Genomic DNA, 72089 nt, shown 5'->3' with positions numbered 1-72089 from the left:
CTGTTACACCTCCAGAATACTAAAAACATGACTACTGGAATTACAAGAATGTCAATGTTAATAAAGCACTCTCTCTAAAGACATTACAAGACAATTGCCTCTCTTTCATACAATAAAGCAATAAGTCCAACTTCATCAGTAAAGAGGATTTATCAAGACCACGACAAATATATGAAACATGAAAAAGCGTCTCCTCTCTGATTAGAAATTACATCTTACAAGTGTATTAATGAATTCCCAATGATAACCTATGAAAGGAGTAGGCCTCACAGTAGTGAAAAATGAAACAGGCTGTTTGTGACTACCAAGGCATGCAAAACATAAAGGTACATGTCTGCCTTTTACTTACATTGCACCATGACTTTAGAGTTACTTAGGGACTACCTAAGGGGTGACTCACATGTAATAAAAGGGGAGTTTAAGGCTTGGCAAGTAGTTTAAAATGCCAAGTCAAGTCGAGGTGGCAGCAACCTGCACACACATGTGCTGCAATAACAGCACTGACACAAGTTTAACCCTTTCGTTGCCCATGACGGAATGGTTCCGTCATGAGCACTGGTGCTCCTGCACTCATGACGGGACCATTCTGTCATGAGGACAGGGGCAGGAAATCCCTCTGCTGTAAACAGCAGAGGGATTTTCTTATCTTTTATTGGCCTCAGGAGGCTGGGGAAGAGCTTCCCCAACCTCCCGAGGCCAATTTACATTTTCATTGCAATGCCGATTACACGTATGATGCTCTGACATCATTGCAATGAAAATTAAATGAGCCAAGAGGCTCATTTCAGTTTTACTTTCTACATGCTCAGGGGGCTATCTCAGCCCCCTGAGCATGCAGAAAGTCAGGAGAGGTATTGTTGGAAAGGGGAGAATCTCCTAGTGGGTCCCTGCTTGGGGTTTGCCCCAGGAGGGCTATCCCCAAGCAGGGATCTACTCACTTGACACCATAGGTAGGGGTGGGGGTTGCCCAGAATAGGCATGTCAAGGCCCCCACGCCCCAAAGAAATTGATAGTCTTTCTGCCCCCCATGGGAGGCAGATGGGGCAATATCCCCTTATCTGCCTCCCTGGGCGGGACAGAAATCCCACTAGCCACCAGGGATATTCTTTTCCAAAGTTCGGGGAGGGGGTTGCCCAAAATGGGCATGCCAATGCCCCCACCACCTCAACAAAGATGCCACAGCTTTAATGCCTCCCAGGATGCAGATGGGGCAATAACCCCTGTCATGCTCCCCGGGGGGGGCAGAAAGCCCACTAGTCTCCAGCGATTATGCTAGCTTTTCTATTAGTAGGGGTAGAGATTTCAAAGAATGGGCATGCCAATGCCCCCACCCCCTCAAAAGAATAGCCACAGTCTAGGGCTGCAGAAAGCCCACTAGGCACTGAATTTTCTTCAGGATATGCCTACCTGTGGATTTTGGGCCCTAGCGCAGCTGGCACATAGGGCAACCTAGCAAAGCTGTACATTTTCTAAAACTAGACACCAAGGAAAATCCAGGATGGGGTGACTTGTGTGCCTCTCACCAGGTTCTATTACCCAGAATCCCTTGCAAACCTCAACCTTTGTCTAAAAACCCACATTTTCTCGCATTTTTGTAGAGGAAAGTTCTGGAATCTGTGTGAATCCACAAAAATTCTACCCGCTCCGCGTTTCCCAAAGTCTTCCAAGAAAAATGGTACCTCACTTGTATGGGTAGGCATAGTGCCCGCAGCAGGAAACGGCACAAAACGCAACGTCGACACACCATATTTTCTTAGCGAAAATTGACCTTTTTTTTGCAGAGTGCCTACCTGTAGATTTTTAACCCTAGCTCTGCCGGAAACTAGGGAAACCCAGCAAACCTATACATTTTTGAAAACAAGACACCCAGGGAAATCCAGTATGGGGTCAATTGTCTGGCTCTCACCAGGGTTTGTTACCCAGAATCCCTTGCAAACCTCAAAATGTGTATAAAAATACATTTTCCTCACATTTCTGTGGTAGAAAATTCTGGAATCTGTGTGGATCCACAAAATTCCACTCACCCCGCATTCCCCAAACTCTTCCGAGAAAAATGGTGGCTCACTTGTGTGGGTGGGTCAGGTACCCGCGACAGGCATGGGCCCAAAACCTAGTGAGGCGACATCAAAATTGCCTATCACAAAACAACCTGCTTTTGCAAGGGGGGTCACCTGGGTTTTGGGCCCCGTGCTTGGCGGACAGCTAGGGAAACATACCAAACACACACGTTTCTGAAAACTAGACACCTGGGGCATTCCAGGGAGGTGTAGCTTGCATAGATTCCCCAATGTTTTCTTAGTCAGAATCCCCTGCAAACCTCAAATGTAGCTGAAAAAATCACTTTTTCCACTCATTTTTGTGTGGGGAAAGTTGTGGCATCACTGTGCTGACACACATTTCCTACCATCCAGCGTTCCCCCAGGTCCCCCGATAAAAATGGTGCCTCACTCATATGGGAAGCCCGAGTACCCGCTACAGGCAAGGGCCCAAAACTTATTGAGGCGACATCATAATTGCCTATGACAAAACAACCTGGTTTTGCAAGGGGGTCACCTGGGTTTTGTGCCCTGCGCTCAGCAGACAGCTAGGGAAACCTACCAAATACACACATTTCTGAAAACTAGACACCCGGGGAATTCCAGGGAGGTATGGCTTGCGTGGATCCCCGAACTTTTTCTTACCCAGAATCCCCTGCAAACCTCAAATTTAGCTGAAAAAATTACCTTTTCCACAAATTTTTGTGTGGTAAAGTTGTGGCATCATTGGGCTGACACATATTTCCTACCACAGGGCGTTCCCCCAGGTCTCCTGATAAAAATAGTGCCTCACTCGTGTGGGAGGCCCAAGGGAAAAAGAAAAACAATACGGACATACTCTAAATCCTTACATTTGTGTATTCCTATATTATTCATCTGAAGAACCTCAAGAAAAGGAATTTTTAGAACAAGCATTCTTTTGTGCTTCTTGTCTTAACTAGCTTGTGTTTCATAAGTCATAACCTTTCACTACTTTCACAGGACTGCAGACACTTTTAAAATTATCTTTCTTACGTAAAAACACACATTTTACGCTTAGGACCATGCTCTCATGTTATAGGTGCGGCGGGAACATCTAAAACTGCTAATTTAACAGGGATCCTTATTACATGAATAACTAACAAAATCTCAACATAGTGGGTACATGAATTTCTTCAGCAGAACCTGTTGTGGCAAACAAACTCCTATAAAGCAATATTTTCCTTCAAAATTTTTGCTGAGGAACACACAGGCATGTTTCCTAACATTGTTAGCCCTTGTGCATTCTACTTTACATGATCTGGACTATGTAAAATTATTTTTAAATAAATAAACCTATCCACCACCTCTAATAAGGGCTGTCAGCTCAATTACACAGACTAATAAATAAGAGACTAGTAATGCCTTTGCAAAACTGTATATGGCTTGAGAATAACATAAACAATAATGGTGTTATCACCTGAGAATGGTCAAATAAGGTAATATCAATCTAGACAACTCATCCTAATTTCATCAGACAGGATGGGCAGTAACATGGCGTATTTCTTTAATTCATTTTATTAATCTTAACAATTTAAAAAACAGTATTACTAAATAGCCAATTAGACGTCTCATGGCCGTTCCTAAGCAGCTTAGACAGGCTCAAGAGAGAGTGAGAAAAAGGGAGAGAGAGGGACAGAAGATACATAAATTAAGAAAAATGACAATGTGTTACTTAATTTTGCTTGCCCCTAATTTGCCCAGGAGCTAATCTCCTCCCCCATTTGACAGTAGATAACCGAAACAGGTGACCTCCTGTCAACAATAATCACCCCTATTTTTGGCAGCTGGGCACAAGCAAACTTGTAGGAGATAGATAACTAGGAGAAACCACACCAAAGAGGCCATGTCTAATCCTATTGGACTGTACCACTTTACTAGAAGACATTAATCCTTAACCAACACTTTTAGCTCATTGACCTATGTAACATAATAGCACATTAATGCAAACTTTATTTCAAAGCCTTTTGATCTGGCCCTAGCACAACCATTTTGAGTGAAAACCAGTATTTCAGTATGCACGGCAGAGCTGCTTTCTGCATATGGCCTAAAGATGCAGCTAACCCTTGATAATGTTATTCAATAGGATACACCCCACCTACATATCTCCAATATTTGTATAATTTCACAAGAAAACAGTGATATCCCATGTGCTCCTAACAGAATATGCAATATTTCCTTTAGCTAATGTTACCTAAAACAGATCTGTGGTATCTAATCTTGTTCCAGGAAGGCTTAATTTGATTTGATTTGATTTATTATTTTATAGAGCGCGCGAATGCCCAAGGGCGTCTTGGCGCTATGACATTAGATGGTGTTCAGGACTGACCAAACCGTCTAGCAGGCGGCAGTAAAGAGCCAGGTTTTCACTGCTTTTCTAAATGAAAGTAGAGATGGACTGTTGTTTATAGAGGTTGGGAGCAGGTTCCATACTTTTGCTGTATGTAGTAGGAAACTTCTGCCTCCCCATCTGGCTCTTTTGAATTTCGGCACCAGGATCAATTTGGCTTGACTAGATCTAAGAAGCCTAGTGGGTTCATACTGTTTCAGACGAGTTTTTAAGCCATAACTTTTTTGAAACAACTAAGTAAATTCTTCTATTTCTTAAATGTGGTTAAAGTACCCTCAGGCCACTGTGTGAGGTATTCCAAGGAGTACAGAAACCATGGGCCTTTTATGGCCAGTTTATAGCTGAGTAAGCATGAAGACTCAAAAAGAGTCAGTAGAAGTGTACAAAAGAATAGTTATTTTACATATATCAACTAACAGAAAATACTTAGTCAACAAAGTAGGAGGAGTAACAGAACTGCTGACATTAGTTAAAATAGCCTGACAGTTACTTTTAGAGCAGGTGCATGAGCAGGTGCATTCTAGCAACTACAGGCCTTTCTGAGCATACATTGCTCTGGCTTAGTGCTGAAGGATTTAACTATAGATGATGACTCAGGCGTAATAGAGAAGCAGGCAACAGTGAAGAGGGAGAAAGCATATGGCTAACTAAAATGGCTGCCACAAACAAAATGGCTTCAGCTCATGCTAACAGCGATTTCAGCTAGTTTCCACAAGAATCCCCTGCAAACATCAAATTTAGCTGAAAAATCACATGTGGCATCACCGGGCTGACGCAAATTTCCTATCACCCAGCGTTCCCCCAGGTCTCCCGATAAAAATGGTGCCTCACTTGTGTGGGAGGCCCAAGTACCCAAGACAGGCAAGGGCCCAAAACGTATTAAGGCGACATCAAAATTGCCTATCACAAAACAACCTGGTTTCGCAAGGAGGGTCACCTGGGTTTTTGGCCCCATGCTCAGGGGCCAGCAAGGGAAACCTACCAAACCCACACATTTCTGAAAACTAGACAGCCGTGCGTTTCCAGGCAGGTATAGCTTAGGTGGATCCCCAACATTTTCGTACCTAGAATCCCCTGCAAACCTCAGATTTAGCTGAAGAAAACTCACTTTTTCCACATATTTTTGTGTGGGAAAGTTATGGCATCACAAGGCTGACACAAATTTCCTACTACCCAGTGTTCCCCTAGGTCTCCCGATAAAATTGGGGCCTCACTCATGTGGGAGTCCCAAGTACCCGCGACAGGCAAGGGCCCAAAACGTATTGAGGCGACATGAAAATTGGCTATCACCAAACGACCTGGTTTTGCAAGGGGGGTCCCCTGGGTTTTTGGCCCGTGCTTAGCGGACAGCTAGGTAAACCTCCCAAACCCACACATTTTGGAAAATAGACACCCGGGGGATTTCAGGGCGGTATGGCTTGCATTGATTCCCCAAATTGTCTTACCCAGAATCCCCTGCAAACCTCAAATTTAGCAGAAATAATAACTTTTTCTACACATTTTCGTGTGGGAAAGTTGTGGCATCACCAGGCTGAAACAAATTTCCTACCACCCTGCGTTCCCACAGGTCTCCCGATAGAAATAGTGCCTCACATTTGTAGGAGGCCCAAATACCCATGACAGGCAGGAGCCCAAAACGTATTGAGGTGACATCAAAATTTCCTATCACAAAAAGACGAGGTTTTGCACGGGCGGGCACCTTGATTTTTGGGCCCGTGCTTTGCAGCCAGCTAGGGAAATGTAGTATATAGACGCGCGATGAATCATATAATGTAAGCAGAGTTCTTTAATAAGATACTGAGGAGTAACAAGAGTGGTTTCTCCTCTGCAACAGACACCAGTAATGCCATAAAACAGAAGCCCAAACAGTAGAACATAAGAACAACTGCATTCTGCATTCTAGTAAAAGATTCTATAAACACCAGAGAGAAGCTCTATGTACTACCTATCTTCTTCCTTTCTAGTTTTTTTTAAAACAGTTAAAGATAGAGTAAACAATAATCGTAGGTAAAAAAAACATTTGAATTAGCACACAAAATCTTGTAAGTAATTTGGTGGTCTACGAAGTCTTTGAATACGATCATTGGATAATTCAGCAGAAAGTAAATTGAATGTTTGAGAAGAACGAGCTTCAGGTATTGGAGCGTCTCCACTTCCTACACTCTGGAGTTTACTAGTATGAACTACAGGAATGGGCTGCACTGGTGAATGAGCTGCAAGAAGATACCCACTAGAATTAAGAAAAGAAGAAACAGCATCCTTAACAGAAACAGCAGTATTCCTCCTGTAAAGAGCTACTCTTCTAAAATTCCAACATTCACCATTATTGAGAATGACACAATGGTCAAGAACTTTCTTAACAGTAAAAGGTCCCTTAAATTTAGAAAGACGTTTTTGCACCCTGCCACTCTAAATCTTGACCAAATCACCCACTACAAAAGGAGTAGATGACTTTGTGACAGAGGGAAGAACTAAATCTTTAGTTTGTAAGGTGACAACTTGTTTCATCCAAGCTGGTACCAATTTCAAGCCAGGAGTTCACCCACTCATAATTTGAAAAGGCGAGCTTTGATCATGAATCAAAGAAGTTGTGCGATAGGCCAATAACATTTCATTAACCATTTTCCTTACAATGTGACCATTACTGGAGGCCATTTGAATGATACCTTCGACAATTTTGTTAGCCCTTTTGCAAATTCCATTGCCCTGGGGATTGTACAAGGAAGTGCGATGGTGAGATATACCACAATCTTTTAGGAATGTTTACATTTCTTTTGAGGTAAGCTGTGTGTCATTATCAGTGATGATAACAGAGGGAATGCCTTCATCCTTAAAAAGATTGCCTACAAACTTAATGGCACTGTAGGCGGTAACAACGTTGGTAAACTCAACATTAGCCATTTCGAATGGACATCAACCACAACAACTGCAAACCTGTCTTTTTCATTAAGTTCACCCATTGGAACTATGAAATCTATTCAAATTGTGGGCCAAGGTGAGCCTGGATTTTGTATATGTGCCTCATAAGATTTGGGTCCTACTTTGAGCCTTTTCTCACCCTCCCTGCAAGTAACACAATTCTCCACCCACTCAACTACTTGGGAATAAATGCCTGGCCACCAAAAATTATTCTTAAGGCGGCGTTGAGTGAGAGTTTGGCCTAAATGACCTTCGTGAGCTAAAGCTAAAAGTTTGTTCCTAAGCCCAAATAGAGGTATAAACTTTTCATCCTTAACCAAAATGTTGGTTTTGATGATAGAGAGATCATCCAATACTTTGAAGAAAGGCCTTGGCGATATAGGAACTGAGATTTCCCTTCTAGAACCAAGTTTGAGGAGTCTGATAACCTCTTGAAGAGTATGATCATTGATCATCTCTCTTTCCCAATCACTAGCTTGGAAAGCACCCTCTCCAACAAATACAGCATCTTCTATGGAGGCAACAGCAATGTCTTCAGTGCCTTCAGAGAGAGGAGGATCACGAATAGTACGCCAATCCAGAAACATTCTGGAGAGGCAGTCAGCCTGTATATTTTTCCATCCTTGGATATATTCAACGGAATATTGAAATTCCTGGAGTCTGGCAGCAAGTTTCACAAGTCTAGCGGAGCCTTTACCAGTACCACCTGGAGAGAGAACTTTTAAAGGGGTTTATGATCTGTTCTCAATACAGATTTCATGCCCCAAAGATACGTTTTGAAATATTCCACTGCCCATGAAGCAGCTAATGCTTCCCTCTCAATGACTAAGTAATTTCTTTCTGAGTCAGTGAGAGTTCTTGAAGCAAAAGCGATGGTGAATTTAGCCCCACCCTTGACCTGTGAAAGCATAGCACCCAGACCGGTCGCACTTGCATCAACTGTAACAATAGCTTTATTATGTACATCAAATGGTGATAAAACTTTGGCATTACAAATTTCTTCCTTTAAATTGTCAAAACACTCTTGATGTTGAGAACTCCACGAGAAACTTACACCACGTTTGAGTAAAGACCTCATGCATGCAGTTTTATCTGAAAAGTTTTTAATACATTTTGAATAATACTCAATAAGTCCCATGAATGAACTTAACTGTTCTTTGTCTTTGGGTTGAGGTGCAGAGTGAATAGCTAAACACAAATCTTTCTTTGGTTTTATGCCAGAAGCCGTGAAGGTGTAACCCAATTAATCAATCTGATTAACTAAAAATGTACATTTATCTCTGCGGAGAGTGAGACCAACAGAAGACAACGTATCTAAAACAATTTTAAGAGTGGTGTTATGATGTTCAACAGACTGTCCATAGATCAAAATGTCATCCTGGAAATAAACTACATTTCCTACACCCTCAAAAAATGTTTGAAACCATTCTTTGAAAAATGTTGGCCGCAGAATTGAGGCCAAAAGGAAGGCGTGTAAATTGATAAGTGCCCCACGGAGTGATGAAAGCTGTTAAATGGTATGAGTCTTTATGTAGATCGATCTGGTGATAGGCACTCCTAAGATCTAGCTTAGAGAAGACCTTAGCACCATTTAGGGTAGTAACTAATTCATTAATGTTGGGAAAGGAGAAAGGGTCAGCAACTACACACTGATTTAAGGATCTTAAGTCAACACAGAAGCAGAGTTTTCCATCCGACTTTTTCATGATGACAATGGGAGAAATCCATGGAGATGCTTCGATAGGTTCTATGACCCCATTATTCAACATTTCATCAATGAGGTGTTTAACTTCATCCCTTACTACAATAGGAATACGTCTAACTTTGTGTTGTGTGGGAATTTAATTTTTCTTCAAAATAATTTTATGAGAATACCCCCTTGAGAAGACCTAACTCATCCTGAAACACATCTGTAGAGTTAGAAAGAATAGAGTCTAAGTCACCATCTTTAATGATCATAACTTGTAGGTTGGCACGGGGATTGACTATGATGCTAAAGTCATACTGGTATACCCACCCCACAATAGCAGGCCCAGAATCAGATACATAGACTTTTCCTTGAATTTGCCTATGAGAAAACTTGATACTAGCCTCAAAGTAGCCAAGAATATCCAAAGTCTCTCCCTGGTATTCCCCCGGAGAAATGTCTTTGGGAAGAAGGGCCCTTTCCCCCACATTTTCACAAATAAGACATTAGGAATGACGGTATACCGTGAGCCAGTATCTACCATCAGGTGAATGTTCTGATCATCGATAGTGAATAAGGCTTTGGGCCAATTCCTACGCTTGTCTTGTTCATCCTCGCCAGATAGACTTGAATCTACAACCAAAATTTTGTTGTCATCCCCACCCATATATGGTATGCTCCTGTACACAAGACACACTCAAGCGAGGTTTGCTTTTACACACTCTAGTGTAATGACCCATCCGTCCACATTTAAGACACTCCTGTTTGGCAGCAAAGCAACATTTAGAGTCTGAAGAATGATCAGTACTGCCACACCTATTACACAAGTTGGTACTGGAAAGCTTTTAAGAACTGGAAACCTTCAAAGGCAAAACTTTCTTGACAAACTTTTTGTTTTTGACTGCTGCTACCTCACTTTGTTCCTCATCACACAAAGAGTGATCTATTGACTCACGAACAGAAACTTCATTGACATCACTCGAAGATTACCTTTTCTCTAACTCCCTCATGCAGCCTTCTGATTCTTCTACTATTTTTGCCAAATCAATAGCAGTTTGTAAATTTGGATTTTTGGCCACCCACAAACGTTCTTGAATGTTTTTGTTATTGGACTGAACTATGAGCTGGTCCCTGATTAGTTCATCAGCCATATTACCAAACTTACATTTGACTGACACCTCCCTCAGTCTTGACACAAAATCATCAATAGACTCACCAGTTCTTTGACTCTTAGTGTAGAATTTATACCTATTCATAACTAAGTTCTCCTCCTTAGCATATCTAACTTCTAGGTGTGAAACAGCTTCTTTGTATTCATCCGGAAGTGGTCGACGATTAATTTGGAGGGCTTGAGGAAGGAACTTAAAAACTCGCTGGCCCTCTTTACCTAGTGAACTTAACAAAAGTGCTTTCTTGCGTTTGGCAGAAAACTCCTGTGCTTCTAAAGCATTCAAGTAGTTCTCAAACATTGGGAACCAGTCCTCCCAAGATATGCTGGGTTGGGCAGGATCTTGAAGAAAACTTGGAGGAAGAACTACGGTACAATTCTGTGAGCCATTTTGTGAAGACATGGTACTTGGAATAACAAAGCTCGTAGTAAATGAGACAACAGAGAGTGAATCCGAAACACTATGACAGATTTGTTTGTTACAAACCAATGAAACTGCTTGCCACAATACAGAAAAGTGGTACACAGAAATAATGGTTGCTCAAAATGTCAAATACCTGAAGGTTAGTAGAAAGTACACTGGCGTGTGTATCGCCGACAGGTATTGGATACACAAGGGGCACGGGTATCACCGATGTAAATTAAGCGCTTGGATGAGTGTATCAGTCGAATGTCCTCTTTTGGATGACAAGCTTTGAGTACACACAGGCGTGTATGTCGCCGTAGAAACAATGCTGCTTTAAGTGGGCAGGTTTGGATATACACAGGCGGGTATATCGCCGAAGAAGTTAGAGACACAGTGGTTACCGCGTACACTGGAAGCTGTTGTCGTGGCAACTGTAAGTGAAAACAAAATGGCTGCCACCTCGAGCGTACTGAGGTATGCAGCGCGAGAGCCAGAGTTGACGTGTCTCCAGGGGAAGGCATCACAGGAGCGATGAGTCAGAACGTGAGGAAAGCTTCACAAACTCCCAGATGCATTCTAAAGACGTCATCAGTTGGACGGTAGCAGGGAAGCAGAGAAGATCGCTGCTGGCCAACCGTAGTCAATATACAGGACGGTGAGAACATGAGATGTGGCAAACAAAGTTAAAAGTAGACCCACGCTGAAGCTGCCTTGGTACTACACGCTGTCTGAAAAAAGTAGACTGCGGTGCTTACGCACTTGAGCTGCCGTGCGCTACTACACGCTGCCTGCACGATAGCACAGTGCGGGACTTATGCGCAGATAGTAACGGGTTGTGCCGTTGCTAATTAAGGATAAGTCAGAGGAAGAACAGTTAAAATGGAAATATCTCACCTCTGAGAGAGTTCACTTTCTGTTCTTGTTCTTGACCACAAGTAGCGAAGAAACGGTAGAATTCTTTTTGTACGCTCTTGTCAAAGGGTTGCTGAAAACTTGAAGGTGCTAACACATTGGGTAAGAGATCTTGTCGCCAAAAAGTTGTAGTAAATAGATGCGCAATGAATCATATAATGTAAGCAGAGTTCTTTAATAAGATACTGAGGAGTAACAAGAGCGGACTCTCCTCTACAACAGCCACCAGTAAGTGCCATAGAACAGAAGCCCAAACAGTAGAACATTAGAACAAGTGCATTCTGCATTCTAGTAAAAGATTCTATAAACACTAGAGCGAAGCTCTATGTACTACAGGAAAACTACCAAACCCACACATGTCCGAAAACTAGACACCCAGGGGATTCCAGGGAAGTATGGCTTGCGTTGATCTCCAAACATTTTCTTACCCAGACTCCACTGCAAACCTCAAACTTAGCTGAAAAAAGCACCTTTTCCACACATTTGGGTATGGGAAATTTGTGGCATCACCGGACTGACACAAATTTCCTACCACCTAGCGTTCCCCCTGGTCTCCCGAAAAAATGATGCCTCGCTCTTGTGGGAGGCCCAAGTACCTGCAACAGGCAAAGGCCCAAAACGTATTGTGGCGACATCAAAATTGCCTCACACAAAACGACCTGGTTTTGCAAGGGGGATCACCTGGATTTTTGGCACCGTGCTCGGCGGCTAGCTAAGGAAACCTACCAAACCCACACATTTCTGAATACTAGATACCCGGGGGTTTCCAGGGAGGTATGGCTTGCGTGGATCCCCAAAGTTTTTTTACCCAGAATCCCCTGCAAACCTCAGATTTAGCTGACAAAAAGCACTTTTTCCACATATTTGGGTATGGGAAATTTGTTGCATCACTGGGCTGACACAAATTTCCTACCACCTAGCGTTCCACCAGGTCTCCTTAAAAAATGGTGTTTCACTCTTGTTGGAGGCCCAAGTACTTGCAACATGCAAGGGTCCAAAACGTACTGAGACGACATCAAAATTGCCTATCACAAAACGACCTGGTTTTGCAAGGGGGGGTCACCTTGATTTTTGGGCCCGTGCTTGGTGGCCAGCTGGGGAGACTTACCAAACTCACACATTTCTGAAAACTAAACACCAAGGGGATTCTAGGGAGGTATGGATTGAGTGGATGCCCCAACATTTTCTTACCCAGAATCCCCTGCAAACCTCAAATGTAGCTGAAATATTCACTTTTTCCACACATTTTTGTATGGGAAATTTGTGGCATCACCGGGCTGACACGAATTTCATACCACCCGGCATTCCCTAAGGTCTCCTGATAAAAATGGTGCCTCAATTGTGTGGGAGGCACACGTACCCGTGACAGGCAAGGGCCCAAAACGTATTGAGACGACATCAAAATAGCCTATCACAAAACGATCTGGTTTTGCAAGGCGGGTAACCTAGATTTTCTGCCCCGTGCTCAGCGGCCAGCTAGGGAAACCTACAAAACTTACACATTTCTTAAAATACCCGGGGGATTCCAGGGAGGTATAGCTTGCGCGGATCCCCCAACGTTTTCTTACCCAGAATCCCCTGCAAACCTCAGATTTACCTGAAAAATCACTTTTACCACACATTTTTATGTGGGAAAGTTGTGGCATCACAGGGCTGACACAAATTTCCTACCACCTAGCGTTCCCCCAGGTCTCTCGATAAAAATAGTGCCTCACTCATGTGGGAGGCCCAAGTACCCAAGACAGGCAAGAGCCCTAAACTTATTGAGGCTACATAAAAATTGCCTATCACAAAACTACCAGGTTTTGCAAAGGGGAGTCTCCTCGGTTTTTGGCCCCGTGCTTGGCGCCAGCTAGGGAAACCTACCAAACCCACACATTACTGAAAACTAGACACCCAGGGGATTCCAGGGAGGTATAGCTTGTGTGGATCCCAAACTTTTTATTACCCAGAATCACTTTCAAACCTCAAATTTAGCTGAAATAATCACTTGTTCCACTCATTTTCGTGTGTGAAAGTTGTGGCATCACCAGGCTGACACAAATTTCCTACCACTCAGCGTTCCCCCAGGTCTCCGGATAAAAATGGTGCCTCACTTGTGTTGGAAGCCCAAGTACCCACGACAGGCAAGAGCCCAAAACGTATTGAGGCGACATCAAAATTGCCTATCACAAAACGACCTGGTTTTGCAAGGGGGTCACCTAGGTTTTTGGCCCCGTGCTCGGCGGCCAGCTAGGAAAACCTACCAAACCCACACATTTATGTAAAATAGAAACCCTGGGGATTCAAGGGAGGTATAGCTTGTGTGAATCCCCTAAAGTTTTCTTACCCAGAATCCCCTGCAAGTCTCATATTTCCCTGAAAAAAGTCACTTTTTCCAAACATTTTCTGTGTGGGAAACTTGTGGCATCACCGGGCTGACACAAATTTTCTACCACCTGGTGTTCCCCCAGGTCTCCCAATAAAATTGGTGCCTCGCACATGTGGGAGGCACAAATACCCACAGCAGGCAAGGGCCCAAAACCTATTGAGGCGACATCAAAGTTACCTATGACAAAACAACCAGGTTTTGCAAGGGGGAGTCTCCTAGGTTTTTGGCCCTGTGCTTGGCGCCAGCTAGGGAAACCTACCAAACCCACTCATTTCTGAAAACTAGATACCCGGGGCATTCAAGGGAGGTATGGCTTGCGTGGATCCCCCAACGTTCTATTACCCAGAATCCCATTCAAACCTCAAATTTAGCTGAAATAATCACTTTTTCCACTCATTTTTGTGTGGGAAAGTTGTGGCATCACCAGACTGACACAAATTTCCTACCACCCAGCGTTCCCCCAGGTCTCCGGATCAAAATGGTGCCTCACTAGTGTTGGAATCCCAAGTACCCGCGACAGGCAAGGGCCTAAAACGTATTGAGGCGACATCAAAATTGCCTATCGCAAAATGACCTGGTTTTGCAAGGGGGGTCACCTTGATTTTTGGGCCCATGCTCGGGCGGCCAGCTAGGGAAACCTACCAAACCCATACATTTCTCACAACTAGACACCTGGGGAATTCCAGGCAGGAATTGCTTGCGTCGATCCCCCAACATTTTCTTTCCCAGAATCCCCTGCAAACCTCAAATTTAGCTGAAATATTAACTTTTTCCACACATTTTTTTATGGGAAAATTGTGGCATCACTGGGCTGACACAAATTTCCTACCACCCAGCGTTCCCCCAGATTGTGGGAGACCCAAGTACCCGCAACAGGCAAGGGCCCAAAACGTACTGAGACAACATCTAAATTGGCTATCACAAAACGACCTGGTTTTGCAAGCAGGGTCAACTGGATTTTTGGCCCAGTGCTCGGCGTCCAGTTGGGAAACCTACCAAACCCACACATTTCTGAATACTAAATGCCCGGGGGATTCCAGGGAGGTATAGCTTGCGTGGATCCCACAACGGTTTCTTACCCAGAATCCCCAGCAAACCTCAGATTTAGTTGAAAAAAATCACATTTTCCACACATTTTTGTGTGGGAAAGTTGTGACATCACAGGGTTGACACAAATTTCCTACCACCCAGACTTCCCCCACGTCTCCCGATAAAAATGGTGCCTCACTCATGTGGGAGGCCCAAGTACCCGCGACAGGCAAGGGCCCAAAACTTATTGAGGCAACATAAAAATTGCCTATCACAAAACGACCAGGTTTTGCAAGGGGGGTCTCCAGGGTTTTTGGCCCCGTGCTTGGCGGCCAGCTAGACAAACTTACCAAACCCACACATTTCTGAAAACTAGACACCGAGGGAATTCCAGGGAGGTATAGCTTGCATGGATCCCCCAACTTTTTCTTACCTAGAATCCCTTGCAAACCTCAACTTTAGCTGAAATATTTACTTTTTCCACTCATTTTTGTGTGGTAAAGTTGTGGCATCACCAGACTGACACACATTTCCTACCACCCAGCGTTCCTCCACGTCTCCTAATAAAATTGGTGCCTCACTCATGTTTGAGGCCCAAGTACCCGCGGCAGGCAAAGGCCCAAAACTTATTGAGGCAACATCAAAATTGCCTTTCACAAAACAACCTGGTTTTGCAAGGGGGTCACCCTGATTTTTGGCCCCGTGCTCGGCGGCCAGCTAGGGAAACCTACCAAACCCACACATTTCTGACATGTAGACACTTGGGGAATTCAAGGGAGGTATGGCTTGCATGGATCCCCCAACTTTTTCTTACCCAGAATCCCTTGCAAACCTCAACTTTAGCTGAAATGTTCATTTTTTCCACTCATTTTTGTGTGGGAAAGTTGTGGCATCACCAGGCTGACACAAATTTCCTACCAGCCAGCGTTCCCGTGGGTCTCCCGATAAAAATGGTGCCTCACTCGTGTGGGAGGCCCAAGTACCCGCAACAGGCAAGGGCCCAAAACGTATTGAGGTGACATCAAAATCGCCTATCACAAAACGACCTGGTTTTGCAAGGTGGGTCACCTGGGTTTTTGGCAAGTGCTCGGTGGCCATCTAGAGAAACCTACCAAACCCACACATTTCTGAAAACTAGACACCCTAGACCTGGCTTAGCAGTTCGAGATGGACTGTTCCCATGACGCAAAGGGTCAAGACTGATTTGCATATGGCCAGGTCTAAACTGGGGTGGCATGGTGAGCAAAAAAATATTTAACCCAGATCTCTTGACTGGGGGTAGATGTTTTGATTTGTTTTGCATTCCATCTGTTAGACCTAGCACTACTGGCGTGGGTCTCCCTTCCATTTTTGCTGTTGCCTCATGTATTTTTGCTGGTGTTAGATGCTTTGGGCACTGTGCCACTGCGGTCCAGTGCTACAGTGCAAGTGCTCCCTATTGTAAATTGATGTATTAATCAGTGGGTCCATGTTTGGCTATTTGGTTTACTTCTCAGACCCTAGTCTAGTGCACTGAGTGTGCCCAGGGTGCTACTGGTTGTGCCACCCACAGAAGCAGCCCTGTAGAATGTGTCTAAGGTCTGCCATTGCAGAGCCTGCGTGCAGTCTGGTACTGTCATGCTGACTGGGCAAGTGCACCCACTTGCCAGTCCCTAAACCTTCCCTTTTCTTCATATCAGTCACCCCTATAGTAGGCCCAAGGGCAGGGTGCATTGTAAGTATAAGGCAGGACAAGCCCTGATGTGTGTGGCATGTCCTGATAATGAATTACAGCCATTTTTGTTTTTTCACTATTGCAAGGCTACCTGTTCTCCATAGGCCAGAATGGGCTGTTAGAATTATTACTGTTTATAATCCTAACTGACTCAGAGAACATGGTAGAAATTCGAGTTTATTGTGCCTGAACTCAGGATGATGAAATACATCTTTTAGTGAAGTTGGTTTTAACATTCTGTGTTTGAAAATACCACTTTTAGAAAGTAGGTATTTTCTTGCCTAACCTTTCAAGTCTGCCTCTGCTGGGTTGTGTATTCCTTGTCTGGAGTTTGTGAGTGACAGGGCTGGGAGATTCGAAGAGACAGGATGAGTCAGCCCAGTGGTGAATAGAGAGATCCGCATCTAGATCGGAGGAAGGAGTTGCACCTGAACCTAGAATAGGGCTGTGCCTGCCTTCCACAATGCTGGCTCCACCTCCTGGGGTGCAGCTGATGTCTCTGCCTTGCACACTGAAAGACGAGAAGGAGTCCTGTCAACAAAGTGCTCAAGGACTGTACTTGCCTTCCACAATACTGGCTCCACCTCCTGTGGGGCGTCTGATGTTTCTGCCCTGCACTGTGAAAGGAAAGGAGAAGTCTGGTAAACAGAGTGCTTCAGAACTGGTTTGGACTGGGTAAAGGCCCCTCTCCCCTCAGAGAACAAAGGATTTGGGGGTATAAGTATTGGGACCCTGATCCCAAGAAATTAGATCACTTTTGGACAAACAAGAAGAAACCTCTGCTGAGGAGGGGAACCTGAAGAAATTGAGGAGAGACTATTCCTAAGCTAAAGTGCTGCTTAGGGGATTGGCCTGCAATAGTTGCCTTACTGCCAAAGAGAGGAGAAAGGCATTTTTTGTACTTTGCTTTCAACTTGTGAAGGATCTCCAAGGGCTTGGAAAATAGCTTGCCTCCTGCTGAAGTCTCAGGGACAACAGACTTCAACCCCCAGCTCCCCAGAGTTCTTGTGGAAGTGCCTGCTGCTGTTTTGGGCCTTCTGAGGAACTGCGTGTCACAAGGAGCTGGAAGCGCGAAGCAACGAAGAGGAAGCGTATCGCCGTTGCTGCTGCTGCCGTCGCACTTCTGAACAAGGGTGTCGCCGCTAGAGTTGTCGCACTGCACGCATCAAGAGAAGCGTCTCACAATGAAGAGGAAGTGTGCCACCATCGCTGCTGCCTGCCGTCGCACTTCTGAACAACGGTGTCGCCGCTGGAGTTGTCGCACTGCACTGCATCATGAGAAGAGTCTCGCAATGAGGTAGAAGCGTGTCGCTGTACCTGCCGTCGCACTTCTGAACAAGGGTGTCGCCACTGGAAGTGTCGCACTGTACCGCATCGAGGAAAGCACCTTGCATCCCCGAGAAGCGTGCTGCCGCCGGAGCTGCTGCCTTCGCATTTCTGACAAGGATGTCGCCGCTGTAGTTGTCGCATTATGCGAAAGTGTCAGGCATCGTGGGAGAAAAGTGTCGCAGCTGAAGCTGATGCCGTCGCACTTTTGAACAAGGGTGTCGCCGCTGCAGTCCACGCATCGAACCGAGAACTTCCTGCATCTCCGGAGAAGCGTGCAGCATCTGGAAGATCTTCACGTCTTTATTTCTTTGCACTGGAACTTTGCCGCATTTCCCTTGCTGCGACATTGCTTGTCGTGGAAGCGCATCGCATCGTAAGGTACATTGACGCAAAGTGTAGCATCTTAAGAACTGAGCTTAACTAAGCTAAAACTACCATCTTAAAGTAACCGTATTGTGTATTTTTGTCGTTTATGGTTTAGTGGTAAATCTATATAAAGAATACTTCTTTTTTTATATAAAACTTGTGTGGTGTCCATCTGTAGTGTTGTCACTGGGTTACTGTATGTGATCACAAAAGCTTTACACACTGCCTCTGAGATAAGCCTGTCTCCTCGTGCAAAGCTACCAAGGGGGTGAGCAGGGGTTATTTTAGGAGTGTAATCCCCTTATCCTGACTTGAGGCAAGGGTCCCTATTTGTCACAAGAACCTACCTGTGCCAACTAGAGACCCCCAAATCTAAAACCATCCATCAATTGTGTCTCTTTTGCTTCCTACTGGAGTGAGGCACCATTTGTACCAGCAGACACGGGGGAATGCTGAGTGGTAGGAAACTTGTTTCAGCCCGGTGATGCCACCCCTTTACCACACAAAAATGTGTGATGAAGGTGATTTTTTTCAGCTAAATTTGAGGTTTGCAGAGGACTCTGGGTAAGAAAACTTTAGGGAATCCACGCAAGCCATACCTCTCTGCAATTCCCAGGTTGTCTACTTTTCAGAAATGTGTGGGTTTGGTAGGTTTCCCTAGCTGGCCGCAGAGCACGTGGCCAAAAACCCAGGTGACCCCCTTGCAAAACCAGTTCGTTTTGTGATAGGCAATTTTGATGAAGCCTCAATAAGTTTTGGGCCCTTTTCTGTCGCGGGTACTTGGGCCTCCTACACGAGTGAGGCACCATTTTTATCGAGAGACCTGGGGAAACGCTGGGTGGTAGCAAAAATGAGTGAAAAAAGTGATTTTTATCTGGCTAAATTTGAGGTTTGCAGGGGATTCTGGGTTAGGAAACGTTGGGGGATCCATGCAAGCCATACCTCTCTGGTCTCCCTGGGGTGTCTAGTTTTTAGAAATGTGTGGGTTTAGTAGGTTTCCCTAGAAGGCCACCGAGCACAGGTCCAAAAACCCAGGTGACAACCCCTTGCAAATCCAGGTAGTTTTGTGGTAGGTAATTTTGATGTCGACTCAATACGTTTTGGGCCCTTGCCTTTCGTGGGTACTTGGCCCTCCCACACGATCGAGGCACCATTTTTATTGGAAGAGCCGGAGGAATGCTGAGTGGTAGAAAATTTGTGTCAGCCCAGTGATGCCACAACTGTTCCCATACAAACATGTGTGGAGAAAATGATTTGTTCAGCTAAATGTGAGGTTTGCAGGGGATTCTGAGTAAGAAAACCTTGGGGGCTCCATGCAAGCCATACCTCCCTGGAATCCCCCCGGTGTCTAGTTTTCAGAAATGTGTGGGTTTGGTAGGTTGTCCTACATGGCCACCAAGCATGGGGCCAAAACCCCAGGTGACCCCCCTTGCAAAACCAGGTCTTTTTGTGACAGGCAATTTTGATATTGCCTCAATACGTTTTGTGCCCTTGCCTATCACAGGTACTTGGGCCTCCTACACGAGTGAGGCACCATTTTTATTGGGAGGTCCCGAGGTAGGCTGGGTGGTAGGAAATGTGTGTCAGCCCAGTGATGCCACAACTTTCCCACACAAAAATGTGTGAAGAAAGTGATTTTTACAGCTAAATATGAGGTTTGCAGGGGATTCTGGGTAGGAAAACGTTGGAGGATCCACGTAAGCCATACCTCACTGGAATCCCCTGCATGTCTAGCTTTCAGAAATGTGTGGGTTTGGTTGGTTTCCCTAGATGGCTGCTGAAGACGTGGCCAAAACACCAGGTGACCCCTCTTGCAAAACCAGATACTTTTGTGATAGGCAATTGTGATGTTGCCTCAATACGTTTTGGACCCTTGCATGTAACAGGTACTAGGGCCTCCTACATGAGTGAGAGGCATTTTTATTGGGAGACCCAGGGGAACTCTGGTTGGTAGGAAATTTGTGTCAGCCCCGTGATGCCACAACTTTCCCACACAAAAATGTTAGGAAAAAGTATTTTTTCAGCTAAATTTGAGGTTTGAAGGGGATTGCGTGTAAGAAAATGTTGGGGGATCCATGCAATCTATACCTCCCTGGAATCCCCTGGGTGTCTATTTTTCAGAAATGTGTGGGGTTGGTAGGTTTCCCTTGATGCCCACTGAGCACGGGGCCAAACACCCAGGTGACCCCCTTGCAAAACCAGGTCATTTTGTGTTAGGCAATTTTGATGTTGTCTCAATACGTTTTGGGCCCTTGCCTATCGCAAGTACTTGGGCTTCCTACACGACTGAGGCACTATTTTTATCGGGAGACCCGGGGGAACGCTGGGTTATAGGAAATTTGTGTCAGCCTGGTGATGCCACATATTTCCCATACAAAAATGTGGGAAAAAGTGATTTATTCAGCTAAATGTGAGGTTTGCAGGGGATTCTGGGTAAGAAACCGTTTGGGGATTCACGTAAGCCATACCTCCCTGGAATCCCCGGGGTGTCTAGTTTTCATAAATGTGTGGGTTTGATAGGTTTCCCTAGATGGCCGCCGAGCACGGGACCGAAAACTCAGGTGACCAGCCTTGCAAAGCCAGGTCGTTTTGTGATAGGCAATTGTGATGTTGCCTCAATATGTTTTGGGCCCTTGCCTGTCGTTGGTACCTGGGCCTCCTACACGAGTGAGGCACCATTTTTATCGGGAGACCCGGAGAAATGCTGGATGGTAGGAAATTTGTGTCATCCCGGTGATGCCACAACTTTCCCACACAAATATGTGAGAAAAAAAAGTGATTTTATCAGCTAAATTTGAGGTGTGCAGGGAACTCTGGGTAAGAAAATGTTTAGGGATCCATGCAAGCCATACCTCCCTAGTATACCCTAGGTGTCTAGTTTTCAAAAATGTATTGGGTTGCTAGGTTTACTTCGGTGCCGGCATAGCTAGGGTTAAAAAACTAAAGCTAGGCACTTTGCAAAAAAAGTGTCATTTTTCACTGTGAAAATGTGGTGTGTCCACCTTGCGCTTTGGGCCGTTTCCTGACACAAGCACTAGGTCTACCCACACAAGTGAGGTACCATTTTTCTCGAAAGACTTTGGGGACTGCGGGGTGGGTGGTATTTTGTGGATTCACGCTGATTCCAGAACTTTCCACCACACGAATGTGAGGAAAATGTGGGTTTTTTTTACAATTTTTTAGGTTTGCAAGGGATTCTGGGTAACAGAACCTGGTGAGAGCCAGTCAAGTCACCCGATCCTGGATTTCCCTGGGTGTCTAGTTTAAAAACATGTATAGGTTTGCTATGTTTCCTAGGTGCTGGCAGAGCTAAGGTTAAAAAACTACAGGTGGGCACTTTGCAAAAAAAGGATCATTTTTCACTGTGAAAATATGGTGTGTCCACCTTGCGTTTTGGGCCATATCCTGTTGTGGCAGTAGGCCTACCCACATAAGTGAGGTATCATTTTTCTCAGAAGACTTTGGGGGACGTGAGGTGCGTGGAATTTTATGGATGCACGCAGATCCCAGAAAATTTCACCACAGAAATGTGAGGTACCATTTTTATCGGGAGACTTAGGGTAAGACAGACTTGTAGAACAATTAAGTTTCGATGCATTTCTGCCTTCCAAATGAAAGACAATGTGTAAAAAAGAAGTCATTTTGAAAAATGACTTATAATTATCATGCTAGTATGGGTTCTCCCAATTTCGGAAATGTACAAATATCTACTGTTTCTAAATGCTATATTTTGTTCCCATTTCAGAAATACATAGCTGTCTTTCATACCAATTTTTCCATGTATACATTTTCCCAATATAATTGCTATATACCAGGTACATAATAAAAAAAACCATTGCAAGATGATGCTCAGTTATTGGCTTTGGGTTTGTCGGGTTCTTGCTGAACATACAAGTCCTATATGTCCCCACAACCCGAAAGGTCCAGCAAATGTGACGGTATATTGCTTTCAAACAGCTGTCATAATTAGAAGAAGTTACAGGTGAAAACGTTGACACAAATGGCTGTTTTTTTCAAATAATGTTCAATTTTTCCTATATTCAACTGTTAGTTTCTATAAAGAAACCTTGAAGGATCTACACAAATGACCCCTTGCTGATTTTAGAATGTTATCTACTTTTCTAAAATGTATAGCTTCCCAGGATCCATTATTGCTTTCATACCCATTTCTACCATTAACTGGTAGGAGGTTGAAAACACACAAAATAGCAAAAATAGACTATGTCACAAAAAAACTCCAAAACTGTGTAAAGAATTTTGATTTTATGACTAAAGTCTGCTGGTCCCTGAAAGCTGGGAAGATGGTGATTTCGGGGACCACAACCCCTTTTTTATACCATTCGCAGGGGAGAAACCAGAAGCTTTCATCTGGATCCCTTTTTTCCCATTTATCAAAAAAAAATACCATAATTTAGCTGTATTGTGTCTAATTTCTGGGTCCCCTCCAAGGGACTCTACAAACCCTGGGTACCTTTAGAATCCTCGTGGGAAAAAAAGGATGCACATTTGGCATGGATACCTTATGTGGTCAAAAAGTTACAGGGGCCTAAGTGCGGACTACCCCAAATAGCCAAAAAAAAGGCTTAGCACGGGGGTGGGGAAGGCCTTGCAGTGAAGGGGTTAATAGCCTACTTCTGTGGGTGGCACAATCAGAGCTGCAACCCACTAATAGCATTTGAAGTACAGACCCTGGGTATATGTTAAACCACTTTACAAGGGACTTTCTAACTTTCTAGTAAATCAAATGTGCCAGTCAGGTATAAGGCATTGTCACGAAGTTTAGGGGAGAAGCTCATGCACTTAACAATGGTTAGCAATCGTAAAGTGCTCAGAGTTCTAATTCAACAAAAAGAATCAGCAAACATAGGCGGTAAAAGGCAATAAGTATAGGGAAAGACCTGCTGAGGGTGATAGGTCCAACACTGTGTTCCTAGCTCAATACTTACGTATTTTAAGTTTTCATGTACTATCTATAATAAGACTACTTTTAATTGGAAAATTTGACACCATTTTTAACTAACATAATAAATCCTTTTCTTCTCACTTTATCACATTTTCATCATAATTCATTTCTTCATCCAATACTTTTGAAAACTGGGGCTTTTACTGCTCATTTGCACACTTTCTGCACAGGTTGTATATGGGCCCTTTCAGTTCAACTTAGCTTTGCAGATGAATGTGGAAAACTTTTTTATAAATATGTGTATATGACTGCTAAAGCCTCATTTGATTGGTGTAATTCCCATTTTAGTCTTGGAGAAAGGAGGCAATCACAGCCACCACCACCATTCAATGAAGACCTAAGCTATACATGACACTGCACCATTGGACACCACTGGCAATAGTCACAAGTACAATCTATAAGTAAACAAAGTGCAACATGCTCACTCTTTCAAATGAAAGTGCTAAACACCAAGATTTTAAGTGGTTTGTGGGAAAGCTGATGGTGTGAGCATGTATTATAAAGGATAAAGTACCCCATAGTATACATATATGGCTATTGCAAGTCACCTCGGAATTCCACAATCTTATAAAGGAACTTGGCCTTCGTCCCTATTTCCCTAAATGGTTAGGGAACTCGCCTCTCACTTGCAATATCCTTATAAAGTACGACAGGGTGTACTTTATCCCTAATATAGTTCAAATTTTCCCCAACCTTTCAATCTCCAAGAGTGTTAGCTATTTATAGGATGTTGTTGGTCTGTATTTCTTTTGTGTAGCATGTTACTCTTATAAGGTGTATACTTTGAACTGTGAGTGGTCTCAAAGTGTTTATAAAAGAAAACAATTTAAGAGTTCTGGAGTTGAAGCTGGAAGGTGTTTGGAATACATAGCCAATTCTTGGCCTGACTACCGAGTGTACAGATCTCTGGCCATCTGTTTTACTTGAAATTGTGATTCTGTACATATGTGTGAAGAAGGTGCACAGTTTTCAATATTGACAAGGCAAAAGACGCGGTGCTTACAGGTGAGTGGGTGTTTTGTGTGTTTGGAAGAGATAGAGGGAGTGCATTTAGGAGAAAGTAAAAATAGGCTGTTGAAGAGGTAAAGATATGCAGATGAATGAGATGTAGCGAGAAAACGGGTCTACATGTCTAACATAGAGTGAACATAACAGGATGATTAGGCACTCTGGAGATCATCCTCTTTCCAATGGCCTTAGGAATGCCTCACAATTTCAGAACTGAAATGGTTTTAATAATATTTACAACAAAATCATTAATTTTAAACATCTAACAACCATTGAGAAAGTCAGTAGTCTTGGCTGGTTTTAGGTGTGTCAGTTGTGTTACATACATGGATGCCATAACAGAAAGTTCAGAGAGCAACCAAAATACCGTGATTAATCCATGCCCCTAATTACATTGGGCTGACCACTTTTATAGACCCCCCACTTGGTTCATCCTCCCTAAAGCCCTGCTGAAAGGAAACACAAAACTGCACAAGTCCCAGAATACAAAATCCAATGTTACAAAACCATTTAGTATAATATGCAGAAACATGGAAGGTACATTTTTGGTTTTACTTTTCTAAAGTCACATACAGGTTTTCCACATATCAATGTGCATTTGAGTTCAGAAATGCCTGAAATTTACACTCATTTTAAACAGACTATGCAATTTAGCATTATATCTTTAAATTACAATTGGGGAGTAAAGAAGATGCGTTGGACGCATTTGTTCAAACAAGCATCCTATTAATACATGTTTTTTTTCTGTATTCTTTATCCATTGCCAAAGCTCAAAAGTGCTGCACGTTTACAGTTTATTAGGAGGTAGAGCGGTTAAGATGTTTTCTGTTACTTCTCAGATAGGGGATTTAAAGATAATCCCCTCCGGGGCCTCTTGCACAAACCTAGTAGATGTTATCAGTGTAAGGGGGGTGAAAATCCCCTGAGGCCTGTATAGGTGACATCTCTCAGTCTACTTTGGTCTTGGGAATGTGGAACCAAGCATCTTTCTAATTTAATATGGGACTCCGTCCAAGACCTACTTGTACGCTGGTGCTATCCAGGCGCGCAACACCCATTGGGCTGAACGTGCTTCAGCCCCCACCCCCTCTGCCCCACGTCGTCATCTTCAGCCTGGGCTGCCAAGGTTCAGATGACAGCACGACACACTTTTCTGATTTACAATGATGTAAAATAATGAACACCGTTTCCCGACTTTCATTTGTAACAATAATAAAGAACTTTATTGCGTGATTAAAAGGAAAATCATTGCAAATACAGAATTTTAAAATTTGTAAAAGATACATTTAAAAAAAAAGGAGTCTGATTTAAGTTGAGTCCAATGTGGAAAAGGACAACCGATAGGGTTTGCCAGAACATTAAGCCAACGAACGATCACTGGCTTTGGGCCCCTCACAGAGTTTTTTTTCTGCGTGGTCCATGAACCTCACCAAGGCACAGTTTAATTTGGTGTTCCTGGGATCGAAGCTGGCAAGAACTGCTGCTCTGCACGATCTGATCATATTTGCGTTCCAAAGGTGCTTCAGAAGGGACCGTCTTTCATTCAGCAGTTTTGGACAAAGACATAAGATGTGCGTAATGTCTTCTTTGTTATTTCCCACAGAGTCTGCAAAGTTCTGTCCATGATCTCATTTCCATTTTGGGAAGTGGACCAACAAATTAATGACTCCCAGTCTCAATTTTAAAAATGTTAGTTTTGTTCGTGCAGTAAAGGATACGGTTAGATACTGCTGTGGGATCAACAGGGCATAGGATTGCAGGGTCAACCACCCATGACTTCTTATTGCTAGGCGAGCCTTATCTTCCACTATTGACAACTTTTTTGTGCTTAGTTTCGCTAGCAGTTTGAATTCCATTTGGCTTACGTGCATGCTCCAAAGTTCATTTAGGCATAAAGTTGTTAGGCCTTTTTTCCAATAATCGTTCCCTGCTCGCCATGAGTTTGTGTCGAGACTGGCCCAAAGGTGGTGTGCTAGACTGCCTTCCTTAGATGATCTCAGTTTGTGACAGCACACAAGGAAAGTCATGGCTCTAGAGAATGGTTGATGGCAGATTCCCAGTTCCAACCTAATTTGTGCCGGTGATGTTTGGATTGGTAGCTTGAACACTATTCTATAGATCTTTGTAATAATTTTGTCCAATTGACCACTATCCAATCCTTTTAGGACTTCGCTGCTGTAGGTTAGTGTGGGAATGATTTTTGCCTGAGCGGCCTGTAATGTGGGTGCAAAAGTTGGGCCTTGTAGTTTCTTGTGGATGGATCCAATTGCAAAGGCAAGTGCTGCACCCTTCCTTTTTTGTTCTTCTAGCTGAGATTTGTATTTGTCATTGTTGTTAAAGATGACTCCAAGGTACTTATGGCACTTAGATTCTACAATGCTATCCTTGTTCAGGGTCCAAGACAGTTTCTTACCTTTCCCTGGACGAACCGCCAACATTTTAGTCTTCTTATTATTAATCCGTTCTTATTAGAGTAATCGGAGGTAGCGTCCAGGAGCCTTTGCATGCCAATCTTTGTTTTACTAAGAAGAACCACATCGTCGGCGTATAATAGGTTTGACAGCAAGAGACCGGTTACATTGGGAGCGTGTGAATTAACCCTGTTAAGAGCATCAGGAAGGTCGGATAGGAATAAATTAAAAAGTGTCGGGGCCAGGACACAGCCCTCTTTTAGACCTTTTGTCGTTGGAATTGGGCGTGATAATCGTGAGCCGTCCCCCATCTTGATCCTGACCCATGTATCCTGATGTAGAAGTTGTATGGCTCAGTTGGAATATTAAGACTAGACAGCTTCTGCCAGAGCTTTGCTCTATTCACGTTGTCAAAGGCCGCTTGGAAGTCAATAAAACCCATGTAGAGTGGGCAGGAGCTGAGTTCCGCCTGATCAATCAGGCAGGAGAGGGTCATGAGGTTGACCAAGGTACCAGTGTTGCTTGTAAAGTCAGTTTGATTTGGAGGAATGATAGAGTTGGCCTCCGCCCATGCCCCAAGTGAGTTGAGCAAAACTCCTGCAAAGTACTTTGCTTCATTGTTGATGAGGGCAATGAGACGGCAGTTCCCAGGGGATTTTTTGTCCCCGCCTTTAAAAATTGGAGCGAGGATTGATCCCCGCCAAGAGGGCGGTATGATGTTTTTCTGCAGAATGGAGTGGAATAAAATGCATAGTTTCCCAGCCCAGAAGGGTGCATCTTCCTTAAACAAAGCTTGAGGGACTCCACCTGGACCTGGAGCCCCGTCCTTCCGACCCTTTTTGATCAATTTTTCAATTTCTTGCTCCTGGACTGTTACAAGTTCCTTGCTGCTCCGAGACGAAGAGCACTCATTCGGTGATTCTATTTTTTGATCGTCGTTGAAGGGTTCCTTCATTGGGAGATTCATGATGTTCAAGTCCAGTGCCCAACCGACCACTTCCTGTACAGCATTGTCTCTGAGGGGGAAATTCTGATATATGATTTTTGCTTTGCGGTCATTGAAGTGAAGATTAAGGACATCAACCCACTCCGACTCCAATATGCAAGAAGAAGCTACTTTAGGTACATGCCCTGATATGCTATTGATAGTTCGCCAAAACCTAGCAGAATTGTTTGATTTGATATCATGCTGAAGTCTAGCCCAGAACGAATTCCATTGTGTTCTGCGATGCTCTATTTTGGCTTTCCTAAGGTAGCTGCGGGCCTCTCTCAATGTTGTTATTTTTGTAGGATCCATTGGATCTGTTTTTAGCGCCCGCCATGCCCGATTCATAGTTCTTGTTGCAGATTGTATCGCAAGATTTGAGCGGGGGATCTGCATATGCCCAGTCAAGATTGCGTGCTTTGTTGGTTTTGCATATCTATCGATAAGTTCGATTACAAATGTTGACCAGTTTGCAATTTTATCGTCCATGCACTTACTGAAGCGCTCGATAATGTCTTTGGCCTCTATTGCTACTTGGTGAAAGTTACTGAGAGAATATTTGATTAGTTTTAGGTTGATTGTGGAGCTCTCGGATGGTAATCCCCTTACTTCTTCGTGCTGAATCATACTGGTCCTTAGTGATATTTCTTGGGGGCAATGATCACTTTCTATTCTGCTCCCAAGACGATAGCCTGTTAATAGATGGAGGAGTGGGAGAAGGCGAAGGTGTAGTCAATTAATGAGGCACCATTTTTCGATAGATAAGAGAAGCGAGGAGGCTTGTCTAAGGGAAAGCGCCCATTAAGGACTCTAAGGCCCAGGTTTTCTAGGTTGCCTTGCAGGGAACGTCCCTTCGAGTCGTCCTTATGCCATCCTGGCCGGACCTGCGGTGGTATCTCCCAGATGCTATCGTGTGATTCGGTGACCTCGTTTTTTTGTAAGTCTGACATTAGCCACATGTTAAAATCGCCAGATAAAAGTATTTCTTGATTAAGAGGACCTGTTTTCACTCTTAGTACTGTCGCAGTCACTTCTTCTGCAAAGGATTGTCTTGATGCTGAGTTTGGGCGAACGTAGGCATTCATTAAAATCAGAGACCAATGCTGACCTTTACTAGTAGTTTAAGAAATTCCCACACACTGGAGGCAGTGTGACGAACCTGAAAGGTCCCAGGAGGCGACTGCATTTTTTGTTGATATGTAGATAGGAGGGCCCCCGCTCCCTCTTCCTGAGCGATTCAGTTTTTGTGCAGGAATGTGGTGGATTTTAAAGCCTTCTATTTGGTGCGGTTCAAAGAGCCATGTCTCCTGTAATAATAGTATTTCAAATTCCCTAAAGTAGGAGATTATAGATTTGTCCTCCAGTTTGTTTGTCAAACCGTTAATGTTCCATGACCCGATCTTTAAAGGAGGCGTTTCTTGGCCATGTTCCGTGTGGGGCTGTCATCGTAAAAGTCGAGTTGTGTTCAGAGTGTCTGCCAACCATGACCATGTGCTGACCTCTTTCCGATCCCTGGATGGTGAGATCCCATCGTCTCTTGTTATCCTTAGTTTTTGGTTGATGGTCGGGGTTTTGTTGCATGCGCCCCCGAGTACTGAATACACCGCTCCGCTCTTGGCACGTCTGCTATCCTCACTATTATGTGCCTGTAAAACGTGGGGACAACCCACCTCCCTGCCTGGTTGTATCAGTATGCCCCATTGCTTGAAGGTGTCAGCCTGCCCTAAAATGATGTTCATTGCCTCGGCTGAACTCCAGGTGACCTTTGTAGTTTCATTTGTGTATCCTTGACACGGTGCGACAAATTGTATAGAAGTGATGTCTTGGGAAGTAATTACATTTGACAGTACTGTTGCATGAATCAACTTTATGATGTTCCCACGATTGAGGACATCATGTCTGCCTTTGGACTTATATTCCGGGTAAAAGAAAGTGAAAAGGGAGTGACCACTCGGCGATGTTCTGAGCGGCCTTAAGGTTGCCTCTGGTGTTTGCGCGTTAGGCATGTGAGCCAATTTTGTCGAGAGACCAGTGAAGTGTGCCTCATTATGCTCACTATCAAACCTTTCATTTTTTCCTTGTTCCTCGGTGCCTCTATCGCTCGCTGGAATTGCACCCTGTTGCTTATTGCCGGGGCTTGCAGTGATAACCTTATCTGCAATCATGATGCCATCAAATTGGTTTTTAAGGTGGCTGAAGGTTTGACACTGTACTTTTTCCTTCTGCGTGATGGGTATTTTTTTTTTGTCAAATCTTTTTTTATTTCACCCCCATATCTGAGAGCAGCAATAAGGTGACTAGTACACAGCGTTAAGCCTACAACCCAACAGGGCCGGCCGTGTTGTGGCATAAGTGAAAACGGTGAAAGTGAAGCAACATTGACAATGCTCGATCAGGGATTTATACACAGCGTTTCACCTACAACCCAACAGGGCCGGTCGCTTTATGTTCAAACAACAGTCTCCGTGTAGTCACCGCCTAAGATGATCTGGTCTCAAGACCATCTGTAACAATTAAACCAAGAAGGTAAAACCTACAGGACCAAGAGGGTCAAAACTTCAATAGGATGACAGGAGAGGAGACAGCAGAGTAGAGAGGACAGTAGGAGTAGGCAAAAGGAGGACACTAGAAAAGAGAAGGGTCATAGAGCACCGAGAAGGGGACAGAGGGGGGGAAAGAGGGACGGGCATTGTGTCAACCAGCTGAGCGGTTCATTTCTTCGATAGTATTCAAGGTCTCACACACCTAAGCCTCACGCCAACAGTCTATCTGGGTCAGGGGGAACCACTGCATCCTCCACCACGCGCAGCGCCCGGAGTTTGGGGGGGAATGTGACGCGCACGCTCTACTGCGCATAAATACTTCACCAAGGGTTGCCACACCGCTTTGAAGCGTACATCTCGGGCCTGCAGCCGAGCTGTGAGAAGTTCCATCGTCAGAACATGCCAGAGGTGCACAAACCACGCAGCAACTGGCGGTGCTTCCGGCTTCTTCCAGTACAGAGCGATGAGCTGCCTAGCAGCTCCCAGCATTTGAAGCGCCAGCACCCAGTCACTCCGGGTGAGGGCCCTCAACCCTGTAGGCTTGATAACCAGTAGCAGTGTGCAGGTGGCGTCAGGCAGAGGAAACCCCAGTACCCCCCTGATGTGGCTCAAGACCTCCTGTAGAATCTGATAGATTTTTGAGATCAGTCCCTTTGTTTCGGTGAAGGAGCGAGCTAGCAGCTCAAACAGGGTAAAGGCGCGTGTAGCCGCCTGATATGTATCGTCTGCCAGCACCCAATGTTTCAGTTGAGCATATTGCAGTCCGGCCTCGGGCGGCACTCGGAATTCCTCCCTGCAGTCCGCGAAGGTCTTAAGAGTGCCTCCATCGAACAGATCCGTAAGTACCCTACAGTTGCCCTGAGGCCACCTGCGGAAGGCCCCAGTCCGATGCGCCGCAGGAAAACTCGGGTTCCCTTCAATAGGGGTGTGTAGGGATGGAAAGGTCGTAAGGCCCTTGTGCACCGCTATTCTGTCCCAGATCTCCGGCATTGTTTTCGTAGGCACCACCAAGTATACGCTTGGAGACCGCCCCACCCTAGGTTTCCACGCCAGGTCCCACATGGTGCGCCCAGTCACGGCTCTGTCCATGTGGAGCCATCCCTTTCTGCTCTCCGTCGCACCATATTCCACTATATACCTAAGGTGTGCAGCCCAATAGTACTCTAACAGGTTGGGACAGCCCAGGCCCCCCCGATCCCAAGGCGCCATCAGGAGAGCCTGAGAGAAGCTGGGCCGCTTCCCCCCAGATGAAGTTAGTGAGGTCGCGCTGTAGGCCACATATGTTATGCAGCGGTATAGAGGTAGGAAGGCACTGAAACAAGTACAGGATCTTAGACAGGATGGACATCTTGACGGCGTTGATTCTGCCCAACCAGGACGGCACAAGTGGTCTTCACCGCCGCAAGTCCTCGAGGACCGATCGCCGACTCGCTCTCCAGTTGGCTTGCGTCCAACCATCCAACGAGGGGGTCAATTGCAGGCCCAAGTACCGGATGTGCTGGGTCGACCATTTATAAGGGGCGAGCCGCTCCAAATCGAGGATTTCAGATTGCGGGATAGTGAGGTTGAGTGCCCAGGACTTGCTATGGTTAATTTTCAGGCCAGAGGCACGCTCGAAAAGGCATAATGCTTTATGCACTGCCGGTAAGGACTCTCAGGGCTGTGCAAGCGCAAGGATGAGATCGTCTGCAAAGAGCGCTACTTTGTTGTCCTGGCCGCCTAGAGGGATGCCATGAATATTGGGGTCCCTCCGTATCATATCCGCTAGGGGCTCCACTGCCAGCGCAAATAAAATGGGCGAAAGCGGGCAGCCCTGCCTGGTTCCCCTCCCAATGGTAATCGGCACCGTGAGCTGTCCATTAACACGTATCCTGGCTCGCGGTGCAAGGTACGGAGCCATGAACCTAGTGACCATCTGCGGGCCGAGTCCCACCCTGCACAGCACTGCCAGCAGGAAGGACCAGTCCACCCGATCGAACGCCTTCTCCGCGTCCAGCGGGAGAAGGCAGGCAGGGATCTTCCAGTGGTGGGCCTTCCCCACTAGGTGGGCAATCCTGCGGACGTTGTCCACCCCCTGACGTTCGTGAATGAAACCCACTTGATCGGGGTCTATCAAGCCCGGCATGTGAGGACCCAGTCGCTTCGCTAACAGCTTGGTGTAGATTTTAAAATCTGTATTCAGTAGGGCAATCGGGCGATATGACGTGCACAGCGCAGGGTCTTTCTCAGGTTTCGGGATTAAGGCAATTTTCGCCAACCCCATGTCGGGGGACGGTCCCACCTCCTCCGTAAAGGAGTTGAACAGACACAAGAGGTAGGGGCCGATCTGCGCCTGAAACATGTGATAGAAGGATAGAGGAAGCCCATCAGGTCCTGGCGTTTTCCCCAGGGGAAGCTCTCGGATCGCCGACGCTATCTCCTCCTGCACTATCGGTTCCTCTAGTTCCTTTGCGTAGTGAGGGTGCAATGTCGCTCCCCCGTAGCGCCCCAGCACCTCCTCCACCAGCTCTGGAGGCGGTTACTCCTCCGTGTACAGTGCCGTATAATATTCCCGAAAGGCCTGACACTTATCCTTAGCCACCATTACTCTGGACCCATCCGGCAGTTGCACATTCGCTATATGTGCTTTGGGGGCACGGGCTCTCAGTTTCCTCGCCAGCAGCTTTCCAACATTGTTCCCCCCTTCAAAATACCATTGCTTCAGTGCCAGGAGGGATTTCTCCACCCTATTTGCGCGCAGCAGCCTGAGCTGTCCTCTTAGGTTCGCGAGCTGTCGTCGCGATCGCCGAGTAGAGCAACCCTGGTCTTGCCTTTCAGTTGTCTTTAAGTCTCCCGTAAGCTTGTCTTCCAGTGCTCGCGCCTCGCATGCCCGTGTAATTGAGAGGGAGGTGATATGCCCCCACATGGTAGCTTTGAAGGCATCCCAGACCACCGGGAAGGGTGTTTCAGGAAGATCGGTATTCTCAAAATAAGAAACAATGGCCCCCCTAATGTCCTCAACGTCCGCCGCATCCCGAAGGATACTCGGCGGGCGGTACCATCTCTGTTCCCGGGCAGGGCATGCGGCCGGGTCCTGCAGCAGCAATTCAATGTGGGCGTGGTCAGAGAGAGAGATGTCAGACATATCGACCCCTAGAGTGTCGTGGAGGTGGTCATTGGAAGCAAACAAATAATCTATGCGAGAGTAGGATTGGTGAACATGCGAGTAGTACGAGTACTCCCTCTTGTCCGGAGAGAAGTACCGCCAGGCATCAAACAGCCCGAGGTCAGCCAATTGCTTGCGTAGAGCCGCCGACATTCCCCCCGCACCGCTGGAGGAGTTCTCACTCCGGTCCATCACCGGGTCTCATACCAAGTTAAAGTCCCTCCCCACGATAAGCGATGAGCCGTCCTGCAGCACCCGCCCCCCTAGAAGGTCTCGAAGGTAGCGATCGTGTGCTTTATTAGGGGCATATACATTGCACAACGTGATGCGACGATGCCCGATCTCCACACCCACTCGAAGAAAGTGTCCGTCACCACCCCGGAAGGGCCTGTTGCTCCCCCGCCTGATGCCAGCCCTGCACAAGATCGCCACTCCCGCTGTCTTGGTGTCCGCTGCAGACCAAAACTGAAGCGGGTAGCTAGGGTGTGCCATGCGCGCAGTGTCAGCCTGTAAAAGGTGCTCTCTTGGAGAAATATGATGTCAGGATGATGCCGAACAAGGTAGTGCCATACCTGCTTACGTTTGTTGGGCGAATTAAGTCCCTTCACGTTAAGCGTCAGGATCTTCAAAGGGCTAGGTGTGTTTACTGCCATATCAAGATCTTATCGCTGACCAGCCACACTCTCGCAACACACACCTCGCATACCCCATTCGCACCCCATTCACTCGTTCTCTCAGTCGCACCCCAAACCCCAAACCGGTGCCCCCGCCCCGCACCCTCCGGGATAGAGAGAAGAGGGAGAGCAGAAAGTAGCAAGAAACAAGAAAAGTAGGAAAAAGGGAAGAGAAAGAAGGAGCAGCCAGAGGGGCCACTCATCGTTAAACAACAACTGCGGCCAACAGGGCCTCGGTACACTGTCCCCGGTACAGAGCATCCTACACCCGCAGGTTTGGACGCGCTCTGGGATGTAACTCCCTGAGGGACAGACTAAGAGGGGTTGTGACGGTCTTAGAAAGTCAATACCCAAGAAGCTCCCGCAGCCACTCTACCCTGCACATCAGGAGCCAGGGTAATGTGATAAGAGCCGCTGATCCTAGCTGTGGGGCCCCCTATTGCAAGAGAAGAAGGGGGGACGTGCAATGATCCGTAGATCAGGGTGTCGGGGAGCGCCCGTCGTGGCCTTCTTTATCTCCCTCGAGGGAGCAAATATGGCAATGGTGTCCTGCTTAGCCTGTGAGGGTGATCGTTCAGCGTCAGACGGTGTGCGATGTTGCCGGCGCACCCTAGTCAAGGACGGCGTGGCCACCTTCCTTTCCCGCCTAAGCGACGGGGTTGGGCTCGCCGGCGGGGTTGTCGACAGTCGGATGAGTTGCGCCGTTTCCGTGTTTGTCCGTATGACTCTACGCTTGGATTCCCACTGAAATATGAGTGCAAACGGGTGACCCCATTGGTATGCGATGCCCATACTGCGCAATTTTTCAGTTACCGGCCGGAATGCCCGTCTCCTCTTCAGGGTATTTGGCGCTAAGTCTTGAAAAATCTGGATGCTGTGACCTTTGTAGCGGAGGTCCGGTTTGTCTCGCGCGGCTTTCCAGATCGCATTCTTTTCGGTACAGAAATGGACCCTCGTCAGGATGTCTGGCAGAAGTCCTGGTCGGCCCGCCGGGCCGGTCACGTGGTGCGCCCGATCCAAAGCCGGAGGCGAAGCGTTCCCATCCCCCCAGATTTCATGAAGGAGCTGCGTCACATATCCCACGATGTCCTCCCCCTCTTCTCCAAGAGGAATTCCCCGAATTCAGAGTTTGTTGCGACGGCTTCTGTTCTCTAAATCTTCTTGCTTTACTTGGAGCTCTATGTTCTGTTCCTCTAGGGCCGCCAGGCGCTGCCATAGGTGTTCCTGGTCCTCCGTGCGCACATCCATTGTCCTCTCCAGCCCGTCAACACGGTCCCCGAGCTCCGTGACCTCCTTCCGTAGTTCCTTCACGCACGTGTGCACTTCAGTCCGCAGCGATCCTATCTCCATTTTCAATTCGGACATGAAGGTGGACATGAATGCCTGAGTGACCGGCGGGGACTCCTCAGCAGTCCGCGAGGAGCCTTCCCCGGCAGCCGTTGCCCCCGTCTTCCCCCACATCGCCACGACAGTGTTGTCCTTGGGGGCTGCAGACGACTCGGCTTTGTTCCCTTTGTTGGAGCGTGTCATTGTGAGACACAGTTGCTCTCAGCCAAGAAACACAGGTGGTCCCCACTGCGTCGCAGAGGTCAGATGAGGACACAGAGGGCTATTGAGAGGTTTAAGCAAGGGTCCGCACCCGCTCCCGCGCCCTCTACTACACACCAGCCCACTAAATCCACCCCTCCATCCGCAAGGCACAAGCCTACAACACACAGTCACCAGTGCCGCTCTCCAGTGTCCAGGGGGAACAGAGTCAAAGGAGGGGCCCGGCCAATTATCAGCCCAATAGGGAAAGTCACTAGCGATATCCCTTACAAGGGCGTCCTGGCAGTGATTATCTCCCGCCTATGACTATATCGGAGGCCCTGCCGCTACGCCTCCAGGCGCTCCAGTGGCTAGCGCCCCAAGCACCCCACTGGTCAGCCACCCACCTATAGGGCCACAAGCCTGCAAGCAGGGGGTGAGGAACAGTCTAGAGCCACTCCACCCCAAGATGCGTGCTCCTAGCCACCGGACTCTCGGGGTAATCCCCAGTCTCAACGAAAGAAGGCAGGTTGCGCTGTCCACCTTCACTCGACTCCCTGGGTCCGCGCTGCTCACCTTGTTGATCGACGCCGTCCCAGGTCGTGCCCAGGGTTAATGACCAGACCTCTCCGTAGCCGTCGCTCGCCGCTTCAGGCCTCTCCACCACCGATCAGGGCCCCAGGAAGCCGCACACTCTGCAGGCCTCACAGGTACCCGTAGATTTGCTGAGCAACTGCCACAACAGAGTCACCAGGCCCCTATTCCCGGCCACCACCAGCAAAGGCCCACACCACAGGGTATCGAGACTGCTCCCTCACCAGCTCTGCTGCAGCCAGCTCTCCGCTCCGCACTTTAGATTCGCCTCTGGACTTCACCACAGTTCAGGGGGGAGCGCCTTTCTCACCACTGGGCCCCCAAGTGCTCAGGCTCGCACCACAGGATTTCAGGCTTGCAAAATGGCGGACCGCAACACCCGCTCCCCCTTAAGAGAGCTGCCCCCAGGCACCAGGCGAGCCGGGCAGACCTACAATCGCAAAGTTTCAAATGGCGGACCGCACTTCCACCGTCATCCCGCTCACTGGGTCCGCGCCGCTCACCTGAAGGATTGACGCCTTCTCGAGTCGCGCCCAGGGTCAGCGGTGCAGCAGGGGTCCGGGCCTCTTCACCACCGGGTAGGGGCCCGGGTAGCCGCACGCACCACAGGCCTTGCAATACCCCAGCGACAGGACCTCAACTGCCCAGGCACCGCAAAGGCACCTGTCGCTCAGGAGAGGCCCTCAGGTTCGTGCACCACAACAAGAGGCTCCAGACCCGGGGCCGGGACCGGGCCACTGCCAGCAAGGGCCCAAATCGCCAGGCACCACAGGCAGTCCAGCGCCTCCGATCCACTCTGCTGCACAGAGGGGAGCTCCACTCTCTTCACAGGGGCCCCCAAGCGCCCAGGCCTCCGCTAGTAGATCCGCACCTGGCTCACAAAATGGCGGATCGCGGCTCCGTCGTCCCCCTCACCAGCCGGCCTCTCAGATCCGGTTCGGAGGGATTGCTTCGCAGCTGTGTCGCCCGGGGCTGCCCCACTATCACCGCCCCTGCACTTCCACGTCCTGCAGGGAGGGGGGAGGAGCCGGACGGTCAGTCGCTCAGCTCCAGGCCGACAGGGGAAAGTCACAGGCCGGAGCACCCGCCGCTGCGGCTCCAGTTGCAGCTCCGCTCCGTCTCCCAGGGCGAATGTCCGCAGAAACCTCGGAGGCGCTCAAGCCGGAGCCTCACCTCTACGAGCAACCCCGGGCACATTACCCGCAAACGGCCCTCTCGAATCGCCGCAGCAGTCAGGGGCCAGTACGATCTGGAGGCAGGAGAAAATGGCGGTCTCCATCCCAAGCCTCCAGACAGCCCCAGCCAGGCAGCCACCGCACCATGGGGAGGGCTAGCTCTTCTCGCCTCCCCGCCGCAGGGTCTCCACACCGGGCATACACCTCAGGGGTCGCACACCAGTGCCCGGCGGGCCAGCCACTCATCTCCCCCGCACTGGACGGAGCCCCGGGACACAGGGCTCAAGATGGCGGCCGCACTGTCCGGGCCGCTGCATCGTCTCCGCCCGGTGACCGCTGTCGCTTCTCAGAGGCCCGGTCACTTTGTTGTCCACAGCCCAGGTATCTGCAGGGCACCGGCACCTCCCTGATGGCAGGTAAGAGCCCCGGCTCCGCAATAATGGCCTATGTAAGCGGTGGGGCAGCGGGAGCTCCTCCGGAGAACGTCTCACCACATCGCTGCCCAAGCCACGCCCCGTGATGGGTATTTTTAAAGGAGCCGTGTGAGTAGTTGTAATTTGCACGTTTGTCCCACTGTGCATCTTTTTTCCAGGAGGTGCCATTGCTAAAATCTTTTCAGTTTTGGGAGTGCCGCTCTTCGTTTTAGTGCTTTCCTGCATAATTTGGTTTTCTTCCATTATAGTTCTTGGCTCAAAAGGGTTTGTTGACTCGTCACCCTCTGTAATTGCAGGACCTCTGGCGATGTTAAACAACGGATAGAGGCTGAGATTTTGTTTGCTCCTTCTCATTTTGTTACGTCCTTTCCGCTTCCTTTGTCTTTTACCCTTTCCCACAGAATCTCCCCGCTCTTGTTCAATTGAGGAGGGGAGGGTAGTGTTTGCTCTACTGGTAGTCGGTGATGTTTGCTGTTCGCTCATTTGGTTAGCATACCCAAATGGATCGTAGGATTGAGGGATGTTCGACCCTTCTACCCCTCTTGATCTTAGATCAGTGGCTGTTTTTACTTGAGAATCTCCACTTGGGACTCCTAAATTGGCATCCGTGCCGTTCCCAAGGGAGGGCTTTACATTTGCAATTCCTTTTAGGTCTGCAACAAGCTTTTCCATTATCCCTGGGAGTGTGCTGAGTTTCTCCACTATTGGTGTACAGTCACATGCTTGTTGCGGACGGTCAGCCGCTTCTTGAGCCCGTCTAATTAAGCTGTTTAGATTTGAGATCTTGTCGTCAATTTCGACTACTTACACAGCAAGTGTATTCAGAAGGCTAATTTGAATATCCATTTTATTTCCTTGATAGGACATTGCATCAGCTGACCTCTCAAGAATGTCAAGGGCGATGGCCCATGCCTTCTCTTGTAGGGGGTCCTTGCTTTTCTCCTGCCTTGGTGGAGGTGATGACCGTGGGTGTCCAGGGATAGTGTTTCCGTATGAATGCAGCATTTTTTTCCATTCCTCTGACTCGATATAGGAGAGTTCTTTCTCAACATGCACTGCATCCTCTGTAATTTCGGCGGAGGCAGGTTCTCTCACTCTATGTTGTTTATGTTGAGCCGAAACTGTTTCGCTGTCCCCATGAGAAGTGACCACTCTTTCCATCTTCGAGTCCACGAGGTTATCCTTTATAGTGCGGTTCGGAGATTTACCATTTTGACTGCACGGGATGCTGTAGCTGACTTCATGTAAGATTTGGTTGAAGTCGTCTAAATTACTGATTTCAGCTCCATTTGATTCAATTTGGGGGTCCGATTTGTTGTATTCAGCGTTGGAACTGGCGACGGAGGTTGGAGCAGAGTTGTACCTATGCACTCGCTGGATTGAGGTGGACTTGATTAACGGACTTCCCATGGCTCCAATTGAGTCTGACACTACAGGCACGGCAGGTACTGCAGAAATAATAGATGACGTATGGCAGCTTTGGGGAGTGCAAGTCACCCCATTTGCGCCATTAGCGCCGAAACTGCCCTTGGTGATGGTCACCAGGGGGCTCAGGGGAGTTGGGAGGCCCGTAATGTTCATGTTACTTGAGAAGACCACTGACACAGCATCTTTCAGGAAGGCAAATTTTGATGTTATCTTTGGTTGATTACTTAGAAGTTTACAGGCCAGCCTGTCAGGACCCATCAAGGTGTATTGAGTTATGCTGTCTGTTGTATTTTCGGAGTCGCTCAACAGCAGATTTGATGTCTGGTCGGAGTCCGAGATTATCTTTACAGTTTTCCCTCTACTTTTCTTTTTCTTTTGTGGGCCTGATGTCCTCACTCTACCAGATCCCATCTCAGGTGGACTGAATAGGGCTTGAAGGCGAGAGAAAGAATCTAATGTCTGCTGGCAAATGTTGAAAGCTGAGTAAAGGTGATATACTAAAATTTACGTGGGCTACAGCTACAGCTTGGTGGGCTCTGATATCGTGGGCTACGGCTACAGCTTGGTGGGCTCTGTTATCCAGGTGTGCAGAAATGCATGGAAGTCCCACCGTGCCGCGATAGTTTAGATGGTTATAGTGGTTGTCAGTTGACCGATCTGGCCGAACTGGATGAATGATAAGAAAGCTGAACGGTACAGGCGACTAGTTCCTAGCACTGGGCACCTGCAAGGTGTGTGTTGAAGAATATGTGGACCTCGGTGTGTGCCGGTGAATGGCGATACGTCTCACTGCTCTTGTCTCACTGCTGCCGTTGCCGTGTGGGACCGATTTTAATTTGTTTGTTTTATATATTTAAATAAACTGTTCTCTGGGTGCTGCTCATGAATGCACTCCCTGACAGCCCCAGCCCCGCACCCCACGCCAATCACGAGATCTACCTCTACTTCCGGCGTGCTTCAGGCATGGACACGGGGACTCGGAACCACCTGGACCTCCCTCGCAGATCAGTTTAGCATGACACCGCCCTCCGCATGACTCTCCTCAGCTCCCACTCCTGCTCTCAAGACTCGCGTCACGGCTTTGTTTGCTCCGCCGTTTGCAGTTTGGTATGGGCCGCCACCACCACACAACGGCTCTACTACATGACTGCTCCTCGACTGTCAGTAACAGCTCAACAGCGCCACCTGCTGTAATAGTAGTGGGTTTTCGCGGAGCTCGAGGCAATGCGGCAAAGCGGATGCCCGTGAATTCACGGTAAATCTCCGCCACTGAGGTTACGCCGGTTTTACGGCTGAAAGCACCGATGCCGGCAACCGGGACCCACTCCCAGCACCCGGCAACTCCACAGACTCTGCCTGCTCGCCTCCGCAGTAGCTCCGGCCTCACTGCTCGCGTCTTTCATTTGTACTAAGGCTCCACTTTTATTCTCGGATGCTTTAGAATCCGAGATTGTGATTTTAATGTCCCCTTCCGAGAGGCCCAGAACCAGCAGGAGGCAGCCAGCCTCTGAAGGTTTCAGCGACCCTCCCTGCCACCTACCTTTTGTTTTCTTTCAGAGGGATGCCACCAGGTGATTTCCTTGCCTGAAGCAGGGATTTCACCTAAGCACCTTTGATGTGCGGAGCAGCATGGAGTGTGAAGATGTGCACAGCAGGGGGATATGACACCAGCAGGAATTCCTATACAAAGGAAAAGCTCACCCGCACTGGTCATGCCTTTACCCCTGCTGTGCACATCTTCCCACTCCCTGCTCCAAGAGCCCTGTTCTGTGAGCTTGAGTTTCATGACTCACCTCTCAAGTGAGGCCCCGCCTTCCCAGGGAATTTTGGACACAGCTTTTCGAGGAACACCTTAACTGATTTTTTCTCAGGAGCTGTCCTTACTTGTATCCAGTCTGTACTTGGAGCGTTGCTCAAACCGCAGATCTGCACGAGGAGAGGAGGTAAATGTTAGAGGACTGTGTGAAGAGCACCACACTTGCGACCTGTGGGTACTGTACGGGCATTCTTCATGTGACCAGCCGCTGTGTGCACAGTACATCCCAGGTTTACACACATTTTCAGTTTCCTGACTGAACACATTGAATAGGGGTGCACGATAGTGCTGCTCATTGCGTCCTATGGCCGCTTCATTGGTTGGAAGTGATTGTTGGGGTGGAGAGGGGCTGTGAATGTGTGAAAGCACGGATATAGCACCTACTGGGTTTTGACACTGGTGACAGTGCTCGTGCTGGCTATGAAACCGGCACATTGAGGTAGGGAGAATGGAAGCACCTACAGTTGGTGCCTGGGTGGGGCTGTCACCAGATGCTCGCAGCAGTGGCCCAACTTCTAATAGGAAGGTGCTAGCAGCAGAGGGGAAAGCAACTCTTTAATTTAATGCTTGACTGGTCCGTTCTATGATCAATCCGTTTTTATTATTTTTAACAAATCTTGCCACTGAAGGGTGTTACTTGGTTGGAAATAACATGTTAGGCCCTGGTTCCACACAATGTTTGTGCATCGATGGATGTCGGTGCTTGGATTCAGTTTCTGCACTCCTGTGTGGGCTATAGGGTAACATGGTGAAGTGAGAGCAGAGATCCTGCGTTGAGAATGATGGCTGTGAAGTTGTGCGACACCTGGTGTGTCCTCACCTTACACCACAAGTGTGATGGAGTGTGATGAAGGTGGTGGTCAGGGGCGCGTGCTAGGCCTCAGTTCAGCTGTGTGGGCATGGGGCAGTGATGCCTCAGATACATGCCCCCGTGTCTGCTGAGTGGGCCGGACAGTGGTACTATGGATGAGTGGTACTTGCAAGTGATGCTGTTGCGAAGCAGATCGTATTCGTATTTTCAGCAAGTAACCTTGAGGCGGTGGTGCCCCTGGCATGTCCTTGCAAGAGATGAGATGCTGATGTGAAGCAGAACACGCCCCTTATCTGCTGAGTGGCCCCGGCCAGTGGTGACACAGGTGGGGAGTCCCTGTCTGGGATGTTGTTTGAAGCGTATGGGTCCATTTCTAATACATCCAGTCAAGGGGTAGGATGGCATTTCTAAAGTAGTCTGCAGTACTGTAGCAACAGATGATGGCTGAATATGTCTACCATGTCCTAGGTTTGGATTGGTAGTATGTGTATTGTAGACAGGTTCATAAGTTTATTTGTGGATTTTTAGTTTATTTTCACATTTTTCTTCGATTCACCCACTATCTCAATAAAGACCGATAATACCTGCCAATCTTAAACATTCACTGTGCAGTAATTCAATTGGTACTTCATCATAATACACATTTTAAGAACATAAAAATAAAAAAAACAAATGTTGTTGCGCTCACTGCATCGCATTTGGCAATGCAGTGTGTGCAACAAAATTAGTTTTATTTACCTGTATTTGGCCATATTCCACAGTTTACTACCCCCAACCCTGTCCCTCCCCCACCCCACATCACTGCCCGGCAGAACTCCCACCACCGACCGCTACTCTTTCTTTGTAAGAATTTCCTCCATCTGAAGCCAGGCCCAATGTGTTAAGCTGATATATAACACCAGGCTTGTTCCCAGGCCATGAGTCTAGACTAGGATAATTACTTTTTCTTAGTTTCATTTAAAATTTTGTTTACTAGACAAATTTCACTTGTGTGTGGTCCTATTTTGTTATTTTCTTCATTCTTTAATATTATTTGGCCATTTGTGACACATGTACGCTAGGAGCCTCTTGGTGCTATAGATATGAAACTGATAACAGATTCAGCTTGGTGGAAGGAATTATAGGGTGAAAATACAGGTTTTTAGCGTTTTCCTTTATTTCAGGTGGGATAGTGGTTTGTAATGGTACAGAATGATCTAACACCTTACACAAACACACAAGTACAACAACATTTGAAAGTCTTAGTTTATTAAATGCAACTTTATTCTACATAGATTCCCTTCCTTATGCATTTAGATACCTTTCATGTACTTAAGTATCTTTATATTTATTACTTTGCACTACCCTAGATCTCACCATATATCTCTCGCAATATATACCTCCACTCTGACTCATCTCAAACCTCACTCCACTACTCTCTCCAATGCACTGCCCTATTTCTAACCCTATACCTCTATCAGTATATTCTCTACCTACACTCTTTCATTCATCCTAAACCCGATACTCTTCTCTCCTCTACCCCTCCTTTCATCATCTCATACCTCTTTTACTATTCAAATCTCCCAAACAAGCCTTTCTAAACCCTTCCCTCTGAACCTTCCACCTGCATCCCATACCCACCCCTACTGCTATGAACCCCCCCAAAAAACCCTTCCTTCTTATATCCCTCCACTATTCCTTTTCAATACAAATGACAGACTAAGATCTCCACCACTCAGATTAATTTCATATTTCCCTATATCAGTCCCCACTAATTCTGTTTGGGTGCCAGAGTAGTGTGCTACCCACCAAAAAGCGCTTCAACACCTCATAAGGGGTAGTAAGTGCTATATAAAGCAAACCTTTGCCCTCTTCTATCCCTCCGCTATCCTTCTCAATCCAAATAACAGACTAACATGTCCATCGCTCAAATTACTTTCATATTTCATTAGACTAATTCACCATTGATCCTCTATGGGTCCCAGAGTAGTGTGCTACTCACCGAAAAAGCGCTTAATCGCCTCATCAGGGTAAGTGAACGCTATATAAATTCAATTACAATAGGAGCTGCACCAGCCAAAGAGGTGAGGATTGGAACTTTGTGACAGGGATATAATTACCAAATTCAGTGTCATTTGCAGTATCAGCAGCCTGCCATTTGACCTGTCTTTTGAAGAACAGCAAATGTAACATGATATTATCAAAATGTAAATGCTTTATTATTTCTCATGCACCCTCTGAATTCCAGCATGGTTATTATGGGGGTGCTGCTGCACAGCACCCCGCCCGCCCCTACTTCCACTGCCTATACATTAAAGCACTATGCTTTAATGTCTGTACTGCCAATAAATGTATGTTTGTTGGTGCTATAGTTTGTGCCAATAAATGTATGTTTGTTGGTGCTATAGTTTGTAACAACACTGCAAATGGACACACTGCAAAATCTTAAATTCCCTCGGTGTCTTGGGGGGGTGGACAGAGTCCCCTTTTTTTGTGAATTATATTTGTGAACAGTCTTGGTTTTTCAGAGAGTAGCATGTTGTTCTGGGCTCTTTTGACCCAGTTTCATGGGGCATTCCATTAGAAAAAGGGTGTAATTGTAACCATCTATATAATATCGTTGTGAGACAATATAATGTATTTGAGTGACACTTTATTGCAAGATGAACAAATCCCTTGTCTGTTATATTAATGGTTCACATTAACCTTTGTTCTCCAATTTAATTTTCATAAAACTGATTCTTGTCTAGTTTCGAATGCAGAATTTGCCACTTCTTTTCCTTAGCTTGGCCTGAGCATTACCCGATCCTGATTGTCTGCCATTTTAGCCTCGGCCCCATTGTTTAACATGTTAACCACGCCCCTTTGTATGCCAGGTTAGCCCCCCCAATTTAAGACCTAGTTGCGACCCTGGTGCTATCTAAATAGTCACTAGACTTTCCTAGAGCCCACACATCTTCATCCTCTGCCCTTGCTCACTTCCCTGAAACGTAGCCCATTGTCAGAAGAGCTAGAAACAAACTTGAAGTTGCCTAATGAAGGAGAAGCATCAATCTGGGCGTGAAAGTAACGTATTTACCCTTGGACTGGCATCAAAGTCCTAGCTTTGAGAGCTGGTCATCTTGCATAGAGTGTGTACTAGTGGCTTACAGAGGCGCAACTAGAGCGACATTTCGGTGGGGGGGCTAAGAAAAAAATTCGGGGGGGGGCGAAACTTTAAGCAATAGGCTGAGTGGAGCGGCAGGGGCTCTTGGAAGGGGTAAAACAACAACACAGCCTCATTCATATGCACATGGTCTTTAAAGACCTGTGAAGTGCTCGGGTGCGGCTGTGTGCGTGCCGGAGAGCTGTCTGAGGAAGGGCTGCCACTCATGGGGGGGGGGGAAGAAGGGGGGGGGGTGCTGAAGCCCTTTGATTCCAATGGGTGTTGCGCGCCTGGTGGCTTATATCGCACTTCATACCACCACAGCCACCCTTCTTAAGCGATGTAAATGTAGCAGGTGGTACGGCCCGCAGAAGGGGAGAGTCCGCGTGGCCGTGCTCGAACCCGTAGATTTAATGATAGGAACACTTGTCTAACCTGCTGAGCTATCTTGCAAGAATGGTCGCTTCTTGTACGTCACTGGAAGGCTCCCCACTCTGGGATTATCTCTGTGACCAAACGCAGTCTGTTGCTTCAATGTTTGTGCAAGATCAAAAGATGCGCTGGTGGCAATTGATCCGTGCGCACAGAGGATGGGTAAAATTCAAGAGATATACTCCAGATTAAGAAATTCGTTGACATTATTTGCAGACATGCTGTTGTCAAGCTGTTGTTGCAATTCGTGGAATGTTATGGCTGAAAACACAGCGGGTGAAGAAAGGCGCTGCCAAGGTGTGTGCCCTTTGGTAAGAGGCACGCTCAGTTTAACGTTATTTGAATTGGAATTTCATTTATGTAGCGCTTACTACACATGAGGAAGCGTCGAAGCGCTTTATGTCGGGCAGCACGCTGCTCCGGGACCCAAGATTAATGCTTAATTCAATGGTATTGGTTACTCTTTGTTATGTAACTTTCAGTAGAGTGATGCTGTAAAGACATACAGCCCAGTAAAGTGTCCAGCAGCCCGCCTCCCTCATCCAGCGGCGGCAGGTCTATCTAATTCTAAACACTAATCCGGAGTGGGGGCAGGGGGGAGGAAACGCTGTTAGAATCCCGGCGAGATGCGGTCTTCGCAGCAAGCAAGCAGCAGCCGGCGGCGGAGCAGAGAGAAGCAGAATTTGCAGAGCGCCTTTCGCCGCTCTGGGTCCGGCGGCCACATTCGCCGGGGCCAGTTCATCACCCGTGCTCGAGCTGCCGATGTTTGATGAGCGCACCTTTAGTGGATTTAAAGGAATGAGGGGGGTTCATACATTTCAGTCAGGTAAGGCAGTTCAACTTCAGGTAAGTACTGCTACTGTGATTTGCTGATTTTGGATTTGTTCCCAGCTATTGCCTGCAGTCTCTTTGCCCAACCCTCTCTGTAGCGCAGATGACCCGGCCGTTGAAGTGGGAGGACTAAACTGGGCTTGAGATTGTCTGGTGGCTAAATTGCTGACTGGGGAGCCAGTTCTGATTCCAGCTTCTCTAACCGAACTGTGTGATCTTGGACAAATCGCTTTATCAATATGCCCATGTTCTGTTCTATAATCTGTCTGAATGAATTAGTCATTTTAATAAACTCCATTCTTTGGAATTAAGGACTGTCTTAAAAATATAGCTAGACATTTAAATAGCTGGAAGAGCATGCCTTACCTCCCAAGCTTTCACCAGAACAACTTTATCCAGAGTGCACAGTTTTCAGAAAGGCTTCCCAATTTCCAGATTATGTTTTTCCCTGTTTGTTAACCCGCAGATGTAATTAGAACCACATATGCATTTTATTTAGAGCTACAAAGTTAGCTGCTCGTATTATGTCACGTATTTATAGTACATGCATGTTCTAGGTTGAATCATGAATGGATTATTTCAGATGCTGGACCCACATCTATGATGAGTAATAACATATTTATTTGCAATTTTGAAACTTTCGAAAGACCTGAGCAAAGCACTGAGGTGAATTCGGGCAGGCACCCTCTCCCAGCCGGCCTATCTGCTTCCCTCGCTGAATGCCCCAGTGACGTCATGTCAAAGAGTTTGAAAGGCAACCCCTCCAATGTCTTATAATTATTCTCAAGGGTTTGAAAGGGTGCAACGCAGAATGATCTCCATCACAAATCATATATTTTACTCAGTATGCACCCCTAGCATCCAGCACCACCCCTTTCCTTTAGTTTGTTCCTTTTCTAGTTGACAGTTTTGTATTTTAATTTTGAAAGTGCAAACATTTCTTACAACAGTCAAACGAGGAACAGATACATGAAGTTACGGCTCACTAAAACAGATGTATGACAAAAAAGTGTCCGGTGAGGTGACTTCTGTGCAATTCAGCTGGGTTAGCCCAATGGATTCAGTTGAATTGACGAAGTCCACAACTCTCAGAAAGTAGCAGTTTGTTAACGAAACTGTTAAGAACTAGTAAATGGTTCCGCTATCGACAGAGTTATCCGTGAACACTAATACAGCAGGAGTGCCCAGAGCCCAAATTCTGACCTCAGATGTTGTGGTTATTAATACCGTAATAATTTATTTAATACATTCATTTCAGTGAAGCGGAATAGTGACCTCTTTGTGTTATCAATAAATAAATAAATAAATACAAATATCAATGAGTAGAAAATGGCAGAAGGCTCCATGTCAGCAGAGACACAGTTTTCCTTTAACAATCTATTGCATTCTGGGAGTTGTATTCCATGTTCGGGTCCACTAAGCCTATAAAACCAACATTTCTGAAACCAACGATTTGAAAAGCCCAGGGCGGGAAGACAGTGTCCTGATGATGATGATGGCATGAAGTAATCCGATAATCTTAAAGGAGCATTTCCAGTTGATTTTTCACACAGCATGTTATCAGGTTTCATCTCAAAATCCATCATTCAAATACAGATCTCAAGTTTTCTACTTTCACGCGTCCCCGCCTCTTATAATTCATGATGTCTCTGTGTTCTGGTACTAGTAGTGTTACATTTTTTAATGGGATAAACTTGTACAAGAATGCAAAGAATAAACCTCAACTGTATCAGGTACTAGCCCACAGATTATTTGAATTTAAGAATTTTGTTCATAACATATTTTGTCCTCTTAGATTTAACTGAACTAAACTAAAAAGGGCGTCTACAGATGCAATAGTTAGAGGCTGGTGTAAAGTATCATAAAGTATCAGAGATGTTTGGCAATTGTAAGATGGGGGTAGGGATGAGTAGAGGCATTCTCAATGGAGGGTCTGGGGGTAAATTCCGCAAATTAAACTTGTTTATCATGAGATCATTTTCAACTGGGAACAGAAAACAGTGGTGCCTGGAGTTGGAAAGAATGATTTGAATTATTGTGTATGTAGATATATGATAATCCTGTAGCACTAGCCTAACAAAAGGTAGCTTAGTGCTGTATAAACATGGTCAAAGACAAGAATAACGTCAACAAGCAATAGGAGAGAAAGGTGTGTTGTCGATGCTTAATGCACTGTGATGTAGTGCTTTTTAACCCCTTCCCTGCTGCCGTTGGCGGATGGCCATCGCGAGCACTACCTTCGTAGTGCTGCGCACTTCCAACGGCTGACGCGGCCCCACCCGCACCTGGAAACGCTCGCACCGCAGCGGAATTACCGCCGCAGTTAACGGGTTAAAGAGGCGAGTCTTAAACTATTTCCTAAACTGTGGCAGCGTTGAGGCAGTCCTGGCGGATACAGACATAATGTTACAGATCCTGGATGCATAGTTGGAAAATACCTGCTTTCTAGTTGTTTCTTTTTTTACACTTCATGATGTCGACCCTCTTTTATCGTGTTACCAGGCCCACTTTTCATTTATGGCCATTTACTGCTCAGGATAGTGGCGAGCGGAACTCTGCAGAATTCCACTATGTTTTTATGTAACTATGTGGAATACCGCTTAGTGCCAGTCCGTGAGCTCCACACAGGGTTAGTCATCTGTCTCTGTACGATATGATCTTGAGGCCATGTGTTCTGACAATGTTTGCTAGGGGTAAGTTTTGAAGGATGATCCTTGAGGGACACTGCAGATGAAGCTCTTGGGTTCTGAAGTGAAAGGTGGTAGCCGTATTCTCTGGATTCCTCCAGTGAGGAAGGGTGCTATCCATTTGAGGGCATCATCCTGGATCCAGATGAGGCGGAGCATCTTGATGATGATGTGGTGGTATATGGTGTCAAACACTGCTGAAAGGTAGAGGAGGATCTGGGCTGCTGTTTCTCACCGTTCGAGGAGGGTTCTGGTGTCATCGGTGGCACTGATCAGGGCAGTCTTGGTGCTGTGATTGGTGCAGAAACCGGATCGGGAGGTATCCAGCAGTTTGTTGCTCTCCAAGTGTTCGATGAGTTGGCGGTTGGGACTTTGCCAGGGAAGGGAAGCGGAGCGATGGGGCTGTAGTTCTTGACTTTGCTGGGGTCGGTGGAGGGTTTCTTGAGGAGGGGTCTGACATTTTCATGTATCCATCCATCGGATAAGGTGGCCATGGTGATGGATGCATTGAGACCGGAAGTGAATTTGTAGCTGATTGTTTGCTGCAAAGGTTAAATAAGTTGTGGGAGCAGGCATCTGTGGGTGCTCCAGAGTGGATGGAGTTCATGGTAACTGTGGTGTTCCGTGTGGTGAGCTGTTCGCTTGCGGTGAGCAAATGGTTGTGGGTGGCATCCATTTGTGTAAGGAGGTTGTAGAGGTTGGTGGGTTGGGGTTTGAAGATGTTGGATATCTTGTTGTAGACATAGTCTGCCAGGATGCAACAGAGTTTCTGGGAACAGAAGATCATGTTCTCGGTGGCTGACAGGCTGGAGAACTTTCTGACGATGTTGAAGAGTTCCTTACTGTGGTTGGAGCTGGCTTTGATGCACTCTACCAGGGTGCCTCTTCTTGTGTCTTTTAGGTATTGGTGGTATTTGTTGAGGGCTTACTTAAAGGTGATTTGGTCTGTGGGCCCTTGCTGGTGAGCCCTATTCTTTGCAGGATTTGCAGTTGCTTTTCATGGTTTTGAGTTCTGGTGTATACCAGCTGGCATGCAAGGCTTGAGGCCTTCCTTATCTGAAATAGAGTACACTTTCAAGTTGAAAGTATATATTCACTGACAAAATCAAAGGTTACAGTGACCTTGTAGTTAGAAATTAGAATTATAAAAACCTTTAAATTTCACTGAAAAAACCTAAGGTTACAGGGATGTTATAGTTAGGAAATGGAATAAAAAAAAACTTAGAAATTCACTGAAAAAAACAAACTTTACAGAGACGGTATAATTAGGCTCTAGTTTCAATTGTACAATACAAGAGAAATTCATCAGTTATATTTAGCTGGGCTCACTATATTTCGTGCCCCTGCAATGCACTGCTCATGACCTCACATATTACATCACTCATGACATGGTCAGTGACATCACTGATGATATCTAAAATTACATCACTGATGACATCATCCAGTGACTGTGAGTGTTTCTAAAATGTTTATGAGTGTTAAATATGCATACCAAGGTGTATTGATGAGTCAGTGGGTGTATGAGTGCCTTTATGGATGTTTCAGTGTCTGTGTGACTGACTGTATAAGTGAGTAATTAGGTGTCTCAGTGAATGTATGGGTGAGTGACTAGGTTTTGAGAACGTCTGTATCAGTCTGTTAGATGGTGTTTAAGTGGCTGTATGGTTTGGTGAGTAGGTAAGTGAGCGGATGTATGGGCTATTGAATATATGTCTGAGTACCTGAATGGGTGTATGAGTGTCTGTGTGGCTGGGTGAAAGGGTGTGTGATTGTGTGCATGGATGAGTGAGTGGGTGAGTCATTGGCTGTATGGGTTAGTGAGTGCATACGTGAGGGAATGCATAGGTGACTGAGTGTGTGCATGACTGTGTCAGTGAGTGAACAGATGTGTCAGTGGTATATGGGCGAGAAACTGGATATTTAAAAGGCAGTATAGGTGAGTGTTGGAGTATATGAGCGACTGTATGAGTGAGTGAGGGACTGTGATAGTGACTGTATGGGTGAGTGTGTGCTTGGGTCAGTGACTGTACAGGTGAATGTGTATGTGTTAGTATCTGAATGAATAAGCGAGTGGGTGTGTGTATAACTGTATAGGTGAGTAAATGGCTGTGTGATTGGCTCTCTAGGTAAGTGAGTAGGTGTGTGAGTAGTTCTATGATTGACCAATAGTGTTTGAGTGGCTGGAGTGGTGTGGCTCACTGGTTAGAGGCGGCAGACCCGTAAGCAGAGGACGGCCCGGGACCAGGGTTCGATTCCCGACGCGGCAGGGTCGTGGACCAGGGTCAGCGGGCTCGATAATTCTCGCCTCGGTGCCTACTCCAGTCAGGGACCACACTCGGCAACTCTGGGCATTAGCTTGCCTCATCTTCACAATGGCCCCCCAGACCGCCGGGGATGCTTGGTCGCACCTTAGAGATACCCATTAGGGACCATCTCTCAGGGTGAGCCAGGACGGGTTCCCCAGCGGTCGAAGCGCGGAGATACTCCTCCGGGTGTTGATTCTAGCGCTATATAAACCCACAATTAAATTAAATTAAATTAAATTATGGGTGTATGAGTGGATATATCAGTGGCTGTATTAGTGAGTGAGTTGGTGTATGAATGGCTGTATGGGTGACTGAGTGGATGTGTGTGTAGACCTTTTGAATCAGTGAGAGGGTGTGTAAGTACTGGTATGGGTGTGTCAATAGTTTTGAGAATGGTAGTGTGGAAGTTGGAGTGGGAATATGAAAGGTTATAGTGGGGTGTGAGTGGGTGCAACAGAGATTCTGTAGATGATGTCATCAGTGATTTCATTTGAGATTTCATCAGTGATGTCATCAGTGATGTCACTGACCTATTACCTTTGTTTTTTTCAGTGAATTTCTATGATGTTATAAATCATTTTTCCCATGTGATAGTTTGTGGGCCGGAAGTGCCCATATGAACACATTGGCATCAGCTGGAAAGGGAGGAGAAAAACAAGTGAAGGACACAGCCGGTGAATCCAATTGGTAACTAAAGAGTTCATATGAGGGTGGGATGGTTGACTCTGTCATTGCAGTTAGGAGGTTCAGCAATATCTGGAGTTGGGTCATGATCATCTGTGATCACGAAAGCATTGTCTACGATGTGTAAAGAAGTAGTCTATGTGCTACAGCATGATTTGAAGCCAGGCTGGAGATGTTAGGATGCATATGATTTTGGGGTTAAAGAGACTGCTTTTTTTAAGCATCTTGCACCTAAATGATAGTTGAGTGATGGGCCAGTAGTTGACAAGATTATCATTGTTAGAAATGGGGGTCTCTGGCTGGCAATGGTTTGCACCTTTGTCCAAATAGGGACCCTTGCTTCAAGGCAGGGTAACGGGCTACACTTCTAAAATAACCCCTGCTCACCCCCTTGGTAGCTTGGCTCGAGCAGACAGGCTTATCTCAGAGGCATTTGTGAACACATACAGTGAAAACACTACAAATGGACACCACACCAGTTTAAAAAAAGAAGTAATATTTACTTTACTCAACTCAAGACCAAACAACAAAAATCCACAATACTGTATTAAAAATATGACTTTAAAATGGTAGAAATAGCTCAGTTCAATGTAGATGGTAAATGTGACACTTTACTATCAAAGTACCTTGGATGCATCACTCAAAACAAACAAAAGAGTCACAGGGAAGGTGATGCGTCGGTTCCTTGCTTCGGAGGAGGTGATGGGTTGGTTCCTTACTGCAGCGCAGGGGAGGTGATGCGTCGGTTCCTTTTTCCCGGAGAGGGGGTGATGTGTTGGTTTCTTACTGTGTTCTGGTTACGATGCGACAAGATGGCGCCTCAATGCGACGCGACGATCCGGTGCGATGTGACAAAATGGCGTCTTTGATTCGACAACGTGCATGCAATGCCTGCACGCCCGACGGCCGTGTGGTGAAATCGATGAACTTGGGAGCCGCGACAGGCCCTGCGACACGCTTCTCCGGTGATGCGACGGCGACCTCTGCGGCTGTGGCATGCTTCTTTGGTGATGTGATGCGCTTCATCTGCGATACGAGGGCAAACAGCTGTGGCAAGCTTCTTTGGCGATGTAACAGCGACTGCTGCGACGGCAACATGCATCTCCTCGTTGCGTCGCACTTCCAGCTCCCAGTTACACGCAGTCTCTCAGAGGGCCCAAACAACAGCAGGCACCTCACTGCAGGTAGAATTCCCAGCAAGGGAATTTAGGGGGAGCTGGTGGTGAAGTCTTTGTGGCCCTGAGACTTCAGAACAGGAGGCAAGCTCTACTTCAAGCCCTTGGAGATCTTCCTCAAGAAATGTAAAGTACAAACAAAGTTCCTTTTCTAATTTCCTTGGCAATAAAGTAACCACTGCAGGCAGGCCCCAAACAGTCATTATCACAGGGGCAGTCTCCTCCTTCAGCATCCTTGGTTCTTCTCCTTGGCAAAGGGTCGTCATGATTCCCAGAAGTGATCTAAAGTTCTGGGGTCTGGGGCCAATATTTATGCTGCAAAATCCTTTGTTCTCTGAAGGCAGAGAGTATCTGTACCCACTCAAAACCAGTTTTGTCTTCTTGGGTGCAGCTTCCTTGCAGGAGGTGAAGATAGCATTGTTTGACAGCAGACCTGGCCCAGGTAGCTGAAAGGAAATCTCCTCCCCTCCCACTCTCCATTCTAGGAGGGTTCAGGTCACTGAAAGGAAATCTCTGCCCCCTACTCAAACCTAGCAGAGGCATGCTGGATGGTTAGGCAAGAAAATACCTACTTTCTAAAAGTGGTATTTTCAAACACAGAATAAAAAAATTACTCACACTAAAATATGTATTTAACATTCTGATTTCAGGCATACTAAACTTTATTTTCCTATCTTCTGTCTTAGGTCAGTTAGGATTATAAGATGTTATAATCGAACTGCCCATTCTGGCCTATGGGAACAGATAGCCTTGAAGTAGTGAAATACGAAATTTGCTGTAATTCACAATTCGGACATGCCACACACATCAGGGCATGTCCTACCATTTACATACAATGCACGCTGCCCTTGAGCCTACCTTAGGGGTGACTAATATGTAGAAAATGGAAGGTTTTAGAGACTAGCAAGTGGGTGCCCTTGCCAAGTCGACATGGCAGTCCCAGACTGCACACAGGCTCTGCAATGGCAGGCCTGAGTCATATTTTACAAGGCTGCTTCTGTGGGTGGTACAATCAGTGCTGCAGGCCCACCGGCATCATTTGATTTACAGGCCCTGGGCACCCATGGTGCACTGTACTAGGGTTGACAAGTAAATCAAATAGCCAATCTTGGAGTCACTAATCCATTACAACAATTTACAATAGAGAGCATATGCACTTTAGCACTGATCAGCATTGGTAAAGTGCCCACAGTCATAAAACCACCAACAACAGGTCAGAAAAAATACAGGAGAAAGGCAAAAAGTTGAGGGATGACCCTGAAAAAAGGGACAAGTCCAACAATCAAAGTCTAGTGTAGGTTTATTTAGGATTAGGAAGATCTAGCCCATCTTGAGAGGTTCTAGGAAGATGCATTGAGTGAGGAAGACATTAACAGTGTAAAGAAGGGGTAAAAGAGCATCCCAAGAGAGAGTTTAGATAAAGGACAATGATAAGACATAAACTCCTAGGAAGTGTCTTTGAGGGATTTGAGTATGTCAGCCAGATCTGCCAGAGGGAGAGCTTTTAAGGCTGACCATTGAGGGATTCTATTGAAAGATGTGGGTGTGACGGATTAAGCAGGCTTAGTATCATCAAAGTGCTGCAGAATCTTTTGTATTTGTTGACTGACGAAGAGGTTGCGGGCATTGCACTTTTCTGTGGAGTGAGGAACAGGTGGAACTGTCATTGGGTTGATACAGTGCTTCATGGGTTTAAGCAGTATTCTTATTCTGTTGGTGGCTTCATTTATAATGATGGTAAAGTATTTTCGTTTGTCTGATGTGCTGAGCTGTCTGCTTGAGGGTAGTGGGCCTTTAGTATAAAGAGATCCTCTGGGGTTCTGTTTGTCTTCTATTTTATTTCTTTGCTATCAATGAATCATTTATTGTCAGCAAGGTCTTTAGACTACTAGGGTGGTGAAGACTTTGGTTGGCACTTGTATGTTTTAATTGGGACGGGAACATTCACATAGCTTTCCAAAACATTTTGAAGTTATGTAGAAGGATGGTGTCATTGGACATGGAGTTGATGGGGTTATAGAAGAGTTCACACAGTAGGTTGTCTATGAATGTTTAATTTTCTGTTTTGTGCTGACCTTGGTTTGGTGTTAGTACATTGAGCAGGGAGCTGGGAATGGCAGAGTGGCCAGTCCTGTAGCGTCCAGCTACAATAAATACAAACACTGGTATAATACTAACTGGAGCTTTATTGCATACATGTTACTCCTGCCTTTTCCCTGCTCTAACTAACCATTTCCTGCGTCCACTCCTCCTCTTCCTCTGGCCCCCTAGCTCCTCCCACTCCCAACTACTGGTGTGCTAACTTCACAACATCTCCCCCCTTTGTAACAAAACAAACAGAACATACTGACTTCTTAGTCCATCTCCTCGATCAGTCTCTTGGGTGGACGTACGTCACGATGAGGTCGTGGCGACCTGGCTCTCAGACTATCGGTACTCAGTGTCTCAATGATCGGAGCAATGTTCTCTTGACCATTTGAATGTGGTTCTTCCACTCTGGGATTGTCCATGTCACTCATCATGGTTCTTGAGGTGTCTGGTGGCAGTTTCTTAAAGTGCGAGATGTTTCTCGTAACTCGCCGCTGCTCGGACTCCGCAGTTACCATAGTCCCTTTCCTTCTGGTGACCACCAATGGTTCATCCTTGAATGGACAGTCAGTCTTTTTCTGCGTCTCTTGCTTGACGATAACATTGTCCCCTTCATGTAATGATAATGACCTTGCTCTCCTCCGGTGGTCTGCGTAGGCCTTCATTTTTCTTTTGTTGCGGTCATCAGTGGCTCTTATTTCACACGGGTCCTTCTCAGATGATGATGCTTCCAGGGCTCCATCCCACGTGGGAATGCGATTCCTCATGGGACGTCCCAGCATGAGAGTCGCCGGGCATTGGCCAGTCGTAGCATGAGGAGTTGTACGGTAAGCTCGAAGGACCTCATTGAGTGCTGTTTGCAAGTCTCTCCCTTCCACGGTAGCATGTTGGAAGGTCTTTTTGAGCGTGGCCATGAACCTCTCAATTGTCCCATTCGCCTGTGGCCAGAGAGGCGTAATCCTGCGGTGATGAAAGTCTAGGTGCTTCGCAAAAGCAGCAAAGTCATTTCCGTTGAAAGGAGGCCCGTTGTCTGATTTAACGATCTTGGGAACTCCCCACGTTGCAAAGACTTCATCAAGGACTTTAAGAGTACTGGCAGTGTTCGTGGATGACACAAAACAGGCAATGGGGTATCTGGAATACTCATCGATGATGGCCAGCACATATTTGCCCGATGACAGGGGTCCATAAAAGTCTATGGCGATTTCTTGCCACACACCACTGGGCAGGGTGGTCATATGTAAGGGTGCTGGAGGATCGCTCTTGCTGGTGAGTTGGCAGAGATGGCAATCTTTCAAGGTGGCTTCCACTAGTTGATCGAGGAACGGAAACCACACTCGTTCCCTTAGTGCTCGTTTGGTCGACACTATTCCTCGATGCCCTTCATGTGCAAGAGTAACCACTCCTTGTCTCAGTTGAGTAGGAATTACAATCCTCTGATCACGCAACAGTATGCCATCAGTCGTGACCGACAGCTCACCACTCACATGCCGGAAGGCTTGTAGTTCACGTTGGGTCAAGGAATCGGCTTTATCGTCCTGAGGATCATGCCTCCATCGATTGTTGCGGATTTTGTGAAGGACTTTCTGCAAGATGACATCCTGTGCTGTAATCTCTCGAATGGTCTCCATAGGAATAGCTGGAGGAAGAGCTTGATCTGTTACAAAATGAATGTACTCTTCCGCAATGGAGGATTTGGAAGCTGATGATGGAAGAGGATGCCGGGACATGTAGTCAGCTGGATTTTCAGACTTCCCTGGTTTGTGAAGTATAGTGAAGGTATATTCTTGTAACCGTAGGCCCCACCTTTCGATCCTCGGGGGCATCTTGGATCTTGGATTTCCATAGATGGTGATGAGAGCTTGATGATCTGTAATTAGGGTGAAATGTTTGCCATAAATAAAGACATGAAAATGTTCACATGCCCATACCACGGCTAGGCTCTCTTTTTCGGGTTGGGAGTAGGCTCGTTCCGGCTCAGTCAGACTACGACTCGCGTAGGCAATGATGCGGCGTTGATCTGAGTCATTTTCATACTGTGCCAGGATCGCTCCAAGTCCCACCGGACTTGCATCTACAGTTATTTCAGTTTTTCGCTTTGGGTTGAAATATGATAAGTGATTCGCCGATTCCACCGCTTTCTTGATTTCCTTGAATGCCTGCTCACATTGGGGAGTCCATTCAAAAGGCTGACCCTGTTTGGTTAGCATGCGGAGTGGGTGGCTGATCGTAGCGTAGTCCCTAATGTAGCGAGCACAATAACTGGCCATTCCCAGGAACGACCTGAGGTCGCTGACATCTCGGGGACTCTTGGTGTTGTTTAAAGTCACAATTTTGTCAGGATCAGGTTTCATGCCGGCACCAGAAAAGATGTGACCGAAGAACTTCAGCGTGGCCTGGTGAAATTCGCATTTTTCTTTGTTCAGAGTCAAGTTGGCCGCCAATAGGGCATGGCAGACACGATTGAGTGCAATGTCGTGTTCTCTGACGTCAGAACCATAGACAAGGATGTCATCGCTATAGTTGAGCGTGTTTGGAATATTTTGAATGACTTGCCGAATCATTTCCTGAAATATCTCGGCCGCCGAGGACACACCGAAGCTCAGTCTTTTATATCTAAACAACCCCAGGTGAGTTGCAAAGGTGGTGATATATCTAGACCCTGCCTCCAATTCCAATTGATGGTAACCTTTATTCAAATCCAATTTGGAAAACACAGTGGCTCCATTAAGTGCTGCGATCATGTCGCTCAAGTGTGGCCCCGGGTGTCGCTCTCGTTCTATTGCAGTGTTGGGCAGGCGCATGTCCACACAGAGTCTGACTTTGTTGGCCGTGCCCTTTTTGGGGACGATGACGACTGGCGAAACCCATGGGGTCGGGCCATCAGTGCGTTCGATGATGTCCGCAGCTAACAAATCTTGGAGTTCTTCCTCAACAGCGGCCTGTAGGTGAAATGGTACCCGCCGAGGGTGTTGGGCGACAGGCCTGACTTGTTCATTGATGTGCAGTCGCACTTGACAGTCTTTCAATTTGCCCAAACCTTGAAACAACCTGGGAAACAGGCGAGTCACGTCTCGGATGTCGCTAACTTTGATAAGAATTTCTACCAGGTGGAGCCGTTCAGCAGTTGGTAGGCTCAAAAGACAGTCTGCTTCAGGGCCTTTGATAACATGGATGACCGCTGATATAGTTGTGTTGTCGTGTGTAAGCGTCGTTGAGAACTTCCCTAGGCAGGGAAGTGGCTTCTTAGCCATCCACGTGAAAACCCTCACAGGTGCAAATGTCAGGGGAGGTCGTGGACGCATCCTTTCATATTCAGTAACTGGAATGTAGTTTAAGGAGGCACCAGAGTCTAGCACAAACTTTGAGTCGTGATTTCCAACTTTGATGTCCAGCCGAGGGTATCTCTTAAGCTGGTCCGGATCTGCTGCCAAATTCAGGTATTCAATGGTGTAGGCAGAGTCTCGGGACGAAGGTCTGGATTCTCTGGAAGGTGACCTCCTCTCCCACCGAGACCGACGTGACTCTCTGCTGGAATGTGACGATCCAGGGGACTGTTCCTTCTGATCTTGGACAGCTCGCGCATGGTGTCTTCGAGTGTCAGACCGCGACGCTCTTGGGGCTCTGCTTCGTGTGTCAGATCGTGTAGTACCTGAGTGGCCACTTCGTTTTTCTTTGTTGTAGTCCCCACACATTGCTTCGAAGTGGTTAGTGCGACCACACTTTCGACATCTCTGGCCCATGGCCGGGCAGCTGTCCACATGAGGGTAATCATACTCACATCGGTAGCACTTTCTCACTCTTTCCAATCTTCTCTCCTTCTTCCATGGTTCTCGACGTTGATAGCCTGATTGTTCTTGACGGGAGGACGTGTGCGACCTCCATTGTTTGTCTCTGGAGCTTCTTCGACTGTCACTCCTGGCGTGTACGCGTCGCGCCTGTTCATGACTCCCTTTGTGTTCCGTTTCCATGACGGCTGCGTACTTCTCCGCCTGATCATAAGCTCGTGTCATTTCCTCTATTTCATCCAATCCATGTGGTTTCCTCAGTAGTCGCCTCCTAAGTTGATCCGAATGACATCCGTCTATTATTTGAGATTTGATGGCAGCATCTGTAGAGAAGGAATCAAATTCACAGTACTTGGCTAGTCTCCGCAGACGCACCATGAATGCACTCATGGGCTCATCCTTCCCTTGCCTAGCGGAGTGAAATGTGTGTCGTTCATAGTCTACATTTCGCTTGTGAAGAAACTTTTTATTCAGGACCTCACATGCTTTAACATAAGTATCTACGTCGGTAGCGGGCAGGTCTTTGAGTATTTTGACTATCTCTCGCCCCGCCAGGTTGCGCAGAGCAATCAGTTTCTTTTTCTCATCAGTGATATCCGAACCTTCAATATAGTCTTCAAACTCTTCCAGCCACTCTTGCCATTTGGGGCCCATGCTCCCTTCCGTTGTTACCTTGATAGGGGCGGGTGCTCGCAAAAGCGATCCACTGGGTGGAAGTTGAACATCTTCGTCAGACATTTTGCAGCGATCTCACTTGTCTTCGCCAGTGCTTATTTACTTTCCACTGCTTGTTTCTTTCAGTCGCCAATGCTTGTTTACTTCGCCAATGCTTGTTCCTTGCAGTCGCCAATGCTTGTTTGCTTCGCCAATGCTTGTTTCTTTCAGTCGCCAATGCTTGTTTACTTCGCCAATGCTTGTTTCTGGCAGTCGCCAATGCTTGTTTGCTTTGCCAATGCTTGTTTCTTGCAGTCACCAATGCTTGTTTGCTTTGCCAATGCTTGTTTTCTCCCCAGCGCCTGACTTCAAAATGGCCGCCGTTGGTTTGCACAGGGTTGTCCTTCCTAGGCGCCTGACTTCAAGATGGCCGCCGTCCTTGCAGGCACACACGAGGCTGGCTCTCCAGGCTCATTCACTCGGGGGTACTCAGGACTCACCGGCGGTCGGCTTCTGGGGCAGTCCACGCCAGGATTCACTTCTCCACCACCACCACGGACATCAGGTGAGATCGGGGTGGGCTCCCGACTTGCCTCGGCAGTTCCCGCGTTTGTTCGCCGATGGTCTCCCAAACCTCACGCATCGGGCGTGAGGTTTTCCGACGTCCGATGTCGCTCGGGCTCGGATCTCAGCGCTCTCAGCAGCGCTTGCTGGCAGCACTTCGTGGACGCCGTCCACACCTCTGGGGCACTCCACAGGGTCGGAGTGGGCTCCCGATTCCTGCTTACCGGCTCTGCACCTGGGACACACGCTTCCAGTGTGCAGCGCGTTTTCAGCGCGACAGCTGCTGGGGACAAGGCGTTTTCACGAGGCTCTGCACAAAGTGGAGTTTGCTCAATCCCACCCCTCGTCGCCAGTTGTAGCGTCCAGCTACAATAAATACAAACACTGGTATAATACTAACTGGAGCTTTATTGCATACATGTTACTCCTGCCTTGTCCCTGCTCTAACTAACCATTTCCTGAGTCCACTCCTCCTCTTCCTCTGGCCCCCTAGCTCCTCCCACTCCCAACTACTGGTGTGCTAACTTCACAACAAGTCCTGTTCAAGGATTTGGGTGATTTGCATTGGATTGCTGGTGATGTTGAAAATACAAGAATGTGAATGTGGCCTTTGGAGTGTATTGGTTGTGTGACATGCTTTAACGCATTCAGCATGCACATGAGGTTGAAAATCGTGTCTTGTTTTCTTTTGAGTGCGAATTGTTTGGGTTGTTGAAGTCACCCAATAGGGAGCTGTGGACATGTCAGCTGCACGAGGCGGTGAGGAGATCCTAGAATTCATCAATGAAGTCTATTTTGTGTCCAAAAGGCCTGTAAATGAGGTGGAAGGTGGCGGTCTGAGTTAGAGAGAAAGGGAAATGGCATGTCAGTAGCAATACGAAGTTAAGTTCTACTTGCTTGCCTAGTGTGCAGGGCCAAAAGGACTTATGGATGATAGCAAGGTTTCCTTCCTTATGTGCGAGTCTACACGATGCATGCTGTAGCCTGTCAGAAGAAGGACGTGTAGGATGTGCAAAGGTGTAGGGGTGAACTATGGTTCTATGATGAAGAGGGTATCAAACTTGTGATGGGTTCTGCAATGTCTGGTGCATGGAGTACTACAGAGTGAGCATTAATGAGCATAACTTGGGATGTGTGTTTTGTAGTTTGAGGGGGGTGGTAGTGGGATATGGATGAGGCTCAGCTCCTTATGGTAAACTTCCATCATCTCCTTTAAGTTTAAGTTTTGAAACCCTATTCTGCTGGAACACAAAGAGTTTGGTTTCCTGGAAACGGCTTGTAGGGTCATGGACTTAACACAGCTTGTTCAATAGCAGGCATCATTTATATTCCCTTTTGAAACTCTGACTTTTGTTCTTGATTAATGAAAACTTTGCTAATGTTTTCACTTTTTTTTATCTTTCAGCGGGCCAGGATTTTCACTTACACCAGCATAATACAGTGCTCCTGGCTGTCTCTCTTAACCATGACCCTTGTTTAGAAACCAGCAAGACAGAAAAGAATTCTATTACATTATTCCTAACTGAAGTATTCAGATGACTAGCTTGCATTGAGCATTGTACATTTTACACATTAAACATTTTGGACACCCAGGCCACTGAATCAAGAGTAGCGATGGGGCCATCCAGAAACATACATTGGAACATAAAGTCAAAGTCAAAGTCAGAAAGTCTTGTATAGCGCGCAAATCACCGTTAGGTCTCAAGGCGCTTGTAGACCATTCCACTACCGGAGTTCTATCTCATTTCATTTAGAGAACAGCCATGTTTTTAATTCTCTACGGAAGCGTTTGTTGTCTAGGATGGACGTGAGGTGGGGCAGGAGCTGGTTCCAGAAGTGGGGTGCCAGATAGGAAAAAGAGCGGCCCCTATTACGCACAGTGCGAACCCGCATGGGAATTAAGAGGTTTGGAGCTGGACCTCAGCGTTCTGGTGGGCTGGTATTTTATCAGTTTTTTTCCAAGATAACCAGGACCAGTGCCGTAAAAGCAGTTGCTCACCTCACAGAGGCCAGCCACCTTGATCTGCAGATCCAACTGCAAGCTTCTTAACTGCAGGAACTTTAATAAAGTGTATTGGATCTGAAATTATTGCAGTTGCTGACAACAAACTTGCCACCAGTAGATCCTTAATAAGGGATTTAAAGTTCACTTCCAGGGCCTAGAAAAAGTCTTGTATTATTACGCTTAATCACTCCCTCCCTGACTTGTGGTTGAGGATGAGTAATGTGCATGTTTGCTGCATTTGTTGGAAATGGTTATGCTTTCATAGTCCACCTCTTCTGAAAGGATTGCTGACTCCCCTTTACCCACAATCACCATGTCAGTCACAGAAAGTACCATAGAAGTTTGATAGGGCAGACATCCATGTAGCAATCAAAGGAACAGTCACTGATTTAATGAAGCATTTGCAGTTTTACTTTACGGATCATCTAAACTTGCATATGTGTATTGCTTAATCTTTGAGACAAACATAAGCTTACTGGTAGGACCAATTAAGTAGCCTCACCTACTCAAGGAGGAGGAAGCTGCTTGCCTATTGCAGATTGACATTCATACCTCTAGAGCCTTTGGCCCCTGCAACCTGCAGGTCCTGTTTAGACAGGACAATCCCAGGGCACTGGTGGCCATTCTCATATGTGATGACACAATGAAGCTGTGGGCTGAAGTGCAGCCTGAGCGAGACATAGGAGGTGTGAGGACACCACACAGAAAAGGTTTTTTCAAGATGTCGCAGAAATCCAGTGGGCGAAGAAGGAAAATGGAATGGTATAGAGGATCTGGACATCCAAATTTATGGGGCTAGTGTCAATTGACCTGTTAGACCTGACATCATTGGCGTGAGTCTCCCTTCCATTTATGAAGGATTGCCTCCTCTGTTTTGATATGTTTTTGCTGGATTTATGCTTTGGGCACTGTGCCACTACTAATCAGTGCCACAGTGCAAGTGCTCCCTATGTTAAATTAATGTACTGATTGGTTATTCCAGGATTGGGTTATTTGATTCACTGTCAGCCCCTAGTACAGTGCACCATGTGTGCCCAGGGCTTGTAAATCAAATGCTGCTGGTGGGCTTGCAGCACTGGTTGTGCCACCCACAGAAGCAGCTTGTAAAGTATGTCTGTGTGCAGTCTAGCACTGCCATTTCGACTTTGCCAAGGGCCCCACTTGCCAGTCCCTAAACCTTCCCTTTGCTTCCTATTAGACACCCCTATGGTAGGCCCAAGGGCAGGGTGCATTGTAAGTATAAGGTAGGACATGCTCTGATCTGTGTAGCATGTTCTAATAGTGAATTACAGCCATTTTCGTTTTCACTATTCACTATTGAAGGCTACCTGTTCTCATAGGCCAGAATGGGCAGTTAAGATTGTTACATTCGTACAATCCTAACTGACTCAGAGAACATGGTAGAAATTCGAACTTAGTATGCCTGAACTCAGGATAATAAAATACATCTTTTAGTAAAGTTTATTTTAATATCCCGTGTTTGCAAATACCACTTTTAGAAAGCAGGTATTTGCTTGCCTAACCATTTGAGCCTGCTTCTGCTGGATTGTGTATTCCTTGTCTGGGTGTGTGTGTGACAGGGCTGGTGAAATTCCAGGAGACAGTCGGGGACAGCCCAGTGGTGAATAGAGAGATTTACATCCAGATGGGAGGGGGAGAGTGCACCTGGGACCTGAATAGGGCTGTGATTTCCCTCTACAATGCTGGCTCCACCCCGTGGCTTGTCTGATGTCTCTGCCCTGCACAGTGAAAGGAGAAGGGGAATCCTGTCAACAGAGTGCTCCAAAGCTGTATCTTCCCTCCCCTGTGCTGCTCCACCTCCTGTGGGGCGGCTGATGTCTCTGCCCTGCACAGTGAAAGGAAGAGAAGAGTCATGTCAACAAAGTGCTCAGGAACTGGTTTGAACTAGGCCAATGCCTTCAGAGAACAAAGGATTTTCGGGTATAAATATTGGGACCCAGTCCCACAGACTTTAGATCACTTCTGGAACAAGAAACCTTTCTGCCAAGGAGAAGAACCAAGGAAGCTGCAGGAGTTTGGACTGCCCCTCTGCCAGTGTGCTGTTTGCTGGGTTGGCCTGCAGTGGTTGCTTCATTGCCAAGGGAAAGGAGAAGGAACTTTGTAAGGACTTTCATCTACAGAATATTCTCCAAGGGCTTGAACTGTGCTTGCCTCCTGCTGAAGTCTCAGGGCCAAAATACTTCACCTCCAGCTCCCTCCTGAATTTCCTTGCTGGGAATTCTGACTCCAGTCACTTGCGTGCCGCTTGGAGCCGGAAACGCGACACATCGAGAAGAAGCGTGTCGCGGCCGCAGCTGAAATCATCGCAACGCCGGAGAAGCGAGCCTTCGCCGCATCTCCCTGGAAGCGTGTGTTCATCGAAGCTGCCTGCTGTCGCATCGCCGGAGAAGCGTGACGCCATCGAGAGAATCGCCATCGCATCGCCGGAGAAGCGCGTCGCAGGGCCTGTCGCAGCTCCAGAGTACAGAGTCGTCGCAAGGCTGCTAGGGCGTCATTGCATCGCCGCATCAAGGGCGCCATCTTCTAGTATCGCAACTGGATCATCGCATCGTCATTGCATTGCATAAAGGCGCCATCTTGCGCAGCGCAACCGTCCCGCAGGCCGGAATCTACGCATCACCTCCGCACCGGTAAGGCTCACGACGAGTCCCCTACTCTGCGCAAGCATTGAGGACGGACGCAACCGTTTCCCCGGGTCACGGAACCGACGCATCTCCCCTTCTGCGAGTCCTTTTGTTTACTTTGCGTTACGCATCCAGGTACTTTGTGGAAAACTTTGTCGCATTTAACAGCAACTTGATCTAAGAGACTTTAATCATCTTTTAAGTAAACCAAGGGACGCCTCGCTGAAAACCCTTCGAGTGTGCCGGGTTGTGTGTGCTGAGAACTTTTCTGCCTACTTCTCACGGAACCCGCTTTGCGGGTCCCGCATCGCTGGGATTGCCTGCTGATACCCAAGGACCTTTGCTTGCCAACTGGGAGGTGGGTCGCAGGACAAGCAGGGCTGCGAGCAGAGCGCGGGTCTGGGACTACCTTTCCCAGAAGCGCCCGCCGCCCGGATTAACAGCACCTGGGATGCTCTCCCTGCTGGCCCCTCCCCATCAGCTTGAAAAACCTCAGCCTTCGGTCTATCTGTGGGACGCCTCGCTGAAAACCCTTGGAGTGTGCCGGGTTGTGTGTGCTGAGAACTTTTCTGCCTACTTCTCACGGAACCCGCTTCGCGGGTCCCGCATCGCTGGGATTGCCTGCTGATACCCAAGGACCTTTGCTTGCCAACTGGGAGGTGGGTCGCAGGACAAGCAGGGCTGCGAGCAGAGCGCGGGTCTGGGACTACCTTTCCCAGAAGCGCCCGCCGCCCGGATTAACAGCACCTGGGCTGCTCTCCCTGCCGGCCCCTCCCCATCAGCTTGAAAAACCTCAGCCTTCGGTCTATCTGTGGGACGCCTCGCTGAAAACCCTTGGAGTGTGCCGGGTTGTGTGTGCTGAAAACTTTTCTGCCTACTTCTCACGGAACCCGCTTCGCGGGTCCCGCATCGCTGGGATTGCCTGCTGATACCCAAGGACCTTTGCTTGCCAACTGGGAGGTGGGTCGCAGGACAAGCAGGGCTGCGAGCAGAGCGCGGGTCTGGAACTACCTTTCCCAGAAGCGCCCGCCGCCCGTATTAACAGCACCTGGGCTGCTCTCCCTGCCGGCCCCTCCCCATCAGCTTGAAAAACCTCAGCCTTCGGTCTATCTGTGGGACGCCTCGCTGCAAACCCTTGGAGTGTGCCGGGTTGTGTGTGCTGAGAACTTTTCTGTCTACTTCTCACGGAACCCGATTCGCGGGTCCTGCATCGCTGGGATTGCCTGCTGATACCCAAGGACCTTTGCTTGCCAACTGGGAGGTGAGTCGCAGGACAAGCAGGGCTGCGAGCAGAGCGGGGGTCTGGGACTACCTTTCCCAGAAGCGCCCGCCGCCCGGATTAACAGCACCTGGGCTGCTCTCCCTGCCGGCCCCTCTTCTTTACCATAGACTTACAAATTGACTTCATTAGTCCCGCTGCGCGGGAGCGCGTGGGAGCGACCGGGAGAAGCCCGGGACAAGGGCGGGCCGCCTGTGGCCGTCCGTGGTCGGCCGTGGTTGGGTTGGGCCAGCCCTCTTGGGCCTTGGTCACGGTTATTTTGTCCATTTGCTGTGTATTGTATCAAGGACCCCCTGATTGGGATATGACTCCTGGGTCAGGGAAACAATTTTTTGTGCAATATATATACCCAGGCAGACTAACAGGAAACAATCTGGCTTTTCTCTAGAACATGTTATAAACTGTTCAGAATTCACACACAAACAACATATAAATAGAGCAAAGAGTAATAATGATATCAAAAATAATCTTTAATTATGATATAAAAATGTATAAATCCATTTAGATAAATGAATACACAAAGTATACTTAATAAAATGATTAAAATATAAAAACCATTGATCTGATCCCTTCTTTTTAAAGAGAAACACAAAATTTCGTCAATAATTATTGTAAAAAATTATTTCACATATAATCCTGATACAGGTGAGCTTGGCTGTGTCTGTCTACGCGTTTCGACAATCTATTATGTCTTCCTCAGGACAAGTGATTATCCAGCCATTATTCTAGATAAAACAAAATACCATTTTAATTAATCATCCAGATTGCAGTACATTACATCTTTGCTAATACCATTACCACAGACAGTCATATACAGATATCAGATTTTCAAAGACAAGAATTTTCTTTGGCCAGACGTTTACTATTTTCAAAAAAATGATAAAACGGTTGGAAACATACATTTTTCATTTCTGTATAAAGTACTCGATTTTTATGATGGTTCAAGATGATCGCAAAAATAATTTCAAAAATAACCACTGATAAAACATGATACTCCTAATACATTTTCAAACAATCTAAACACTAAAACATTTGTTTAGTATTGCTATCGCCGCGATGACGTTACATTTACAACAGAAACGTACCTATGTTCAGACTTACATTCTCATGATGTAGTCTATTTTCCTAAATTGGTGCCATACCAGACTCTACTTTTTGTTTCTGAGCCTTTTGCATTCATTAACTGAATTATAAGTTCTCCAAGTGACTCATATTAAGAAACCCTTATTTTTTCTAGTTCTTATGTAAACAGATAGCATCAAGAGAATCTTACCTAAAAATCTTTATATTATCCACATTATACAGCTCGATTGGGACTTTTTTTGAAGGGAATGAGGCACCTTTCTGTAATTTTTAGGGCAGGTATGTGAAATCTGTATGGAGAGAGAGTTGCACTTGTATATAGGAGTTGTAACTATGTTTTTCTCCTAAGTCTTTTCCTGGTCTCTCTAAACTCATTTATTTTACCTGTTTCAGTGTGAATCACTGCTCCCATCTCATTTCTACCTTCTTTTTTTCAATCGTTCTCCCGATAGTTTTCTTTAAAAAAAAATCCTGGAAAAAGGGGATGTCAAATATTAGCTATTAAAGGTATTGAGCCTCAATTCTTTGGCAGAGAGTGATGTTTTATTTCTGACTTTTACTAACATGTCCGTTTTTTCTAAAATCTTCAGTAGTAATCTTATAATATGGCTCCTTATTTTAAACTGTCGTTTAAGAACATATACTATGAATATTACCTATTTATATAAGCATTGTTTATCCTCTTTCTAACTAACAAAACAGGATACTTTACTTTCCTTACTTATATCAGTATCCACTTATTTACATTAATAAACAGTTCCACTATTATCCCTGGTTTTAACCTTATTCATTATTTTTACCTTCCAAATGGTAGTCTACTTCTCGAATTGATGTCGAGTGGTCTGTCTGTTCTGTCTGTTCTTTTTCGAGGGCTGTTAAACTTCCTCACAATAGACGGGCCGTGGTTGATATAAGTTGCAAAACCGGGTAGCCAGCGTTGTTTATTTAAAATAACCTGTTTCCATAAGTACAAACGACAAGAAGAATGGATGGAGCAAATTTAATAAATTATGTTCGTTTATGAAGCGAGGGCCTCACAAAGGATGTCTAACTTGCCGAACAATATTTACCTTGTCGGGGTCTCCGGAATCGTCCCAAGACTTTAACTAGATGCCCCGTGTTACTTTTCTCTCAATTTCTTCCCGCTAAACGGCTATGTCGGGCGGGGTCGTGCGCTTGAGATTCAAAGCGTTCCCGTCGGCTCTGAAAAAGCATAGCGAGCCTGCATTAGCTAGTGTGTGCCAAACAACCTAAAATATTTGGTGGCAGGCATCAAAGTTTCGCTAAACGACATAAACCAGGTTAGCTTAATGAGTGACTAATCCCTAGTTCTTACCCGTTCTCTGCTTTGATGGTTGCACGCGTGCGGTCCCGCTAGTGATTCAGACAGATTCGAAGGATTACCCTTAGTCTTTTTTCTACCGCTATTTATACCATGGGATTGGCAGGCTGTTTCAAAACAGTCCTGCCCCTATTTAAAGCGGTACTACTAATTTTAGCTGAAAAAGATGTAATAGTGATTTAAGCTAGGAAAGCTACAAGATAGTAGTACTTAAACTTAGTGTTTAGATTGTTTGAAAATGTATTAGGAGTATCATGTTTTATCAGTGGTTATTTTTGAAATTATTTTTGCGATCATCTTGAACCATCATAAAAATCGAGTACTTTATACAGAAATGAAAAATGTATGTTTCCAACCGTTTTATCATTTTTTTGAAAATAGTAAACGTCTGGCCAAAGAAAATTCTTGTCTTTGAAAATCTGATATCTGTATATGACTGTCTGTGGTAATGGTATTAGCAAAGATGTAATGTACTGCAATCTGGATGGTTAATTAAAATGGTATTTTGTTTTATCTAGAATAATGGCTGGATAATCACTTGTCCTGAGGAAGACATAATAGATTGTCGAAACGCGTAGACAGACACAGCCAAGCTCACCTGTATCAGGATTATATGTGAAATTATTTTTTACAATAATTATTGACGAAATTTTGTGTTTCTCTTTAAAAAGAAGGGATCAGATCAATGGTTTTTATATTTTAATCATTTTATTAAGTATACTTTGTGTATTCATTTATCTAAATGGATTTATACATTTTTATATCATAATTAAAGATTATTTTTGATATCATTATTACTCTTTGCTCTATTTATATGTTGTTTGTGTGTGAATTCTGAACAGTTTATAACATGTTCTAGAGAAAAGCCAGATTGTTTCCTGTTAGTCTGCCTGGGTATATATATTGCACAAAAAATATTTTGTCCATTTGCCCCGCCTGCCACTAGGTACTGTGGGTTGGTGTCTAAGTACGCTCCATATCCCAGTTAGATTATCTATTACCTTGTATAGTCTGCCTCTCAGCCAGCATGCCTTTACGTTCAGGTAAAGACCGTTCTGTTACCTTGCAGACGTCTAAGGGGGTGGTGTCCGGTCCTCTGGACGCCTTTATCACCAAAGCTACAGGAATATTGGAGAAAGAGATAGCCTTCGTAGAGTAAAGGTTATCAATAGATCTTGTTAATGGGAAACGCTCATCTTTGGGGACTTATGCTTCCGTACCCAGCCCATTACCCCCATCTTTACCTGTTTTAAGTTCTAATACTATTCCTGTCCTAGTCGATGTGCACTGTGGAGCCGAAGGACCCTCTTTGCAACATTGTAGCATTGACTCTGACAGTATTGTTACACCAGTTAGTGGGGGGGAAGGAAGTGTGCTGTCTAATAGCCCATCCTTGGTAGTTTCCTCTTCCGAAGAGGAATCCCCGCTTAATAACCTTCCTGGCAAAAGGAAACGAAACAAGGAATGCCAGACAGGGGGTGTGTCCAAAATTCCTAAAATGATTAGTTTTCCCTCGACAGTTAATAATCATGACATAACTAGTGGCTCTATCAACATCCTGTCTCCTAGTGCTCATGAAATTTCTTCCTTTGCTCCAACAGGGGTCCTGAACCTTTGTCCGATAAGTATGGGTAGTAGTGATATTGACATACTTGCTAAAATGGAAGTCCTCTTTAAGACACTTTTGCTACCGGTCCTGGAAAGAACTAGGTTGATGAACTTAAAATTAGATGGTCTTGAGAATCTTGTAACCACCAATTCTTGTTTACTCAAAAAATTGGTGGAAGACCAAGCTGTACCACAGTCTTCTGATACGGTTAGAAACATCAAGACCCAGGGGATCAAACCATGTTCCACCCAGGCATCCTCTTCTGCTGGGCAGTCCCATAGTAATCATTCTGGGAAGGGTGCAAATATTAGTGCCGCTCGCAAACCATCTATTACCACTGCGGCACGCCCACTATTACATAAGAAGGCTAGCTCTAATACAAATGGCTCGTCACAGCCAAGTTCTTCTAAAACAGCACCTAGCACGCAGGCCCAGATCCCCATCAAGGGTGTGTCCAAACCCCCCCACACCCTATGTGGATCTCTGGTGTTGCAGCCGGGTGTGTTAATACTAATTTCACCCAACCTCCTAAGAAAGTAGTGAAAAGGGGACCACCACCGGCAGACTTACCCATAGATGCCACGCCCTATATTATTGTACTCACAGGCGTCGCACCTCTTAGGGAGGGCCACTTTGAATCCCATGGTGACCTTATGAATAAAGTTGCCTTTTGGCTAAACAAAAATCGCCCCCTCCCACCCTCTTCTCCAACTAAGATCTTGACTGTTCGCAGAGTAGATTGGGTGGGCTACTGTAAGAAGGACTTAGAAGGCGATTGTATCCTCATAAACTTTCAGGATCCATGGGTGGTTGAACACATTCGTAGGGAGGCAAGGTTTGGGAGGTTGGGGGATGTGCAATCCCTGGGTTTGAACTATTTCTATCCCAAAAGACCTGGTGTTCCTCGCCCCAATTGCATTCCAAACCATAGATATGTAGGGAGGAACATGGCAGAGAGGATTCCCCACCCACCTTCTTACCCTTGTTTATCCAACCGGTTCGAATCCTTGTCTGGTCTTGAGGGCATTGACTGACTGCATTTTGACAAAGGGTCGGGAAGTTTATGTATTGAAGCCAAAAGTTCCAATTTGGGGGTTTATGATCTAGACCAGGGTACTGATGAGGGTGTCCCAGGGAGAGCAGACGATATGGCATGCCCAACCGTGCCCAAACAGTTACCTGACATCCCATTGAGCACGGTTAAATCTACTGAGGATGAATTACGTGCCCAGGAGTCGATTCCATCCTCTAGTCAAATTGGGTCACTTAAGGTTGTTTCATGGAACATAGCGGGATTAAGGGGCCGAATTGATTCAGAGGACTGGGCAGTTTTTATAGACTCCTTTGATATTATTATCTTCCAGGAGAGTTGGGCCCCTAATCCCATATATCGAGCAGGGTATCTTAATTTCTTTAAGCCTGCGATCCAGGGCCCCAAAGGGAGAGCCTCTGGAGGATTAGTGGTCTGGGTAAGGCAATCCATTGGGTACAGATCGATCGAACCCACTTTGGCTAATCCTGATCTATTAGGAATTAAGCTTAGTAGGGCAGACAAACAAGATATAGTAATCATAAATATCTATGCACGTGGACGCCCAGGTGGCCGTAGGCCAATCATTATGGATGATTTGGATCTGCTCCTTTATGGAATAGGAATGGATAAATTCATCCTTGTAGCAGGGGATTTAAATTGTTAGTTTGAACCACTGTTTAGTGTAGGCAGGGATCTGGGGGCAGAGGAGGATTCTGTTTGGGACGTTCAGCCCTTACTTTTAGATAAGGGCGTGAAGGCAACCGAAGCAGCCCTTCTCTGGTTAGGGTTGTGCTTGGGACGAGGTTTCCGAGCTGTTAATGGACGTACGCAATCTGATAAGACAGGTCATCCCACCTTTAACAATGGGGCCAGTAAGAGCCGTATAGATTATATCTTGATTAAAATAGAATTCTGGTAATTGGTGATTGATATGGAGGTCG

This window comes from Lissotriton helveticus, chromosome 7 (assembly GCF_964261635.1).
Source record: "Lissotriton helveticus chromosome 7, aLisHel1.1, whole genome shotgun sequence".
Classification (NCBI taxonomy): domain Eukaryota; kingdom Metazoa; phylum Chordata; class Amphibia; order Caudata; family Salamandridae; genus Lissotriton; species Lissotriton helveticus.
The sequence above is the reverse complement of the archived record's forward strand: the minus strand, read 5'-3'. Positions refer to the sequence as shown.